Consider the following 72,089-nt stretch of genomic DNA (forward strand, 5'->3'; position numbering starts at 1 on the left):
AATACCCACTTCCCACTGGTGCCAAAGAAGGAATCAAGCCAGTTATTCAGGACCTGAGAGATCAGGGAGTGATAATTGACACTCATTCTCCCTTTAACTCTCCAGTGTGGCCAGTCCGTAAACCTAACGGAAAGTGGAGGCTGAGAGTAGATTTTCGCAGACTAAATGCAAACACAGATCCTCTCACAGCAGCTGTCCCAAATTTAGCTGAACTTATAACTTCAATTCAGGAGAAGGCTCATACAATCATGGCAACTATAGATGTCAAAGACATGTTCTTTATGATACCTATACAGCCACAGGACATGGACTGTTTTGCCTTCACATGGGAAGGACAGCAATACACCTACACTAGGCTTCCTCAAGGGTACAAACACTCCCCTACTCTAGCCCACCATGCTTTAGCACAGGAATTAGAAAAGATACCCAAACCTGACAATGTAGCTGTCTATCAATACATTGATGATATTCTGGTGGGGGGAGATGAAATAGAAGTAGTGGGGGATAGCCAACAGAAAATAATCTCTCATCTGGAAAGCCTTGACTTACAAATTCCCCCAGAGAAAATTCAGAAACCTTCTCAGGAGGTGAAGTTTTTGGGGATTTGGTGGAAAGGAGGTATGACATGCATTCCACCTGATACCCTAACCTCCCTAGATCAAATTAAAATGCCTGGATCCAGGAAAGAGCTTCACCAAGCTCTGGGATTATTAGTGTTTTGGAGAAAACACATTCCTGATTTTTCAGTTATTGCTAGACCTCTATGACTTGCTGAGGAAAAGGGTAAAATGGGATTGGACTCCTTCTCAGGAGGAAGCATTACAACTGCTGATTTTTGAAGCAACTGCACATCAAGCTCTAGGCCCTATTCATCCCACAGATCCTTTCCAGGTAGAATGGGGATTTGCCACCTCGGGGTTGTCAGTGCACATATGGCAACGAGGCCCAGAAGGCCCTACAAGGCCTGTTGGTTTTTATTCTCGTGGTTTTAAAGATGCTGAAAAAAGATACACTACCTGGGAAAAGGGGCTTTTTGTTGTCAGCATAGCTCTCATAGAAGTGGAGAAAATTACACGTCAGCAACCAATTGTATTAAGAGGCCCTTTTAAAGTTATTAAAACAGTCACCAGCGGGACCCCTCCCCCTGACGGGGTGGCCCAGAGATCCTCAGTTAGGAAGTGGTATGCCCAGATAGAACATTACTGTAACATCTTCTCTGTAACAGAAGGAGCTGTAAAAAATGTGGCTATACAAGAAACTGAGAACTTGGCTAGCAGCCACGATAAACCTGCCTCAGTAATTAAAGTGGCCCCTCCTTTCTCCCCTGAACAATCAGTGAATTCTTGGTTTACTGATGCTTCTGCTAAACGAGAAGGAAAGGTGTGGAAATACAGGGCAGTAGCTCTCCATACTTCATCTGGTGAACAAATTATTACCGAGGGAGAAGGCAGTGCTCAGGTTGGTGAGCTGATTGCTGTATGGAGTGTTTTCAAGCATGAGGTACATAATACCTCTCTTGTTTGTATTTACACTGACTCCTATGCTGTGTTTAAAGGATGTACAGAGTGGCTTCCTTTCTGGCAGCAAAATGATTGGGAAGTTAACAGGATCCCAGTATGGCATAAGGAAAAATGGCAAGAAATTCTAGATATAGCCAATCAAGGAAACTTTGCTGTGGGGTGGGTGGCTTCTCATCAGACAGATGGAAATTTAGCTGGTGAGTGGAATAATGCTGCTGATGAGTTAGCAAGACTAAGTCCCCTGAAAAAGGAACAAATTACAGAGGATTGGGAGCACCTGCTAGAATGGCTGCATATAAAAAGACAACATACAGGTGCGAAAGATTTGTACAAAGAAGCCCTTGCTCGTGGCTGGCCTGTCACCAGGGAAATGTGTAAAACATGCATATCGGCTTGTGAACAATGCCGCAGACGACTAGAAAGGCATCCTTTGGAAGATGACCCTTTGCACTTAAGGAAAGGTAAAGGCTTATGGGACGCGTGGCAGGTAGATTATATCGGTCCCTTTAAGAAGTCTGGTGGTAAACATTTCGTGCTGGTAGGAGTGGAAATAATATCAGGGTTAGCTCAAGCTGAAGCCTTTAACAGAGCTACGGGAGAAAACACTGTTAAGGCATTACAAGAATGGTTTGGAACTTTTCCAAAGCCACAGGAGATTCAATCTGATAATGGGTCTCACTTTACTGCTAAAGTAGTACAGGAATGGGCAAGGGAGGAAGGAATAAAGTGGACTTTTCACCCCCCCTATTACCCTCAAGCCAACGGGATTGTAGAAAGGACAAATGGTCTTCTGAAGCGACTCCTAAAACCACATGAGGGAAGTTGGGATCTTCGATTATGGCAAGCTGTAAAAGGTATAAATGATAGACGGGGGGTAAACGGGTGTCCCAAAATAACTGCTTTTTGTCCAAAAGCCCCAAGCATCATTCCTGCACTACAGGGACCTAAGGATCCTAAAAATCCAGCCCATTACCCTGGGCAACCTGTTTTGGTAAACCTCCCTACTGTAGAAGTACCACTGGTACTAAAAACTCCTCTGAATAAATATGCATGGGTAGCCACCAATGCTCTGGGAAAGGAGCATCGGATAAGTACCCGTTGGATTGTTCCATCATTTTGACCTCCTGCCTCTTGGTGGCAGACTCTGTTGTGTTTACTTTTCACAGAAGAACACCGAGGGACATGGGAACCGGACAAACCATGATCACCTTTTTGATACTTCTCTGTATCCTACCACAACACCATGGCCAAAACTCGGCCGAGTGGCCGTGGTCTGAAGCTTCCATCAGATATACCAGTGCTTTAAGACCCTACCCCAGAGATCGTCACCCAAACCTTGCGACCGTAGTTCTGCACGATTCTGAGGTATACCGTTCAAGTGACTGGGGTTGGGACAAAAAGGACTGGGCTAGGGTACTAATAGGAACAATTGGTGAAGAAATCAAAGTAGGATGCAGAAAAGTGGAGAAATCCCTTCATGAGAAAGCCACTACCATTGCAATTGCCGGGAATTACTTAAAATCAGATATAACTAGTAGCTTGCACCCTAACATCACGGCGAGTCTCTGCCCCACGACAGTATGGACATGTAAAAAGCAAGTCCCCCTAATACTGTGCTGTGGCCAAAGGAAGGTTGGTAACTATACCTTGGACCCTGACGCCAACAACGTCGAAGTTACAAAGCTTTGTGCGGATGAACTTACTGACTGTTGGCATAACTTTAACCAGACCAACCTATGTAACATGCTCCAGGCAGAATAACACAACAGATGAGTCCAGCTTGAAAGGTCTGACCTATAGGTTCAAAATAAATGCCATAGAAAAACCCACACTGACGGCAGCAGTTGCATACCATGGTGTAAGCACCCCCTTAGTGTTGGATGACAAAAATAAGGTTTTCCCTCCTTTCGTGGTGACGCAAGGAGATGACGTCGCAATAACTTGTAAATTAGTGGCTGGATCCCTCACCGAATATGCATACAGTTATGGCATAGGACCCCATGGCCAGACTTTATATTGTAGAACCCAAAATCAAGACTGTTGGCTAAATTTAACTGCTATACAATTTTCCTATAAAGTCATGTGTGGAAAAAACAATACAAAATACTGGGGGGAACTTGATGTTAATGTTGTAACACCTACCACCCAACCACCGGTTGTGTTGAGCCCTACGATTTTTCAATTTGGGCCATACGTAATTAGAAAAACTGGCCAACAACAAATATTGTTTAATCCGGCATGGTGTCTCAAACAAATCAAATTGCTGATGCAAAATAATGTCTCAGACGTTCAGCCAGCTTGTTCACTCTTTCTACAGACTTCTTTTGAGGGATGGACAACCTGGTTGCGGAAACGGAATCCTTCCAAAAAACGAATGTCAAGAGACATAACCGGTGTTGTGGGAACGGGACTGGGAATTTTGAATAGCATCGATTCAGAAGTACTAATGAATAAATTGGCTACCACAGCTGGAGATGTAACCAAATTACAACGGCCCCTGCAAACAACCTTAACAGCTTTGGGGACTCAACAGTGGTTGTTATCAAACATATTACCAAGTTGGGAAAAGGTAAATGAAAATGACCACAAATTGATAATCGATGCACTTGGTGCTACACAAAATAACATCTCTTTGGCTCTCAGTTGTATCCAGGCCCAGTTGTGGATGCAGTCGGTTGCTGCTTTAATTATAAGAGCAGGTGAGGAAGGCACTTTTCCCACTGAAATTCGAAAGATAGTCTGGGACAGTGCCACTGATTTTGAAAAAGAATTCCAGTCCTGGTGGAACTTAGTAAATTTTACCTATGATCCCAGCACAAACACAGCCACAGCCTTTGTACTGACTATATGTAATGCTTCAGGGCATTCAATATTCCCCATCATTGCATTAGGGTTGAACCATGACGGAGCTATTCTCTATCCTTTCGAGCATAGGGAATGGGCGCGTCAAATTGGTGGGAGGTGGCAAACTGTCAATTTGGAAACTTGCATTGTCCGGGAACAACAAGGGTTTATCTGTGAAAGTAATGCAATTAGAGCTCAAGATATCTGCTTGGACACAGAACAGAACGTTTGCAATTTTGAAATTCATCCAAACGAGATTCCTGAAACAGTACTGGTATATGTAGGCAATGGATGTGCATGCTTTAGAACTGCTTGTGATAGTGTTTTCATAGAAAATTTGGTAGTGAATACTAAGAATCATTCAAACTTTTGTGTCTGCAACTTTACTAGGATTTCAGGATGTGATTTTTCCTATGTAGCCCCAGTTACTTCTCACCATCTTTTGCAGTCAAATTACACACTGATCCACCATCTATTGCCCACTCCAATTGGAATGAACCTCTCTCTGGTGAAGCAATTGTTGCTCCACCAAGATTTGATCGAAATTTTGGAGAAGATCAAGAAAAACGGACAGAAAACTCAAATAGCTGTTCATCACAATGTGGAAAAAATACATAGTGTTTTGGAAAGGGTAAAGACAGATGCTGAACACAGGTGGTGGGATACTCTATTTGGGTGGTCACCTACTGCTACAGGTGTCCTGAACAAATTGTGTCATCCCACCATTGTTCTCTTGATTTTGGTTTTAATTGGTTTTGTTTTATCAGCAATCCTATACATTATGAGTTGGAGAATAACAAAACGGTAAGCACAGTTGGCGTCTGTGACAAATGTATCCAGATCGGTTACTGTTGGCATCCCTAGGGTTATTGACACAAGGTTTTAATTAGGATAAAATATGATTTTTAACTAGAATTGATTATCTTCAAATTGCAATTAAAATTGTTTAATCAAAATTTTGCTTTAAAAATTTGATTTATTTCTAATCAAAAATTGAAAAATTAAAGAATTGAACAAATTGTTTAAGATTGTTAGTAATCAAAAATTAAATATAATTGATCTGTTTTGTTTTCCTTTTTTCTCCTTTTCCTTATCCTGTCCCTAATCTTTTTCCTACTTTCCTGTCTCTGTTTTCCGGGATATGCTACCAACTTGAACGAGTCCTGAAGACAGCACAATTGAAGACTCCACCACGACTCTACAAAGGGGTGCTCTTGACGACGATCGTGAGTCACGGGGTGGTGTAAGGGTTGGTCCGAAGTTCCCCTCGATTTTGCCTCCCGACCGTCGCAAGGAGATGTCGAGGACCCCCCACCGAGGCTGACTCTGAACAATGGTTTCCTGGCCCGGCCAAGGTGGGTGCTCGTGACTGTGTGCTGGTGTATTGTGTTCACTGGACTGTGCTCTCATGGCACCAACCAGAGGTTGTGTTGTACCACCAAGTGAGGACTGCTTGACAGTACCTGTCTCCTGCAGCACCACACAATGGTCCATAAATCTTCCCACCTCTTGGCCAGAGGCCACTCGCTTTGGAGAAGGACTATAAAAGAGCGATCCTCTGAGAAAGACCCTTTGTGATCTCTCCACTGATGAAGACCCGTCTACCCCCTGGAGAAGACCCCTGAGATCTCCCCACGGACGAAGACTCGTCTATCGAATGACCCATGAGGACGCCCGTCTCGTCTGTTGGTAGCTATTTCCCCATCCCTTTCTTTCCTTCCCCTCTCCCTATACTGATAAACTGATTTTCTGCTGTTGAATAAACTGATTTTCTCCCCTGCACTTTGCCTGTTTGCACTTTTAAGATCAAAAGAACCATCATGATTCCCGCTCTGTATTAAAAGTGGATCGTGAGGGGGCGAGCTCCGGCCGCAAGAACTTCTTGTCCTGACAACAGATCTCTGTGAAGGGCATAGGTGAAAAGCTTTCGTTTTCCATTCGAACTGCAAGAGAGGCAGACCGTTGCACGGAGCTCTGAGAACAAAGGTGCACGCCCTAGGCGGGCTTGGGAAGAAGCTGTGTTCTCGAGCACTTGGCTGCCGGCACACTGCTGGCTGTGTGGCACCGCTTCAGCGGCTTCTGGCCTCCGGGGAGTGAAAGCAGCGCCAGGAGTGGGCAAGGGCCGTGAACAAAGCCGCACAAGTAGCGTGCTTGTGTGCACTACGATACAGGCTACTACGAGAGGAAGGTGGCTGCCTCTCGCTTGCCTTCCCAGATGACCCTAGCAGTCGAAAGGAGCTAGGTGAAGCACTGCTGCTTGTGCTGCTCCTTGGTTCCCTTGCAGCCCGCTGTGGAAACATTGGCGGTCACTTCTAGGCGCCGAGTTGCACACAGCACCACGATAAATGCCGCGGAGAAGGGAAATACAGAGTGCAGCCAGGAGCTGGACGTGGCTTATGTGCAATAAGTAGAAGGTGAACTTAGGCACTGCCTCTTCAATCTGGCCCCCTCTGCTCTGGTAGCAACTTTTGCAAGTAGGCAAAGGGAGCTGCGAGTATGTAGAATGAAGGGCAGCAAGACGCCGTGTGTTATGCGCCCTTTCACGGCTGCTTGACAGAGGGCTACTTTAAGAACGCCTTGTTCTTCCTCGCGTCCTTCTCGCTTCGCTCTAGCTGCATGGAGTACACCACAGCGAAGGTGTGAGGAAGGGCACTGTCCCCGCTTTTGCCCTGGCCTGCCTGTGCTTTGACTTTAGCTGCGCACCAGGACAATGGCACTTCTTGCCAGCAAGGCAAAATAGGCGTTATTGTATCCTCAGGAATGGCAAGGGCCTCGGCATTGAGTTGAGAGTCAGCATCTGAGCAGTCATTAGAGGTTTCCTCCCCCGTGGCGCTGGTGTATTCTCATTCTGGTGCTGAACTGAAATGTCCGGGAATGGCAATTCTGGGCTGCCTTGTGCAGAGACGAGCACAAATGTGGGGCTATGATCCTCTGTTCCGGAGCTCTGCTTCTGGGTGTGTGGGCCGCCATGAGCTTGCAGCAGACACCGAGGACACTGTGGATTGTGGATGAGGCTGGGCTGGCCCCCCGCCCCCCATTGGTCTGACGGCAGCAGGAGTGGTGTCCGAGCAGCATCGCCTGAGGGCCCCATGGGGTCGGGGAGAGAGCCGGGAGTGACCCTGAGCGACACCAGAAGCTATATACGTAGAGCCCGGAAGGCCAGCAGTGGCGTCGAGTTTCACGGGTAGGAGGCTGCTAAGCTCCTTTGAAAGCTGGAGCTCCTCTGCTCTAGGACAGACAGGGAGAGATGAGGGTGTCCAGTCTGGAGAACAGACGGCTCCAGGGAAAACTTCGAGCCCCTTGCAGTGCCTGCTGGGGCTCCAAGATAGCTGTGGAGGGAGTTTGGAAAAGGGTCTGGACTCGCAGGACAAGGGGGAATAGCTTCAAACTGCCAGAGGGCTGGGGTAGATGGGATATTGGAAAGGAATTCTTCCTTGTGTGGGTGCAGAGGCCTGGCACATGTTGCTCAAAGAGGCTGTGTGGGAGCCCCATGGCAGGAAGTGTCCAGGACCAGGCTGGAGCGGACATGGAGCAACCTGGACTAGTGGAAAAGTGTCCCTGCCCATGTCAGGATGTGGGGAGAAGATAATCTATCATCTCTAAGGTCGCTTCCAGTCCAAACCATTCTGGGATTCTAGGATTCACGGAAGGCCCTTTTCCAAGTGAAGTGTTGTATCTCTTGGCTCCCAGCTAGTAGTTGCCAGTTCTTCTGGAAGCAGGCAGGGCCAAGCAGCTGTGATGAGCCATGGGTTCTCAATAGGACGAGTGTGATATATTTGCAGAGAGGAAGGCTGCAGACAGATCTTCAAGGCCCAGGTAAAACAAGCAAAGGATTGAATAAAAGCCAAAGGTTGGTTGTGTTAGTCAGTTTGCTGGCTGTTGAAATGGCCCCAGGTCATTTTCAGCATTGCTAATTTGGATTTGTTTGAGTAAAAAATGAATGTGTTACCTCCAGCGTAGGCTCTCCAATGCATCTCCATGTGCTCCCATTGCTTTGTTGTATATCAGGTTCTATTAACTGAAGACAGAATCATAACACAGTAGTAAAATATTTAGAGGTGTAGTTAGCCAGCTTCAGGAGTTTTCAACTCTGCTGTTGACTTTTCTGGTAACTGTAAGCAAGGCAACACAATCCAGTTATTCCACTTTTCCTCTCTGAGGAAAAGATGATCTTTTTTATTCTTTATTTTCTCATTTTGAAAATACCCTCAAATGAAGAGAGTTATGCATGTGGCTTGTAGGATTCATTATTTTAACTTTCTCTTCTGCTGTCTTTCGCGTACTAGTTTTTTGTAAATTTTTTTTTTGTGGCTGTTCTCCATTCAGTAGGTTAGAAAGAATTCTAATTGTTGAGATAGTGGTTCTTTGAAGGCTCGCTTAGCCCACCTTTTGGGTGAAGGAAAGAAGACAAGGTCCTCTAAGAAGAGTAAAAAGCATACTTTAAAGAGACATTCAGAGATGTCTGCTGATGCCATGCAATTACCGTGTAATCAGCAGAAATGTGTTGGAAAAACACCCATCAGTGACTTCACAAGAAAGCCACACTCAAGGCAGGTAAAGAACAGAAGCATAAAACCCCAAAGGTATGAAATGGACAGATTTTCATTGGGAATGAGCAACTCCTGAATTCTTGGTTCTAGAACTCAGGGCTTGTAATAAATAGACTGTCTCCTTGCCAAATGTAAATTTGGTATAATGAACTGCTCACTACCCGTTGAAGTGCAGGGCTAGTAGACTAATATTTGCCATGGCAGGCATATTGTATGGCTTTCCTGTTAAAAAGAAATTGGTTTTGGTCATAGCAATCTAGATATGTACCCAGTCTGACACCTATTTTTAAGGCTATATTTCCAAGCAAATGGCTTCCGTGATGATGCAGTAAGTTTATGTCATGAACAGGAAGGATGTGATTGCATGCATCCTTCTTTACCCTAAGCCAGCTGCTGAATAATGAGATAGAGACTCTCACTGATGCCAAGGAGTCCCCAAGCTTTTGGGAAAAGCACTGGGCAGATAAAGCCTATTTCCACATTTCTTCCTAGCGTCTCCTTCAAAGTTCATGGGTTTGTTCATCTTTTAAAGCTGTTCTAGATGTCTTTGTAGTTTACATGTACTAAATGTAGCAGGTATTGCTCTCATGCCGTCCTAATAGATTTGAAGTTGGGATCTACAGAGGCTTCAATGTCTCAGAAGAAGCAACGTTGATTCTTTGAATTCTATTCTTGAACGTGAGAATGATACTTATGTAGTTAATGAATTAATTAAATCAAATTCACTTGAATGGGAAAATTGTCTTGTTCATGTAGATTTTAACTTGGGAAATTGATATTTGAGTTCTACTTTTCATTGTTGTTGCTTTTCTGTATTCTTTGATTGGACAGATAGCAGATGTACTGACCAAGTATTCTGTGAAACTGGAGGAAATGTCCTTCCTCTTGGCAGCTGATGTTCACAAGCTCATTAACACTAAGGCCATGGTAAATGTTTTACCTGGGGCAAGATAGCAGTCTGAATATTCCTAGAATGTCTTCCTTTCCCCAAATGAAATTCATTTTTTCTGCCTATCAATCACTGAAATATAGAAGAAATTTCTACTTGGCAGGGTATTCGTTATCATTTGTGTTCTTTTCTCCCCTCGTTTTCTGTAGAAGAGACAATTTTTTGTTTGTTTTTGCATGTCGTATGCTGCTTCTACTTCTGGTTTCATTTTTTAATACACAGCATATAAAGAGAGCACTGCTGGATAATGAGAGGGCAACTGCCAAGCTACTCTTGAATCAAATGAAATCAGAGCTTGAGAAAGAAAAATGGCATCAACTGAAATGGCAAGGGAGAGTCAAGGACTGGAAGCTCATGCGGAAGTGTGTAGTTCATAGTTTCAGGTCAGAAATGTGGCAGTCTTCTTTTGGACAATGAGCAATACAAAGTGGCTAGTGTTCACTTTTGGTTTCTATCAAAGTAATACTTGATCATTTTTTCTTTCTACGTGATATCACATATGATATCACATATATCATGTGATTCCATTCTACATATCTACTTTCCATCCTGCAGAGAATTTATGGCAAGTGAAGAATTACAGAATCCCCCAACTGTGAATATGGAAATGGAAAAGTTGATAAAGGAGCAGATGGTACTCAGTGAACAGAGACTGAAGGCTTTGCAATATATCGGGTATGGCAAAAGAGGGTATAGCATAAAGGAAAACAATTGTTGCTGGAGTTAATGAAGGACTTGGCTACAAAATGCACTTTGCTTCCTGTCAATGTGCGATTGCTAAATGCAGCAGTAAGACAGGGACTACATCTATTTCTGTACAGCTCTTTTGAATGGAGAAAATGCATTCTTGATTTTCAGTGCCCCAGCTACACTTAATAGGTGGCGACCAGGCTCTAAAAATGGAGGACAGAAGAATTAAATCTTGAAACCTAGTAGAAATGGGCAAAGATGGGTGGAGAGCTAGAAGTTGGTGCTTTTGTCAAGGCATTTTTTCTCCCTGGCTTGGGATTTCATTTGCGTAATAAATTAAGAGAGGAGTCTGGATAGAAATCTGACGCTGCTACTTTTGAATATCCATCCTGAACACAAGACGCTTTGGTGTGGGTGCAATGCAGTGCGATCTTTACAGGGAGGTTTTTACGGTGGATGTAGGAACAAGGTAGATGACAGTTAGTTCCTTATCGGGCAGTAAACAGTTGGCCTTGAACAACAACAATCTCAGGTTTATTTTCATTGCCAAGATGCCTGTAAATAAAAGAAAGCCCAGTAGTATGGATATTCGGATTAATAATTTTATATTTGAAGTACTGAGTGGTTTGTATTTTCAGATACCTGACTCTTGTTTCCTACTTTGATAGCACCTTGTTGCCTCCAACACGTGCAAAATCTGATGGAAGCAAATAGTGCAGAGCTCTGGAGAATTGAAACAAAAGTCTAGGTAGGTCAGGAAATCCTAAGAACAGTCTGGAATTCAAGCAATATTTTCTTTTCTCCCGGGCTACAATGAGGCAGACAATTGCTTTGAGAGTGCATGTTTGCTCTATTCTTTGTTCCGTGTGTTCCCACATACCTTCCCAGTTGCTTGGAGGTGGCAGTAAGAGCCAAAGAAGCTGCCTGTGGCATGGCTTTCCTTTGGCCAGTACAAACACCTGTGCATGGTGAGATCTAGCAGGAACGGCTTGGTTAGAATGAATCTGGGGGAAATCAAAAGTTAATTTTGACATGGATCCCTTCTCAATCATACAAAAATACTCCTTTTTAACTCTTGCAGAAGAAGAGGGGAAGTGTGAGAAGAAGAGGGGAAGTATTGGAGATACTTCCTTTCTCTGTGTCCTTGCAGCATGCCTTCCCTCTCTGTGTCTGCCTTCTCTTGCTCCAGAGCACATCCTGTTGGGATGTTTGTAGCCTGTATGGCAGCAAAGAAGTTGGTAGCGATTGTAAGTACCTTGCTACTTTGAAGCATAATGATAAAGAGCTGTGTATGAAAATGTCTTGATTTCTTTGGCTGGTAGTGTCTGCTGTCTGTAGGCAAAGGTCTGTAGGCACTGCTGGGATCTGTTCCGTGTGCTGAGATTCAGCACATGGCCTCTGTCATGTTTCCATGTCACACTGCACTATGAAAGATGGGAATTTTGACTGTGGTCTGTTCCATATCATTAAGAGAGCCCTAATGTGGAGTGCGTGGAGAAAATGAGCATCCAGTATGAGCTGGTCGAGGGCAAATGTTAGGAGAAAGGGCAGATGTGCAAGTTGAGTGCCACAGCTTTTGGCTGTGATAGCCGTGGTCCAATGTGTCATTCGAGTAAAATGCTCCTTGATAGAGCTGATAAGTGGAAAGTTACATTTAGTACCTGAGCTGTGGGCTGTAAGAAAAAGTCTAGGAAAGGACTGACTTTTCACTTGCTGAGTGAAAAGCAGGACAAGAAGCAATGGACAAGATAATAAGAATTAAAGCAGAGTACCAGTTTTGTTAAGGAGGGATGACGGGAACTAACCAGAGTAAAGAGATCCCTAAAACTTGTCCTTTGGGGTGCGTTTTGGCACATTGCAAGGAGCTAGTGGGGTATGGAGACTCAGAGAACCAAAAGACCCTTGTAAAATTTTGTACACAATGGTGGCCACTTTATAAACTTGAGGGGGGAGCCAGGTGGCCCTCAGTTGGATATTTACATTATGAAACTTTGTTGCAGCTTCTGTTATTTTTCAGACTCAGAAATGGGAGGAGGTGACTTACTCTGACTGTTTTGGTTTTTTGGGTTTTTTTTCTCCTGAATCACCTTGAGTGGCAGAAAGATTGTGGACTCAGAGCCCCCTCTGACCCCTTGGTATTGGTCTTAGAAAAAGACAACGAGGCTAAGTTAAAATACTGTTGTAGTACATGCTCCATAAACCAACGCAGCAAACACCCTGATAAGGTGTATCCAGCTAACCCTCTGGAATACGAATTGGGGAATTTGTTTGAACCACCCGCTAAAAGGCAAAGCGGGGTGAGAGGGGAAGCAAATTTGAGACGGTTATTCACCTCAACTCCTGCTTTACCTTCTACTTCTGAAAAAAAGCCAGCTCGAGTTACTTCAGCTCCTCTTCCCTCATTCCACCTCCTGAAATTTCTATGTCCCATCCCCCACTCCAGTCCCATTCCACCTCCTGAGATTTCTTCTTCTATCCAGACTCCAGCCTATGTTCCATCCCCCACTCTAGCTAAAGCAATTTCTATTTCAACTCCAGTATCCAGAAGGAAGAAAAGGTGATGATCAAAGAAGAGGAGATTGAAAAGAGGAATGGAGCAGAGGATCTTACCCTAGGAGACCCTCTGGTTATAATAAAAGTAGGGAACAAAGAAAAAAAAAATTTGATAAACACAGGAGCAACATATTGGATGTTAAATAAAGCCTTAATACCAATAACAGATGATTATGTCATGGTAAAGGGGGCAACTGGCCAATCTGAAAGGGCCTATTTTTGTAGCCCATTGAAATAAAAGTTTGGGAAACAATGGGGAATTCACAGGTTTTTATATATGCCCAATGCTCCATTAGCACTTTTGGGTAAGAATCTATTGGGACTATTAAAACCAAAAATAATATTCAAAAATGGGGAAATTAGTTTGGAGGTCAATGATCAGCAATATGTGGAACTGTTAAATGTAATGCTAATAACCAAAGATATTGTGGCTGAAAACAAAGAAGAAATTATTAAGAAAATAATAGATCAGCTGCTCCCTGGGGTGTGGGCCTCCAATATACCAGCGAGAGCAAAGAATGCTCTACCAGTACAAATCCGGCTTAAAGAAGGAAAACAACCAGTTAAAATTAGACAATACCCCTTAAAAAAGGAAAGTAGGGAAGGGATTAGTCCAGTAATTAAGAACTTTTTGTAAATAGGACTACTAAAAAAATGTCAATCTGATTTTAATACCCCTATTTTGTCCGTAAAAAAGCCCGATGGATCATACAGGTTAGTACAAGATTTGCGAGCTGTTACCAGCGGTAGCCAACCCCTACACCTTGTTAACTCGTTTAACATCCAAACTAACCTGGTTTACTGTTTTAGATTTAAAGGATGCTTTCTTTTGCCTTCCTCTCCGTGAAACCAGCCAGAAAATTTTTGCATTTGAATGGGAAAATCCCAAAACTGGAGGTAAAACTCAGCTCACATGGTGTGTACTACCCCAGGGGTTCAAGAATTCCCCTACCATATTTGGAGAAGAGCTGGCAAAAGATCTAGAATCCTGGGAAGCTCCATCAAGAGAAGGACAGCTGTTACAGTATGTGGAGGACCTCCTGAGAGCTAGTAAAACTCAAGAAGCATGTATGGAGTGGACGGTAAGCCTCCTAAATTTTTTGGGGTCTACAGGGGTATCGAGTATCCCAGAAGAAAGCCCAGATGGTGAGACGAACAGTTGTCTATCCGGGCTATGAGATTAGTGCTGGACAAAGAACCTTGGGACGGGATTGCAAGGAAACAATATGCCAGACCCCAAAACCCCAAACAGTGAAAGAACTGAGAACCTTCTTGGGCATGACAGGGTGGTGCAGACTGTGGATTTACAATTATGGGCTGTTAGTCAAACCCCTATATACCTTGATTACGGAAGGAAGCAGAGATCTCCAACGGATGAAAGAAGCAACACGAGCCTTTGACCAACTAAAGAAGGCTCTCATGTCAGCTCCAGCCCTGGGACTTCCAGATGTGAGTAAACCATTCTTTCTGTTTTCTCACAAAAAGCAGGGGATTGCTCTGGGAATACCAGCACAAGACCTGGGCCCGTACTGGAGGGCAGTCACCTACCTCTCCAAACAGCTGGACACGGCAGCCAAGGGGTGGCCAGGGTGCCTCAGAGCTGTTGCAGCAGTAAGAGGCACACAAATTCACCCTAGGCCAGAAGCTGCAGTCCTGGAGGTGAAAGGAAGACATTGGCTTTCCCCACAAAGATTTCTAAAGTACCAGGCCATACTAGTAGAACAAGATGATGTTGAAATTGTGGTAACTAACACTGTCAATCCAGCTTCTTTCCTCAGCGGGAGTATGGGACAACCAGTGATCCATGACTGCCTGGAGACCATTGAAGCCACTTACTCCAGTCGCCTGGATATGAAGGACACCCCTCTCGAGGACGCTGCAACATGGTTCACTGATGGGAGCATCTACATCATCAGAGGAAAAAGATATGCTGGGTATGCGGTTACCACAATAGAGAGGTGATAGTCTGGACCATTGCCAACAAACACCTCTGCACAGAAGGCTGAAATAATCACTTTAACCCAGGCCTTAGAGCTAGATAAAGGAAAAGAAATCAACATGTATACACCAAAAAGTGAGCTCTGAATTGGAAAAAGGAAATGAGCTGGTGGACAGAAAGGCAAAAGAAACAGCTAAAGGTAAGGTAATTATTAAAACAATTGAGGCAGCTTTAATTCTAGATGGGCAAATTTCTATGGAAGGTAAGCCAAGATACAATAAAAGGGACAAAAAACTCATTAGAGAAGAAAACAGGAGTTATAACCAAGAGGGGTGGGCTATTACAGACAGAGGAAAAGGTAGGCTTGTGATCCTCTCTTACATGTTATGGTTATTAGTGAAAAAGGACCATGAGAAAACACATTGGGGAATTGATGCTCTGTACAATTATTTGAAAGATCAAATCACGGCCAGAAACATGCAAGGTGCAGTAATTCAGGTGACTCGCCAATGTAGCCTTGCCTCCAAACTAATCCCAAGAATATTCCTAAACCAAAGCCTGGACAAATTGAAAAAGGCTATGGGCCTGGGCAACAATGGCAAATTGATTTTTCAGAACTACCCAGGAGAGGGGGGTAACAATACCTATTGGTATTAATAGGTACCTTTTCAGGGTGGCCAGAAACTTTCCCTACCAAAACTGTCAAAGCATGAAAAGTAACCAAAGCATTGTTATTAGGAAAAGAATTTACTAACTTTGAAGAAGGAGTGGGGAATGAATCATGGTTTTAAAAAGTTAAGGTTTTTGCTAAGAGTAGAAGTAGTTTCCATGACCAAGATGTAAGTTAGGAAGGTAAATGGCAGGTTAATAATTACTAGATGCTTAGGCTAGAGCTAATTGGTATAATTATCTGCTATTATAAATTTACGTACAGAAGAACGTAAATTAAGTAAACTGCTAACCATGAAGCACGGAGCCTTGGATTGTGCCAGAGGGTCACTGAGACCTGATGAAGACTCTCCTGACTTCATCCTTCGAGACCACTGACCCATTTCGAGACCACCGACCCAATTCAAGAGAAGAGCTGTGCATGCGTGAAGGACTAATGGGCTCATTTTAATATGGGATGGGGATGGGAGGTGCCGGGGTTATGCATATGTATTGTATGTAAGATCTTGGGGAATAAATAGATGGCAAAGAACCTTGTTCAAGGCCGTCACGCCTTTCGGAGGTGACTCCCATGCTGGCTGCCGGTGAATAAACATACCACTTTCTAACTTTAATTAGTTAAAGGGTCTTTGTCCGTGATTATACTGGGTTTTTTAATGATTCAGCTCTAGATCCTTTTGTGGGAAAATGGAGTGTGTAAATTTTCAAATATTTTGGAGCGAATTTGGAGGTTTTGGGGGTCCCAGGTGAATTTTGGGTAGAATTCTGAAGATTTGGGGGTTCCCAGGTGAATGGGGGGGGGGATCTGGGGAGATCCAGGTGAGTTTTGAGGGGTCACAGGTTGATTTTGGGGGAGAATTTGTGGAATTTTGGGGGATCCCGGGTAGCGAGGTTTGGGGTTGTGTTGGTTTGAAAGTAAAACCAGTGCGAGACTCCAAGTCAGTAATACAATTTAATAGGAGAAAAAAGAAAAAATAAAATACATGCAATAATATAAAAGAAAAACCACCAACAAAGTCAGAAATACAACGTGACACCCTGTCAGTCAGGGTGTTGGTAGCAGTCCGTATAAATGGTGGCTGCAGTCCTCCTGCATGACAATTGTGTTTCAGTTGAAGCAGTGCTCCTGTAGAAGGTGCAGTTTTCCTCCAAAGATCCAGTGATGATGTGGAAAAAGGTCAGACTTTCCTCTGGGATCCAGTGGAAAGGACTGACTTGGTGTTCCAAATCACAGTTTTTATCTAGGTAGGAAATGTTTGGCTCCTCCCCCTGGCTGGAGCATCTCCCAATGGGATGATGTAATCTTATCAGTCACACAATAGGACTTAATGGCCCATTAACAGAATATATCTTCTGGAGGAAGGATGGGTTGTGAAAAGATAACGATGATCATCCCCCTGATCTTATCAGATGGCACATCAGCAGGGGATATCTCCCACAGAGATAAGGATCACCACCCCTCCCACATTTTAACAGATGGTGATACAATACACATTTTTGCATTGTACCCCAGGACTGGGGTGAATTTGTGGAATGTGGGCAGTCCCAGCTGAATTTTAGGGGGAATTTGTGGAATTCTAGGCATCTCAGGGGAATTTTGGTGAGAATTTCGTGAATTTTAGGGTATACATGTGAATTCTAGGGTTCTCAGGTGAGTTTTGGGGATGCCAGGAAGATTTTGGGGTGAATTCTGTCGATTTTGGGGTATCCAGGTAGGCATTTGGGAGTCGTGGGAGAATTTATGGATGAATTGGGGGGGATGCAGGTGGATTTTCCGGGGAATTTTGGTGATTTTTGGGAGTCCCAGATGGGTCTTGGAGTGAATTTGGTGGATTTGGGGGTATCTGGGTGGGTTTTGAGGGGGATTGGAGACATTTTGGGGTGAATTTGGGAGGTGTTGGGGGGACTGGGTATTGGGGGTGATTTGAGGGATTTTGGGGGTTGCAGGTGGGATTTTGCGGTGAAGCCCTGGGATTTGGGGGTCCCCCGTGAATTTTGGGATGGATTTGTTGTATTTGGGAGTTGCCAGGTGAGTGCTGGGTATTGCAGGGGGGACTTCGGGGTGAATTTTGGGGATTTTGGGTTTCCCAGGTGAATTTCTGAGGCGAAAATGTTCAAAAAGGTTTTTTTTAGAAAACAAGTTAAAGCCAGACGGTTATTGAAAATTAATAGATGTGATGCAAATAGGTAATATGCAGACAACACACAGCGAGACAAATAATGGGAAAAATACAGTGGTAACACATGTGTGTGTGAGGATGGGATCAGTACAGCTAAGGCTCAGTTGAAGCTGAATTTGGAAAAGCATGCCAAAAATAAGAATAATAATGGCACCTACGGGTATTTCAGTGGGAAAAGGAAGATGAAAAGAAACCTATCACACCTAACCTATTCCCCCCCCACCATACGCCAGACAGGACTAGTGGCAACAGACAAGGAGAAGGCTGAGGTACTCAACAAGTGTTGGTCTCAATTTTTACTGCCAGTCACTATTTCCACATCTCTCAGGTTATTGGACTAGTGGACTTGATTCTAAGCCATAGTAGCAGGTCAGCTTTCAGACCACTTGAGGAACCTGAGCATGCAAGACCATGGGACCCACCCAGAGGCATGTCAGGGCCCTGAGAGAACTGGCAGCTGTAGTTGCTAAGGTGCTTCCTCCATCATATTTGAGAAATCAAGGCAACCAGCTGAAGTCTCCAGACACTGTGTTGTATTGACTCCAATACTCTTGGTCTTTTTTGTAAATCTTAGAGCTCTGAGTCAATTTCTGCAGAGGATTCCCAATGCAGTTTCAAAAATGGAATCTTTGTTATTGGTCCTCATGTTGATCTTGGATATTTCCATTTTCTTCACTCCTATATTTTCGAAACATTTGTAATGACTGAAAAGAAAGCTGAGACGAGGCATTATGCTCTTTCCAGTGATATAAATGGACCAGTGTTCTTTTCAGACAAATATATTTTTGCTGTGTCTAAGCACATGTGCATACCTGTGTTTGATTTATGTGTCCAGGTTTTGGCAATGGGGCAGCCACAGGGCTGTCCTGTGACAATGGCCCAGGTGCTGCCCTGTCCCGCATTCTTCCAACTGGCTCCACTTCAGGATGTCCTCCCTGCTGAGACAAGAGGCTGGGACAGCACCTTTACAAATGTGACTTTCTGGGTTTTTGTGTTTTGTTTTGTTTTGTTATTTCTAAAGTTACTATAAACCTTCACCTTGATTTTTTACGTGTTGGGTTTGCGGTTTTTTCAGTTTTGGTTGGGTTTTTTGGTGGGCTTTTTTTGGGGCTTTTTTTGTCTCTTTGGGGATTATTGGTTGGGGGTTTTTGTGTGTTTGTTTGGTCTTCTTTTTTGTTTTTTTGTTTGTTTGTTTATTTTTTATTACGATTTTGTAGAGTTTTTTAAGCAAATTGATTGGAAAACTGAATAGTCCTCCACTATAGTCTCCTGGATTCACCTGAGACTCTTCCTAGGCATCTCCCTGATCCTTTTTGCAATGAGTCTCTGTCTTGGTTTGAAAGACACATATGGTCTAAGGAAAGGCAAGAGCCCCCTTCCTGAGATGCAGAATGCAACTCCCTCCCTTTTAATTATTTTAGGTCCAAATCAGAGGCCTTCAGGCAGGAGATGTGGAGATAAGGGTAACAGTTCTCTACTGATATCTAACAAGGCAGGAAAACAACAACAGCTATAAGAATTGACAACAGAACAGAACAGTATAGCTCAGCTCCAGTCCCTTTTGGCCTCAGGCCATCTTGCTGCCCTCAGTTACCGGTGCTGTGGGCAGGACAGGTCCCGCGCAGTCGAAGAGAGGTGGAGTGATGGCGGCGGCCCAGGGGTGAGCGGGATAGGAAAGTGACTCTCCGTCACGGTGTCTGTTGTGGTGCTCAGCAGAGTGTCCGATGGTAGTAGGGTGAGGTGGGATAGCAGTAGAGGGATGTCCAACGGCAGGGAGCATGGATCTCAGTGCTGGGATGGCAGGGGAGATGCCAGACCGGAGCCCGGGCTGTTCTCCCACTCCCGGAACCAAGGGAGAGAGAGAGTCCCCAGCTCCAGACCCCCCGTCCCACCTTTCATTTTTTGGTTCCCCCCTCCACCCCCTCCAGCCACCCCCCTATGAGAGAACATTATCTCTCGTTTTAAGGTGTAGCCACAACTACTTAGCATAACAATGGGAGAAATTCCACAGAAAGAAAAGGGAAGCATTCAACCCCCAACATTATCCACCCCTGAATTTCTCCCATACTAAAATGCCATATCAAATTAAACCGTTACATTATATATACATACATGCAGTTAGAGACATAGGCACAGTACTATAGGTATTTCACCCTAAAACAAGGTCTCCTTGGGGTATGCATCGGGTCTCTCCACTCTTTTGCATCACCCTCCAGCTGCAACCTTGTCCCTGAGCAAATAGAGCTCCACGGATGGGATTGTCTTTGCTGGAGGCAGGATTCACCCAAACAGTTTTTCCTAGCATACCTCTCATGTGTACCACTGGAACCTTATCTCCATCTGATATTCCCAAGGGCTCAGACTGGGCAGGGCCTGCTCGGTTAGTGGAACCTTGGGTGTTCACTAACCATGTGGCCTTTGGTAGATTAATCTCCCAGTTCTTCAAAGTTCCCCCACCCAGTGCCTTCAAGGTGGTTTTAAGCAGGCCATTGCACCGTTCAACTTTCCCTGCAACTGGTGCATGGTAGGGGATATGGTACACCTGCTCAATGCCGTATTCTCTAGCCCAGGTGTGTATAAGGCTGTTCTTGAAATGAGTCCCATTGTCTGATTCAGTTCTCTAGGGGGTACCATGCCTCCAAAGAACTTGTTTTTTCCAGGCCCAAGATGGTGTTCCGAGCAGTGGCATGAGGCACAGGGTAGGTCTCTAACCATCCAGTGGTGGCTTCCACCATGGTCAGTACATAGCGCTTGCCCTGGCGGGTTTGAGGCAGTTTGATGTGGTCAATCTGCCAGGCCTCTCCATATTTATATTTGGCCCATCGCCCCCCATACCAGAGGGGCTTCACCCGCTTGGCCTGCTTGATGGCAGAGCACTTCTCACAGTCATGGATAACTTGAGAAATACTGTCCATGGTTAGATCCACCCCTCGGTCTCGTGCCCACTTATAGGTGGCATCTCTGCCCTGATGACCTGAGGCATCATGGGCCCATCGAGCCAGGAACAACTCTCCCTTGTGCTGCCAATCTAAATCTATCTTCGACACCTCTATCTGTGCAGCCTCATCTACCTGCTCATTGTGTCGGTGTTCCTCATTGGAATGACTCTTGGGGACATGGGCATCTACGTGACGGACCTTCACAGGCAGCTTGTCTACCCGCGTTGCAATGTCTTTCCATTCAACGGCAGCCCAGATTGGTTTTCCCCTACGTTGCCAGTTAGCCTTTTACCACCTTTCCAGCCATCCCCACAGAGCATTGGCTACCATCCATGAATCAGTGTAAAGGTAGAGTTTTGGCCACTTCTCTCTTTCAGCAATGTCCAGGGCCAGATGAACAGCTTTGAGTTCAGCAAGTTGACTCGATCCACCTTCTCCTTCGGTAGCTTGTGCAACCTGTCGTGTGGGGCTCCATACGGCTGCTTTCCACTTCCGGTTCATCCCCACAATGCGGCAGGAACCATCAGTGAAAAGAGCATAGCATGTTTCATCTACTGGCAGTTGGTTATACGGTGGGGCTTCTTCAGCCCGGGTCACTTGTTCCTGTTCCTCTTCGTCAGCAAGACCAAAGTCTTCCCCTTCCGGCCAGTTGGCACTTATCGCCAAAATCCCAGGGCGATTCGGGTTTCCAATACGGGCGCATTGTGTAATGAGGGCAATCCATTTGCTCCATGTGGCGTCAGTGGCATGGTGGGTTGAGGGAACCTTTCCTTTAAACATCCACCCCAGCACTGGTAGTCGGGGTGCCAGGAGGAGTTGTGTTTCGGTGCCAATCACCTCTGAGGCAGCTTGAACTCCCTCATAGGCGGCCAAGATCTCCTTCTCTGTGTGAGTGTAGTTGGCTTCAGATCCTTTGTAGCTTCTGCTCCAGAATCCCAGTGGTCGACCCCGAGTCTCCCCAGGCACCTTCTGCCAAGGGCTCCAGGACAGACCATGGTGCCCGGCTGCAGAGTAGAGCATGTTCTTCACATCTGGTCCCGTCCTGACTGGGCCAAGGGCTACTGCATGAGCAATCTCCTGCTTGATCTGGGCGAAGGCTTTCTGCTGCTCAGGGCCGCAGTGGAAATCGTTCCTCTTGCAGGTAACCAGGTAAAGAGGGCTCACAATCTGACTGTACTCAGGAATGTGCATTCTCCAAAAGCCTATGGCACCTACGAAGGCTTGTGTTTCCTTCTTGCTGGTTGGTGGAGACATTGCAGTGATCTTATTGATGACCTCACTGGGAATCTGGAGCCGTCCATCTTGCCACTTTACTCCCAGGAACTGGATCTCATGGGCAGGCCCTTTGACTTTGCTCTTTTGAATGGCGAACCCGGCTCCCAGCAGAATCTCAGCGATCGTTTCTCCTTTCTGAAATAACTCCATTGTCGTGTCCCCCCACACAATGATGTCATCAATGTACTGCAGATGTTCTGGAGATCCACCCCTGTCCAGTGTAGCCTGGATCAATCCATGACAGATGATGGGGCTGTGCTTCCACCCCTGGGGCAGTCAGTTCCACGTGTATTGCACACCCCTCCAGGTGAAAGCAAACTGAGGCCTGCACTCTACTGCCAGAGGAATGGACAAAAATGCATTGGCGATGTCACTGGTGGCGTACCACTTTGCTGCCTTGGACTCCATCTCGTACTGGAGTTCCAGCATGTCCGGCACAGCAGCACTCAGTGGTGGAGTCATTTCATTCAGTGCAAGATATTCCACGGTTAATCTCCATTCTCCTTCAGATTTACGCACAGGCCAGATGCGGCTGTTGAAGGGTGAGTGGGTTTTACTGACCCCCCCTTGGCTCTCCAGCTCACGGATCATCTTGTGGATGGGGATCACGGCATCTCGATTCGTCCGGTACTGCCGGCGGTGCACTGTTGAGGTAGCAATTGGCACCTGTTGCTCTTTCACCCTGAGGACTCCCACTGCAGATGGGTTTTCTGATAGCCCAGGCAGGGTGTTCAACTGCTTAATGCCCTCTGCCGCCACAGCAGCTATTCCAGAAGCACACCTGAGTCCTTTTGGGTCTTTGTAATAGCCGCTCCTGAGGAAGTCTATGCCTAGGATACATGGTGCCTCTGGGCCAGTCACAATTGGATGTTTCTGCCACTCTTTCCCAGTGAGGCTCACCTCAGCCTCCAGCAAAGTCAATTCCTGAGATCCCCCCATAACCCCGGCAATTGAAACAGGTTCCTCCCCGACATGTCCCGATGGTATTAATGTACACTGTGAACCAGTGTCAACCAATGCACCGTGTTCCTGTGGCTGTGATGTGCCAGGCCATGGGATCCGCACCGTCCAAAAGATCCGGTTTTCCCGTGCCTCTCCCTGGCTAGAGGCAGGGCCCCTCTAGCCCTGGTTATTATTTCTCTCCTGGGCATACATAGTGGAGGTTCCTTCAAGGGGATCTGACAGATCATCTTCCCTTCTGTAATACCCTGCACCTTGGTCATGGGAGGCTGAGGCTACCTTCACTTTAGTGGAGTTCCCTCTGTTAGTGTTCCCCTCCCTGAGTTGGCGCACCTGTGCTGCCAGGACAGAAGTGGGTTTCCCATCCCACCTTCTCATGTCTTCCCCGTGGTCATGTAGAAAAAACCACAGCTCAGCACGTGGAGTGTGTCCTCTCTCCCTAGCTGGGGCACCTTGGGCTCTGCTTTTGGGGTCCATGACTCGCACTGGTGCTGCACTGATCTTCCTCACCTCTTCCCTTATCTCCTTCATCTCCTCCTTAAACTCCTCTCTGTGGTCCTTAACCACAGCAGAGACATGAGCCTGCATTGCGCCAGCCATCATATTCTGAAAATTCCTGAGCCTGTTGGGAACAGAACCCAATGTCACTTGGTTGGTATCTGCATTAATCATTGCAATAAAGGGGGTATACTGAGATGGGCCCAGGTTGGCCAGATTCCACAACCTCTGCCCTGTGCACCTGACCTTGTCAGGGTCATTGTCATGCTGTCCATCGCTCCCAAAGGGCACCTCCAGTACTGCCACTTCTCTCAGCTGTTGGATCCCTTCCTCAAGGGTATTCCAACGCGTTCTCTGGTGGTGCTCCTGCATTCTTTCCCTGTGGACAAATCTCTCTCTTACACTCATTAAAAGTCCCTCCCAGAGGGAAAGGAGCCCTGTCTCCCTTACAAATACTTGGTCCACACCTGAGTCCTGGGTCAAGGCTCCCAAATTCCTTGCCTTTGTACCGTCCAGTTGCACACCTGTACCCATAAGGTCCCAGACCCACAGTAACCAGGTTGTAAAAGGCTCACGGCCCCGTCGTACAATGTCTTTTCGCAGGTTACGGAGACTCTTGTATGACAGGGACTCGGTGATGATCTCAACTTCTGGGTCCCCGGCTGGTTGTGAGGGGCCCCCTTCCTGACCCTTATTATCTAGGTGCCTTGTTTTCATCTTAGACTTCCTAGTTTCCACAGGGGCAACTGCTGCTGCTGAGTGCCCTTGCAGTTCAGCTGGAACCTGGACAGATGTAACGTCTGTGGGTCCCACTGCTGCACCATCAGAGTCTCCCTCTTTAAGGCAGGGGGAGGGTTTCTCACCAGCTGGGGAGAGGTACTCTTCAGCATCTGGCCCATCTCACGTATCTCCTTCGCTAGCACCCCCACCCATTCTGGGTGGTTCCTTTCCGAGGTGGGCTGTGGGGCAGGGTCAAACTCTGGGTTAATATCCCTAATCTCTGGAACAGGGTCATGCTCTGGGGTAACCTCCCTAGTCTCTTGGACAGGATCAGGCTCTGGGGTAACATCCCTAGTCTCTGGAACAGGGTCAGGCTCTGGGGTAGCATCCCTAGTCCCTTGCTGTAGGTATCAGGGTTGTTATCCAAGTCAATCACCCCTTATCTCTGAATGTTAGATAGAACAGGTTTAACAGGGATATAAGCAACACTAGCCACAGTATAATGTCATTAGCATTTAAAGCGGCTTTGAACCCCTTGAAGACTGGTGGGGTGAACTTCAAAAACTGTGTGATGGGTTGGGAGAAGATTTCACTTGCTACCACTTCCTCACAGTAAGTACCATTATTGAAGTAGCCACAGAAACACACACTTAGAGTGCGATAGCCCTGAATCCATGTGGCCATCTTCCAGAGAAAATTAAAAATCCATTAATTCCTCAACTGATCAACCCACAAAATGAACTGGGTAATAGCCACAGTAACCTTGGGTATGAGACTCATGTTTAAAAAAGGCCTTATAAATGGGAGAGATATAGCAGTGACCACATGGAGGCCAATCCAGGGTAAGCTGGACAGCATGGTGTCACCTACCACAAGCTTGGGTAATTCAAGAACAGTTATCCCCTTTTCTACCCCTCTCTCAATAACCTCCGGCAATGCCTCACGTTCCGGGCACCAAAATCTGTCTTGGTTTGAAAGACAGGTATCTGCAAAGGAAAGGCAAGAGCCCCTTCCCTGCGATGCAGAGTGCAACCCCTTTCCCTTTTAATTATTTTAGGTCCAAATCAGAGGCCTTCAGGCAGGAGATGTGGGGATAAGAATAACAGTTCTTTACTGATATCTAACAAGGCAGAAAACAACTATAAAAATCGACAACAGAACAGAACAGTACAGTATAACTCAGTTCCAGTCCCTTTTGGCCTCAGGCCGTCTCCCTGTGCTCAGTAACCAATGCTGTGGGGGCAGGGCAGGTCCCGCGCAGTTGAAGAGGGCTGGAGTGACAGCTACAGCGGCCCAGGGGTGAGAGGGATGGGGAAAGTGACTCCCCCCTCACGGTGTCGGTTGTGGTGCTCGGCAGAGTGTCCGGAGGTAGTAGGGTTGCTGCCCGAAACCCCAAGTAAAACACAAACTAACAGAGTGTCAGTTTATGCGGTGCTTTATTCAGTGCCCGGGGACCTGCGGACTCGCGTCCCAAGTCGGGATCCCACTGGTTCCCTTTTTAGAGGGTTTTTTATACCCTTTTTACAAATGGTTTATGTGCAGAAGTACACATTCTTCTATAGATACATTCACCTTGAAGATAGCATTTTGTGTCATAAATCTTACATGGTTGCTTATCTTAGGACTATAGTGTTCTCCTCCTCAATCTCTCTCTGGCGCCACTGCCTTAGGACTATAGTGTTCTCCCCCTCAATCTCTCTCTTACGCCCCTGCCCACCACCAGTACTTTATTTATGTTTATACTTTAACCTTATCACTAACGGTTCTGCATGCTCTCAGCACAGCGCATTCCTAAGTTAGTTTCCCAGGGCCTACTCTGGGAACTCCAGTCTTCAAGCCTTAGCATTACTACTACTATTATGATTTATGCACTTTATATTCTAATATTCAGGATTTCTAGTCCATACGGTAAGAGGGTGAGGTGGGAGAGCAGCAGAGGGATGTCCAAAGGCAGGGAGCGTGGATCTCAGCGCTGGGGTGGCAGGGGAGATGCCAGATCGGAGCACGGAGCATCCTCTCATTCCAGGAGCCAAACGAGAGAGTTTTCCAGCCCGCTCCCACCTTTCCTTTTTCTGGCTTCAAACCCCCCTCCCTCCACCCACCTCCCTGAGAGAGAACATTACCTTAAGGTGTAGGCACTTAGCATAACAATGGGAAAAATTCCACAGAAAGAAAAGGGAAGAATTCAACCCCCAACAATGGAGTACACCACAGCGAAGGTGCAAGGAAGGGCACTGGCCCAGCTTTTGCCCCGGCGTGCAACGGCTGTGAGCTACTTTTCCAATCAGCAAGAGCACTGAGAAGAGAAAGCAATTGTGAAGGTGCTCATTGGCTGCTCGTGTGCTCTTCGCTGCACTGTGCTCTCAAGGCAGGCGCCCTGCGGCTTCGTTCTTCGCCTTCTGCCGTCGGGACAGAGCTGAACTCCAGCGGTCAGTTTCAGCTCTGCCAAACAGCTTGTCCTCAGTTCTGTGGGCAAGTACGCCCAGTTGCCTTGGCTCCTAGTGGAAAGCCCCTAGCGAGCTCTCACTCAGTGCAATGCAGCCAGAAAGACGCTCTCGCTCGTCTTTGAAGGAGCCATTCTTAAAAGCAGAAGCAGCAGAAGCACAAACTGGATGACGAGAAGGGACAATGTAGAACACGTCTCTGTCCTGGCCTATTTTCTTGTGCGATATGTTCCTCCAGGTCTTCGGTCCTGGCGAAGCTCTATGTACGGTGAGCGCTGCTACTTGCAGCTGAGAAGGACCATGGAGCTAGCAGCGAATTCGGAGAGCGCTGGGCACATAGACAGGGAGCAAGAAGTGCCCATGCAATGCGGTGCTAATAGCAGCTTCCTCGCATCGGGTGCGAGCTCCAGCCACAAGACCTTCTTGTCCTGGCAATAGATCTCTGTGAAGGGCGTGGGCGAAAAGCTTTCGATTTCCATTCGAACTGCGAGAGTCGCAGACTGTTGCACGGAGCTCTGAGAACAAAGGTGCACACCCTAGGCGGGCTTGGGAAGAAGCTGCGTTCTCGAGCACTTGGCTGCCGGCACACTGCTGGCTGTGTGGCACCGCTTCAGCGGCTTCTGGCCTCCAGGGAGTGAAAGCAGCGCCAGGCATGGGCAAGGGCCGTGAACAAAGTCGCACAAGTACCGTGCTTGTGTGCACCAAGTTACAGGCTACTAGGAGAGGAAGGTGGCTGCCTCTCGCTTGCCTAGCCAAGTGCCCTTAGCAGTCGGAAGGAGCAAGCTGAAGCACTGCTGCTTGTGCTGCTCCTTGTTTCCCTTGCAGTCCGCTGTGGAATCATCGGCGGTCACTTCTAGGCTCTGAGTGGCAGAGAGCACCACGGTAAATGCCGCGAAGAAGGGAAATACAGAGTGCAGCGAGGAGCTGGACGTCGCTTACGTGCAATAATAGAAGGTGAACCTAGGCACTGCCTCTTCAATCTGGCGCCTCAGTTTTGATAGCAACTTTTGCCAGTTGGCAAAGGGAGCTGCGTGTATGTAGAATGGAGGGCAGCGAGACGCCGTGTGTTATGCGCTCTTTCAGGGCTGCTGACAGAGGGCTACTTTAAGAACGCCTTGTTCTTCCTCGCATCCTTTTCACTTCTCTCTAGCTGCATGGAGAACACCACAGCGAAGGTGTGAGGCAGGGCACTGCCCCAGCTTTTGGCCTGCCCTGCCTGTGCTGCGCCTTTAGTTGCACACCAAAACAATGGCATTTCTTACCCGCAAGGTAAAAAGGTGTTAGTTTAGCCTCAGTATTGGCAAGTGCCTAGGCATTAAGTGGAGAGACCACGCATGAGGGAGTCTTTAGCGGTTTCCTCCCCTATGGTGCATGTGTATTCTCATTCTCGTGCTGAACTGAAAAGTCCGGGCATGGCAATTCTGGCCTGCCTTGTGCAGGGACAAACACAAATGTGGGGCTATGATCCTCTGTTCCGGAGCTCTGCTTCCGGGTGTGTATGCCGCCATGAGCCCGCAGCAGCCGCAGAGGACACTGTGGATTGTGGATGAAGCTGGGCTGGCCCCCCGGCCCCCGTTGGTCAGACAGTGGCATGCATGGCATCCGAGCGGCATCGTCTGAGGGCCCCATGGGGGGCGGGGAGAGAGCCGGGAGTGACCCTGAGCGACACCAGAAGCTATATACGTAGAGCCCGGAAGGCCAGCAGTGGCGTCGAGTTTCACGGGTAGGAGGCTGCTAAGCTCCTTTGAAAGCTGGAGCTCCTCTGCTCTAGGACAGACAGGGAGAGATGAGGGTGTCCAGTCTGGAGAACAGACGGCTCCAGGGAAAACTTCGAGCCCCTTGCAGTGCCTGCTGGGGCTCCAAGATAGCTGTGGAGGGAGTTTGGAAAAGGGTCTGGACTCGCAGGACAAGGGGGAATAGCTTCAAACTGCCAGAGGGCTGGGGTAGATGGGATATTGGAAAGGAATTCTTCCTTGTGTGGGTGCAGAGGCCTGGCACATGTTGCTCAAAGAGGCTGTGTGGGAGCCCCATGGCAGGAAGTGTCCAGGACCAGGCTGGAGCGGACATGGAGCAACCTGGACTAGTGGAAAAGTGTCCCTGCCCATGTCAGGATGTGGGGAGAAGATAATCTATCATCTCTAAGGTCGCTTCCAGTCCAAACCATTCTGGGATTCTAGGATTCACGGAAGGCCCTTTTCCAAGTGAAGTGTTGTATCTCTTGGCTCCCAGCTAGTAGTTGCCAGTTCTTCTGGAAGCAGGCAGGGCCAAGCAGCTGTGATGAGCCATGGGTTCTCAATAGGACGAGTGTGATATATTTGCAGAGAGGAAGGCTGCAGACAGATCTTCAAGGCCCAGGTAAAACAAGCAAAGGATTGAATAAAAGCCAAAGGTTGGTTGTGTTAGTCAGTTTGCTGGCTGTTGAAATGGCCCCAGGTCATTTTCAGCATTGCTAATTTGGATTTGTTTGAGTAAAAAATGAATGTGTTACCTCCAGCGTAGGCTCTCCAATGCATCTCCATGTGCTCCCATTGCTTTGTTGTATATCAGGTTCTATTAACTGAAGACAGAATCATAACACAGTAGTAAAATATTTAGAGGTGTAGTTAGCCAGCTTCAGGAGTTTTCAACTCTGCTGTTGACTTTTCTGGTAACTGTAAGCAAGGCAACACAATCCAGTTATTCCACTTTTCCTCTCTGAGGAAAAGATGATCTTTTTTATTCTTTATTTTCTTATTTTAAAAATAGCCTCAAATGTAGAGAGTTATGCATGTGGCATGTAGGATTCATTATTTTACCTTTCTCTTCTGCTGCCTTTTGCCTACTAGTTTTTTGTAAATTTTTTTTTGCCTCTGTTCTCCATTCAGTAGGTTGGAAAGAATTCTAATTGTTGAGATGATGGTTTTTTGAAGGCTCACTTAGCCCACCTTTTGGGTGAAGGAAAGAAGAAGACAAGGTCCTCTAAGAAGAGTAAAAAGCATACTTTAAAGAGACATTCAGAGATGTCTGCTGATGCCATGCAATTACCGTGTAATCAGCAGAAATGTGTTGGAAAAACACCCATCAGTGACTTCACAAGAAAGCCACACTCAAGACAGGTAAAGAACAGAAGCATAAAACCCCAAAGGTCTGAAATGGACAGATTTTCATTGGGAATGAGCAACTCCTGAATTCTTGGTTCTAGAACTAGGGGCTTGTAATAAATAGACTGTCTCCTTGACAAATGTAAATTTGGTGTAATGAACTGCTCACTGCCCGTTGAAGTGCAGGGCTAGTAGACTAATATTTGCCATGGCAGGCATATTGTATGGCTTTCCTGTTAAAAAGAAATTGGTTTTGCTCATAGCAAACTAGATATGTACCCAGTCTGACACCTATTTTTAAGGCTATATTTCCAAGCAAATGGCTTCCGTGATGATGTTGTAAGCTTATGTCATGAACAGGAATGAAGTGATTGCATGCATCCTTTTTTACCCTAAGCCAGCTGCTGAATAATGAGACAGAGACTCTCACTGACGCCAAGGATTGCCCAAGCTTTTGGGAAAAGCTCTGGGCAGATAAAGCCTATTTCCACATTTCTTGCTAGCGTCTTGTTCAAAGTGCATGGGTTTGTTCATCTTTTAGAGCTGTTCTAGATGTCTTTGTAGTTTACATGTACTAAATGTAGCAGGTATTGCTTTCATGCCATCCTAATAGATTTGAAGTTGGGATCTACTCAGGCTTCAATGTCTCAGAAGAAGCAACGTTGATTCTTTGAATTCTATTCTTGAACGTGAGAATGATACTTATGTAGTTAATGAATTAATTAAATCAAATTCACTTGAATGGAACAATTGTCTTGTTCATGTAGGTTTTAACTTGGGAAATTGATATTTGAGTTCTACTTTTCATTGTTGTTGCTTTTCTCTATTCTTTGATTGGACAGATAGCAGATGTACTGACCAAGTATTCTGTGAAACTGGAGGAAATGTCCTTCCTCTTGGCAGCTGATGTTCACAAGCTCATTAACACTAAGGCCATGGTAAATGTTTTACCTGGGGCAAGATAGCAGTCTGAATATTCCTAGAATGTCTTCCTTTCCCCAAATGAAATTCATTTTTTCTGCCTATCAATCACTGAAATATAGAAGAAATTTCTACTTGGCAGGGTATTCGTTATCATTTGTGTTCTTTTCTCCCCTCGTTTTCTGTAGAAGAGACAATTTTTTGTTTGTTTTTGCATGTCGTATGCTGCTTCTACTTCTGGTTTCATTTTTTAATACACAGCATATAAAGAGAGCACTGCTGGATAATGAGAGGGCAACTGCCAAGCTACTCTTGAATCAAATGAAATCAGAGCTTGAGAAAGAAAAATGGCATCAACTGAAATGGCAAGGGAGAGTCAAGGACTGGAAGCTCATGCAAAAGAAGTGTGTAGTTCAGAGTTTCAGGTCAGAAATGTGGCAGTCTTCTTTTGGACAATGAGAAACACAAAGTGGCTAGTGTTCACTTTTGGTTTCTATCAAATAATACTTGATCATTTTTTCTTTCTACGTGATATCACATATGATATCACATATATCATGTGATTCCATTCTACATATCTAATTTCCATCCTGCAGAGAATTTATTGCAAGTGAAGAAATACAGAATCCCCCAACTGTGAATATGGAAATGGAAAAGTTGGTAAAGGAGCAGATGGTAATTGCATTTATTCATCACTGCTATGCTTCTATACAGACAGATAGTCTGTTTATGATTCAAAATTCAATGGGACATCAAGTAAATAGCAAAGCAAAACTAACTACCGAAAGCACTATAAGGGCCAGAGATTAGCTTGGATCAAAACAGGTATTCTCCTATCATTGCTTACAAACAAGTCAACATGTGAAACAGAGGGCACAATGTGGTTTGTGCCTTGTTTTGGGCATGCCCGGAAGAAGGAAATTCTGATTTCACATATGGGAAAAGAAATGTTGACAATTGAATGAGATTGTTCATATCCCAGAAAAGGTTGCTTTGAAAGGTTGTGGAAGTCCTGTTAGGAAACATGGCTTTACAAGTCCTTTCCACCAGGAGACAACAGCTGCAGAACATCTGGGTGTGCCAGTCTTGAGAGCACCAGCAAAGATCAAAGTGGAGAAGTTGGTGAACAATGGCAGTGGCCTTGGGGAGAGCACTTGAGCTGCTGGCTGTGGGACCAGGGGAGTCCTGACTCATTTAGGAGGCGTGTGATGGTCTGTGCCAGCAAGAGGAGTAGTGCTGTGGCCTTGGGACACTGCGAATACTGGAATTCAGTGGGGTCAATGGGCAGGCTGAGTGTCTGAGCTGCTGGAGGGACCCAGTTTGCCCACATGTAAACATCCAGTCTCACTCTTGCCAGCCACAGAAAGGAGCAGGATGTGGCTGCTGGCGATGCCTGTCATGTATATGTAGTGTATATGTGTGCTATCCCAGCCTGCTGGGAGCACTTCTTCTTTGTGACTGCTTGGGCTGAGGGAGAGAAAGCAGTGGTAGTTTCTGAGGTTTCAAGTTTGTTCGAGTTTCTCAGGCTGTTTCTGGAGCCACCCAGAATTCTCTTCCTTGAAGCATTACAATTCCTGGTAATTTTCAAAATTCAAACAGACACAGCCCTAAGCTAGTTGATCTGACTTCAGAGCTATTCTTACGCTGAGCTGTTGGATGATCTGATCTCCTGAGATGTCTTCCATCTCAGTTTATGACCTGGTTCTTGTGAAAAGTAGGATCTTTTAGCCTGGAGAAGAGAGGTTTCTGGAGAGACAGGATGCTGGCCTTTGAATATGTGAAGAGGGTATAAGACAAATGGAGAAAGACTTTTTCGGAAGGTTTGCAGAGACAGGACAAGGGGCCATGCTTTCAATAAGAGACTAGGTTTAGATTGGCTAAAAGGAAAAACTTTTCTACAATGAAGCTGGTGAGACACTCAAACGGGCGTTCCAGAGAAGTTGTGGATGCCCCATCATTGAGAGTGCTCCTTATCAGTTTGGCTAGTCTTGAGCAATTTGATCGACTGTAAGATCTACCTGGCTAGGAAGTTGGACTAGATGATCTTTAATCACAGGCTGTTGTACGATTCTGTGAAAGGCAGAATGCAATAAAGTTCATATTTCAGATTTTGGCGCAGACATATTTATTATTTCTCACTTTATGCATCATTGCAATGACAACTTCTTGGTGTCTGAAATGATGAGCTGAGATTGATTTCCTTCCTTAGTTTCATTTTCCCTGTTATTCCTTCACTCTTGGACTTTTTTTTTTACCAGATTTCCTCTTTCAGTAAACTGCCCTTAAGTATCACTTTGCTCCCCACCTGGCTTTTTTTTTTCAATGGCACCTTTTCACTGGTTCGTTTTGGGCCTTTGCTGCTTGAAGTCCAGCAGCCTCCTTGTCTGAGCATTATGGAGCTTTCTTTACAGGTTTATCACTATGCAAAAACCATAAATTACTGTGTTCCATCTCACATACCATCAAGTATCACACTAATATTCCCTCTGCTGAATAGCTGGTTGGCTTTCATAGTCCACCCAAATACCAGGAAATCCAGATGGCAGCAAGCATCTTGTAGAGTACTCCCACTGTTCATTGAAATTCTGGATAAGTCACGTGAGGTATCAAATGCTCTTGAAAGAAGTGTATATCATCTCGGACATTCTAGAATGGGCTATTAATATTGTCATGAGTTTCTGGCTAGACTTTTTAGTATGAAAATTCAAATACAAATGATCTGAAATGATAGAACTTCAAGAAATTTTTTTTCCCAGAATCGAAGTATGATGGAGTTACATAGGGAGAATCTTAATCTTAGTTATTCTCTTCCATCTCACATCATGGCTGGGGGCAGGGAGAAGGGAGTATCTTTGGGGGACAATGGGTTCCAGTGTAGTCAGTAAGCTGGGCAGAGGAGCCATCAGGTATTGTCTGTTGTTGTTGGGGGGGGGGGGATTCATGTGAACTCTTCATTTCTTGTACCCTGCCACTAGTATTGTTGCCAAAATTGTTTGTTTTCTCATCCAAGTGACAAAATCAGCACACTTAATGAGGGATGAAGAGGGAGCAGCGACCTCAGAACAGGAGGAAGAAGAAGCAGAGCCTGCTGTCCTCCAGTAGAAAAAAATACTACCAGCCAACTTTGCATCATCTGTGAACTTCCTGGGCATGTACTCTATCCCCTTGTCCAGATCACTGATAAAGATATTAAACAGGACTGGGCCCAAGACTGAGCCTTGGGGACCAGCTGGATGAACTCTATTTCCCACCACTCTGTGGGCCTGGCCATCACCCAGTTTGTCACCCAGCAAACAGCCCACCCAACCAAACCATAAGCAGACAGTTTCTTCAGGAGAATGATGTGAGACTCATTGCAACAAGGATCAGGGAGATGCCTAGGAAGAGTCTCTGGTGAATCCAGGAGACTATAGTGGAGGACTATTCAGTTTTCCAATCAATTTGCTTAAAAAAATCTACAAAGGCGCAATAAAGAAACAAACAAGCAAGCAAAAAAAGCAGAGCAATCAAACACACAAAAAACACCAACCAATAATCCCCAAAGAGGCAAAAAAGCCCACAAAAAAACCCATCATAAACTGAAAAAAACCTCCAAACCCAGCACATAAAAAAATCAGGGTGGATGTTTTTAGTAACTTAAAAAATAACAAAACAAAACAAAAAAACCCAGAAAGCCACATATCTAAAGGTGCTGTCCCAGCCTCTTGTCTCAGCAGGGAGGGCATCCTGAAGTGGAGCCAGTTGGAAGAAAGCGGGACAGGGCAGCACCTGGGCCATTGTCACAGGACGGCCCTGTGGCTGCCCCATTGCCAAAACCTGGACACATAAATCAAACACAGGTATGCACATGTGCTTAGACACAGCAAAAATATATTTGTCTGAAAAGAATACTGGTCCATTTATATCACTGGAAAGAGCATAATGCCTAGTCTCAGCTTTCTTTTCAGTCATTACAAATGTTTCAAAAATATAGGAGTGCAGAAAATGGAAATATCCAAGATCAACATAACAACCAATAACAAAGATTCCATTTTTGAAACTGCATTGGGAATCCTCTGCAGAAATTGACTCAGAGCTCTAAGATTTACAAAAAAGACCAAGAGTATTGGAGTCAATACAACACAGTGTCTGGAGACTTCAGCTGGTTGCCTTGATTTCTCAAATATGATGGAGGAAGCACCTTAGCAACTACAGCTGCCAGTTCTCTCAGGGCCCTGACATGCCTCTGGGTGGGTCCCATGGTCTTGCATGCTCAGGTTCCTCAAGTGGTCTGAAAGCTTGTAGGCTTTTTCTCGGCCCCAAAATAGGGTCTTTCACCCTTCCTCTGGTCTAGCTCCGGTGTTAGGGTGAAATTCCCCTGGGCCCTAGCCTCAGGGACGTAGTTAAGATATCAAAAGAGGCTCTTTCCCCTAATAAAGTTACAGGTTTATTTCTCGTGGGTAGTGAGTGAAAAAGGGAAGGGAAAAGAGTGGGGGAAGAGGGAAAAGTGCGGGGTAAGAGAGCAGGGGAAGAGAGCGGGGTAAGAGGACGGGAGAAAAGCGTGGGGGAAGAGAGCGAGGCCAGCGGGTACTGACCTTTTCTAGGGTCTGGAAAGGGGGGGCGGAGAGAAATTGGATCCCAGCCAGCTCTGTGTGGCCCGGAGGGGAGAGGGACCAAGATACAGGGCACAGCAGGGGTCACGGGATGTACCATTTACAATGTATCTAGGAAACGCAACAAAAGCTGACCTCCTACTATGGGTTAGAATCAAGTCCACCAGTCCAGTGACCTGAGAGATGTGGAAATAGTGACTGGCAGTAAAAATTGAGACCAACACTTGTTGAGTACTTCAGCCTTCTCCTTGTCTGTTGTCACTAGTCCTGTCTGGCTTATGGGGGTGGGGTGGGGGAATAGGGGAGGTGTGATAGGTTTCTTTTCATCTTCTTTTTCCACTGAAATACCCGTGGGTGCCTTTATTATTCTTATTTTTGGCATGCTTTTCCAAATTCAGCTTCAGCTGAGCCTTAGCTATACTGATCCCATCCTCACACACTCATGTGTTACCACTGTATTTTTCCCATGATTTGTCTCACTGTGTATTGTCTGCATATTACCTTCTTGCATCACATCTATTAATTTTCAATAACCTTCTGGCTTTAACTTGTTTTCAAAAAAAACCTTTTTGAAACTTTTCACCTCTGAAATTCACCTGGGAAACCCAAAATCCCCAAAATTCACCCCGAAGTACCTCCTGGGATGCCCAGCACTCACCTGGCAACTTCCAAAATTCCACAAATTCACCCCAAAATTCACGGGGAACCACCAAATCCCAGGGCTTCTCCACAAAATCACACCTGCAACCCCCAAAATATCTCAAATCACCCCTAAGACCCAGTCCCCCCAACACCACCCAAATTCACCCCAAAATGTCTCCAATCCCCCTCAAAACCCACCCAGATACCCCCAAATCCACCAAATTCACTCCAAGACCAATCTGGGACTCCCAAAAATCACCAAAATTCCCCGGAATATCCACCTGCATCCCCCCAAATTCATCCCAAAATTCTCCCACGACTACTAAATGCTCACCTGGATACCCCAAAATCGACAGAATTCACCCCAAAATCTTCCTGGCATCACCAAAACTCACCTGAGAACCCTAAAATTCACATGTATAACCTAAAATTCACCAAACTCTCCCCCAAATTCCCCTGAGATCCCTATAATTCTACAAATTCCCCCTAAAATTCAACTGGGACGCCCCACATTCCACAAATTCACCCCAAACCTCGCTACCCGGGATCCCCCAAAATTCCACAAATTCTCCCCCAAAATCTACCTGGGACCCCTCAAAACACACATGGATCTCCCCAAATACCCCCTCCCCACCAAAATTCACCTGGGAACCCCAAATCCCCAGAATTCAAATCAAAATTCACCTGGGATCCCAAAAACATCCAAACTCGCTCAAAAATGATTGGCTACTTTACACACTCCATTTTCCCACGAAAGGATCTAGAGCCCTGTGCGCTTCGTATACAAACTAAACGGAAAAAAACTTTCTATTCATTCTCAGCTAAAAGACCTCCTATTCCTCCTTCTTTTGGGCAAAACTGCCTTCACTTTCAAACTTATTCTCTTGCTCACGTACCTGCATAATGCTTAGTCCCTGTTCTGCATGCTCATTTTCTTCACTTTTACAAGGAATCCTCTCCTCATCTTCTTCTTTCTCTGCTTCTTCCATTTCCTGTGCCAAGATCACCTGTTTCTCTGTTAGATTTGTTTCTCCAGCTGATTTTTGACAACTGTCCCTATCATGTGGCACCGCTCGCTCGAGAGAGGTGATTGTCCTGCTCTTCTCTGGGCTGGGACTGCACTCTCTTCAAGCCCTGGGGGCAATTTTGGATGCCACAACATCAGAAAGACCTCAGGCTATTGGAGAAATGGCCAAAGGAGGGACACAGAGATAGTCAAGAGGCTGGAGGGGAAGCCATACAAAGAGTGGCTGAGGGCATTTGGTTCAGGTGCAGAGGGGACACTGAGCTCACACCTCACTTGGGACCTCTCAACTCCTCTCAAGGGCAGCCCAGGGACAGCTTTGCTCTCTGCTCTCTGCGACCAGGGACAGGAGCCAAGGGAATGCCAGGAGCTGTGTCAGGGGACGATTAGGCTGGCTATCAGGGAAAGGCTTTTTTCCTCAGAGGCTGGTCAGGCACTGAATAGGTTCTCCAGGCAATGGGCACAGCCCCACGGCTGCCAGAGATCCAGGAGCGTTTGGCCAATGCTCTCAGGGATGCAGAGGGTGGGACTGTTGGAGCGTCTGTGCAGGGCCAGGAGTTGGACTTTGATGATCCCTAGGGGTCCCTTCCGACTCAGGAAACTCTTACCATTTTCCCCTCTTTCCTCTCCTTGCACAATGCTCTCAGCTTACTGGTCCACCATATGTTCCACTTCTGAAACCTCCGCTACTTCTTTCCAGTTCAAGCACAGTTCTACTGGTTACAATCCAAAGATATACAGATTGAAAAACAAGAAAAAAGAAACACCTGTTTGGAATGTCGTGGTCTTATTTGGATCTCGAACTATGAAGTCGATTGTGCCTTGCAAGTTCTAGAAGCAAAACAACACCAAAAAACACCCACCACACCGTTTTAACATAGGGATATGCTTTCTTCTAAGAAATACATATCCCTTCTCAAAATGGATCTATTTCAGTAAGAGGTCATCTTGAATAGATCACTTACTATCTAAAGAACGTGGAACACTCAAATCCGTAATGATAAGCCTCTTACCTTGTTGTTTTCTGTTCCAAAGGCAAATAAATTTGCTCAAGTGCCGTTTGTAACAAGGACAAAGTGCGGCTCTGAGAAATGTTTTGGTTTCCCTCTCCTATCTCTATCAAAAGCACTTTCTTCAATGGCTGAAACAATACTTGATATAGTCTGAATTTTAAAGGTCATGAAAATATTCTCAAAAGTGAAAAATTAATATAGCAGTCAGGTTTTAAACCAACGGAAATTTTTGTTTTACCTGTTTGAAGATTTCCTTCACACTCAAATGCTGGCTGATGGATACCTAGAAGGAATCAATTCCCACAAAATGCTTCCGGGTAAGCCATTACGTCATCCATTACAATTTGCTTCAGTGTCCCGTTCCTGTCCAATTGAAGGTCCCTGTTTAAGAGACTCAGGTAAGGAGAGAAATAAAATTAAATATGACTACAGTGCCTTTCAATCTAAATCGAACTTCCTGATCAATCTCATAAAACCTTTAGGCTAAATGCTGCCATTGATCTCTTTCTACTGAACACAATCACGTCCTAGCTTGTTAGAGATTAGTTCATTATAAAGAAAGAAATGCGCAGAAGTTAAAATATTTCCAAAGAAGCATTTGACATCTTTCCTTTTGGATGGGGAACCATTCCAACACTGCTTACATAAGAGGTCAAATTACTGTCTTCCATGTTAGTTGTGCACTGTGCTCAGCGGAGCCTTTCTGGTTTATTTGCCTTTGACTTGGACATAAAGCTGAGTCTTGATTCAAGAAAAATCAATATTCAGACTTGTTTTCATTTACACGGAAATGGCTTGATGGGGAATTTATGTAGGTGTTCAGATAGGTAACATTCTCTTTCTGCCACCTGGCATTGTATTTTCACTTGGTCTGTTACCTCTGGCTTTGTTTTAATGGCTCAAATTATTTGGAAGAGTATCCGACCTCCAGCTCTAACCACAGTCCCACTGCGAGGTGTGTGAAGGTATGTGCATCTGCCCCTCAAATCCATACTGCTCTTCTAATGTGCCTCTGATCGAGCAGGTAGGAAAGACTGTCGCGTTTCCTAGATGGATTGTAAATGGTACATTCCGTGACCCCTGCTATACCCTGTAGCTTGGTCCCTCTCCCCTCCTGGCCATACAGGGTTGGCTGGGATCCAATTTCTCCCCGCCCCCCTTTTTAGACCCTAGATAAATCTGTGCCCCCTGTCCTCTGTCTCTTTTTCTCTTGCTCCCTCTTTCCCTCGCAACCCACGAGAAATAAACCCTGTAACTTCATCAGGGAAAAGAGCCTCTTTTTTTATCTTATTTACATCCATGAGGCAAGGGCCCAGGGAGCCATCACCCTAAGACCTGTGCTAGAATAGAGGAAGGGCGAAGAACCCCATTTTAGGGCTGAGGAAAAGCCTCAGTTGGCGCCCAACATGAATGGTCTCTACAGAGCACACCACGTTCGGCTGTGACTCCTATTTTCGGGATTCAAGAAGCCTTGGAGCTGATAAACTAGCTTAAATTTCTTTAACCTGCATTTTGTGCAGTTCAAAGACCTTTAAGCACGAACCGGGACCCTGTCAGAAGCCCGGGCAGGTCGGTTCTGGACGTAGACCCACCACAGTTACTCAGACGCCTCTGCCTGCAAGAAAAAAAAGGCGAGTGGAAGCCTCCTTTCGCGGTGGGTGGGTTCCTGGAGCTCCGCGGGGGGGTCTCATCGCCGGCATTTTGCCGGCGCTGTGAAGCTCTTGAGGAGATTGATGGCGCGGGTGTGTGTGCGGCGTGCGCGCAGCTCGGTGTGCCCGCGGCCACGTGGTGTGGCGCGCGGACTGGGGGGGAGCTGGACGCAGTCACCCAGGCGCAGCGGCAGGCAGGCAGCTTCGATCGGTTTCAAAGCGGTGGCACGGAGGTTTTTTTTGCGGTTTTTTGCTGTTTTTGCGGGTTTTTTCGGCTGGGTCAGTCCCTACAGCGGCGCGGGTGCCACGTGGGTTTTACTGACAGAAACGGTGAAATTAACATCGGCTCCGCATCCAGTAAAGCCTGAAAGCCGTGGTGTACCTGGCACGTTTTAACAACTAACTCCTTTCCTGTGTTTTTAACTGTAGTGGGGTAGATATAGTGGCAAATTGCTAATCATCATGGGCTTAGAGCAATCTGCCTTACAAAAGAGTATAAGAAACCAACTAAGGGAAATATTAAGTTAAGGAAATGTTTTAATATCTAAGAAAAAATTAGCCCGTTTTGCCAGCTGGCTGTCTGTTGAAAAATCTGACCTTGAATTGCAAAATATGAATTCGATTTCATTTTGGGATGAAATAGCGGATTTATTAACTTTAAAAGTGGAAAATGGAGATAAAACAGCTTCTGTATTCCTCCTGATTTTCTTACAAATTCAGAAACTTTTAATTCAGACAGAAAACAACAGACAGCAGCAGCAAAATGGTTCAGACTCACCTTCCCTTTCCCGAAAACCCTATAACCCGGACCTGGAGGGGACCCACGGGTCTCCCTGGGGGGTGCAGGGCTCCCAGCACTGCTGTGGCTGCTCTGAGCTCCTGGGTCCTCCCCGGTATCCCGGTTCTGATAATTTTTCGAAAATTGTCAGCACCCCTTCCTTGTTCCCTTCCCCTCTGGGCCACGGCCACGTGGCTACACCTGAAGGTGTCGGGGTCCTAGATAGCTCTGGCCATGCGATCCACCGCCTAGGGGTGTCCCATATGGTGGCAGCTACGTGTTTCCTCCTTCATCCCGCAACCCCCTTCACCCTCTGGTCCCTGCCCCTAAGCCTGTCCCCTCCCATAACCCATCCCTGCCCTCGGCTCCCCTGCCCCCTCCCCCCTCCAAGGCCCCACCCTGCACGGCACCCAGTGACCCTGCCCACAGGTGTTGCAAACCTGAATCCCACCACCACTCCCCCGCTCCGGTTTCACATTCCTTCCGTCCAAGCTGCTGCAGGGTGGCGGAGGGCAGTGGAGCCCCTGCTGAGTTCAGTGCCGGTGGGGGTGGGGGTGGGGAGGGATCAGCTCACAGCCCCTGCAGGATGGATGGTGTCCCCGTGGTGGGGGGGGGGGGTGTGCAGCCACCTGGGCCGGGTGGGGGGGGATGCCCAGCCCTGAAAGTCAACACCAGGAGAAAGAGTATATAGCATCAGTTGCTCCTGTAGTTTATCTTGGTAAGAGAAACGGAAAAAGAAGTTATCAACATTTGTCCTATCAAGATAAAAAAGGAAATTTGTAAAGTACAGAGAGAATTTGGTAGAAATAGTGACATCTTTAAAGGCATGATGAGAGCCACCTTTAACTCAAACAAACTGGTTCCATATGATATCAAAGAGCTTTTCCGATGTCTGTTAACTCCTTCAGAATATGATCTATGGGAAAGCCTCTGGAAAAGATCTTTGAAAGTGCTTTTACTAGAGTTTTTAAAAAGCTCAGATGATGCAAAAGATGCTGATAATAATGAAAAAACATATGAACACCTATGTGGGGAAAAGGATTGGCATTGCCCCGAAAGCCAAACCAGAGTACTATCCAAGTCTGTCCTAGATAAAATACGCAATGTTGCAGAAAAACTTTTAATCAATTACCAGCAGTAGATACTAAAGGCAGTTATGTTAACATTAAACAGTTTGCTTCTGAGAATTTCTTACAGTTTGTGGACCACCTTCGTGCGCAAGTGGAAAGACAGGTGTCTGATCCAGGGGTACAAGCTGAATTAATTAAAGAGATGGCTCAGAGGAATGCTAATGAAACCTGCCGTAGGGTTATTCTTGGCCTTCCCCTGGAGCCAGCACCTAGCTTAGCACAGATGATAGAAGCCTGCGCCAGGAAAGCAGAACTGCTCAGTGGACAGGAGAGAAATCCAGGACTGGCACACCCAAAGACCACGGCAGCTGTAACACCAGAAGCCAAGAAGCAACCAACATCTCCAGAGCAGCTGCAGCACATCATCTGCTTCCAGTGCAAGCAGCCAGGACACTTCGCCAGAGACTGTCCACACAACCAGAAACAGAAGAAGACCAACAAACAAAAAAACTAACTTTACAGCGCGTACCCGCCATTAACACAATAGAGCCCTCGGCTCGCAAAAGACTCTCTCTTAATAAACAAAAAGGGGGAGGATGGGATAGAGGGTGTGGGGATGCATGGCAATGAAAATATTAAATGTTCAATTAACAAGGTTTGGAAGCCACTAGGCCGTTTTAGGCTTGTGACTACCAAAGGTTTTCATTTCAGGTCACCTGATTGGACAGTCATAACAGTGGACTTACCTAACAGTACACAGGACGTGACGTTAAACCACATGAAACTGGACAGTGAGTACTTTGTTGTAGGGGACACAGCACACACACTCCCAGAGATTGAGGTGGCTCCCATGACCATCAAGGGAAGCATAACTGGCCTCATTCTCCTGGCACGATGTCCTCTACCACCATATTACCTGGTTGAGGGACAAATCCTCGCCCAGGCCATTCCTGTTCCAGTGGAGGTCCCCGTAGATGGAAAATCACCTGAAGTCTACTGGGCAGAAGTGGTGGGTGGGGACAAACCTTCTCTGGCATGCAACCTAACCAGTGGATCAGATCACCTCTATGTGGAGGGGGTACTGGACACAGGTGCTGATGTGACTATCATACCCGAAAGGATGCGGCCGTCACGTTGGGAACTTCAGCCTGTGGCAGGCAGAATCCAAGGTGTAGGAGGAGTAAGATTGGCAAAAATATCAAAAAGCATCTTACAAATTGAGGGGCCAGATGGAAAATTGGCTAGCTTCCGTCCATTTGTTACAGACAATAAATGCCATCTATGGGGGAGAGACACCATGTCCCATTAGGGGGTAAAGTTGATTATTCCTAAGACTCCTCGGGATTTTTAGAGGCGGCCACTGTAGAGCGCCCTACCCAAAAGTTGAAATGGCTAGATGATACCCCAAAGTGGGTAGCAAAGTGGCCGATGAGTAAGGAGAAGCTCAAGGCGCTTGAGGAGCTTGTGGAGGAACAATTGGCTAAAGGCCACATAGAGGAGACCACAAGTGCGTGGAATTTTCCGGTTTTTGTGATAAAGATACTGGGGAAGGACAAGTGGAGGCTTCTCCACGACCTCCGAAAAATAAACAAAGTAATTGAGGACATGGGGTCTCTCCAACCTGGAATGCCTTCTCCAACAATGCTTCCTAAAGATTGGCAATTGGCTGTTCAAGACATCAAGGACTGTTTCTTCCACATTCCCCTACACCCAGGCGATGCCCCACGGTTCGCCTTCTCGGTTCCTACCATCAATCGAGAAGCCCCAATGAAGCACTACCACTGGAAGGTTTTGCCCCAGGGATTAAAATGTAGTCCCTCCATCTGCCAGTGGCATGTGGCCTCATTGCTGTCCCAGGTGCGTGCCCAGAGAGGGGAAGCCATCATCCTTCATTACATGGATGATGTGCTTGTGTGTGCCCCCGATAACTCTCTACTCCAAGACACACTTAACCTAGTGGTTAAAGTTTATCCTCTGCTGGATTTGAATTGCAGAAGGACAAAGTCCAAAGGATGCCACCTTGGAAGTACATGGGCTTGGAAATTACTGCACGGATCATTGTTCCGCAGAAATCGGATATTAATTGTAATCCAAAAACCTTAGCAGATCTCCATTCCCTGTGTGGGTCATTGAATTGGGTTAGGCCCTGGCTAGGCCTCACTAATGGGAACCTAGAACCTCTCTTCAATTTATTGAAGGGGGGAGAGAGCTGCTTTCTCCCAGGGAACTGACCCCAGAGGCAAAGACTGCAATCGAAAAGGTACAAAAGACCTTAGGAGAGAGGCAAGCTCACCGTTACCAGCCCGAGCTGCCCTTCAAATTCATTGTCCTAGGAAAACTGCCACACTTACACGGGTTAATATTCCAATGGATCAAGGAGCAGAGAGAGTCACTCTTAATCATAGAGTGGGTCTTCCTCTCCCACCAGAGATCCAAAACTATCACTAAGCCACAAGAGTTAATAGCACAACTGATTCGGAAAGCAAGGATCAGACTGTATGAACTACCTGGCTGTGACTTCACATGTATTCACCACCCTGTTAAACTGTCTGAGGAGGGGAGGAACTCTCCTTAAAGATTCGCTAAAGAGATATTTGAGCACTTGCTCCAGAGCAATGCCAGTCTCCAATTAGCCATGGACAGCTATAGAGGACAAATATCAGTCCATGCCACGTCTCACAAGCTGTTCAATGAGGAATTCCAGCTCATTCCTCGTGAGAAGAGGAGTTGGAGACCACTCAGAACTCTCACAGTGTTCACGGATGCATCTGGGGCGTCCCACAAGTCGGTGATTACTTGGAGAAATCCTCAGACTCAGCATTGGGAAGCTGATGTTGAGTTTGTGGGAGGATCACCCCAGATAGCTGAACTGGCAGCAGTCGTGAGAGCCTTTGAGAAGTTCTCAGAGCCAATCAACTAGGTAACAGACTCAGCCTATGTAGCGGGGGTAGTGTCCAGAGCGGAGCAGGCAGTGCTCAGAGACATCAAGAATGAGCAGCTTTTCTGGTTGCTTTCCAAACTCATTTATTTGATTTCTCATAGAGAACACCCATTCTATGTGATGCATGTGAGATCACACACAAATTTGCCAGGCGAAATTGCATAAGGGAACCGTCAGGCAGACTCCCTTGCAACCCCAGCAGAACAAACACGCTTTCCTGACATCTTCCAACAGGCAAAGCAGAGCCACCAGCAGTATCACCAGAATACACCAGGTCTAATGCGTCAGTTCCAGCTAACACGGAGTCAGGCTCGAGCCGTTGTGCCCACCTGTCCCAACTGTCAGCTGCACACCATGCCCTCAATAGGCATGGGGGTCAACCCCCGAGGTCTTGGCAGTTGTGAGGTATGGCAGACACACATCACACACATTCCTAGTTTTGGTCGCCTCAAATATGTGCATGTTAGCATTGACACATATTCAGGCGCAGTCTATGCCTCTGCCCATGCAGGAGAAAGGGCAGTGCACGCCAAAAAACACCTAATGCAAGCCTTTTCAGTATTGGGGACCCCTAGGGAAATCTAAACTGATCAGGGCGCAGCGTATAAGTCCAAGGAGTTCCTGGAATTCGTCCAGCAGTGGGGAGTGGAACATAAAACTGGCACCTCCCACTCCCCCACAGGCCAAGGTGTAGTTGAGAGAGCCAATCAGATGCTCAAGCAGGTTTTGGCTACACAGAGCAGTTCAACAGCGTGGATGTCTCCACAGCAGAAGCTCTGCAAAGCCATGTTTACTATCAATTTCCTGAATTGTTCATTTGAGAACATGAGTCCACCTGTGGTACGTCACTTTAACAGTAGTAAACAATTCAAGTTATCCCAACATCCTCCAGTTTTGATTAGGGACCCAGAAACCTGGGAAATCAAAGGTCCCTATGAGCTTGTTACCTGGGGGCGTGGCTATGCGTGTGTATCCACTCCCTCAGGCCCTCGGTGGATTCCCCAAAAGTGGGTAAAACCGTATGTCCCCAAACATCCTGCTCCAACTGAGGGGAATGAGGAGCAGGTGGCTGTGGCTTCAAAAAGAAGACGCCACCGGAAAAAAGAAAAAGTAATCCTCCTAAAGGATGACATTCCAGCAGATAGAGACTTTTAACAGGTTTTATAATGTTTGTCTTTCCTTTTAGAGAAAAGCTGCTCTTCTCTCAGTCCCGTGATGAACCCCATTCAAGTTGTCTTCCTGCAAACACTGAACAGTCTAGCAGCTGCATGAATTGTCCCTCAACCACGTCAGAACATTTGGGTGACCCTGGCACAGACGCTCCAACAAGAAAACATATGTCTGTCCACAGCAGCAACAGCAAACCCTATGTCCACCTGCCTGGTAGGAATCCCATTGAAGGCTGGAGAATATTCAGCCAGTTTTGAAACACACTTGTCCAATGAAATTCCTGAGTCACATACCATTTCATCACACAAAAATCATAGACAGCAAGCTGGAGTAAGTAAAAACCACATAGAGGAGTTGCTGCCAAGTTTGCCCAAAGCAGCTCAGAAACCCCAAGAATTAGAGCTGTTAGGTTCCTACCCAGCACAATATTGCATTCACTTTAGGATCTTCCCAAAACCTTCTAGCATAAAAGAATTCCACAACATAATGCAATATCGTGGGGAATTCACTGCCAAAAGGTGGTGCAATACTATAAGCCATATTGCAGCTGATACCCCAACTTATTCAAGCCACAAAAGCCTCCCAAAGTGATTGTTCCTAATTTGTGGGGACCGGGCGTGGGCAGGGATCCCTTCTCGGCTCTTAGGAGGGCCATGCACCTTTGGTCGGTTGTCCCTGTTGGCACCCAACGAAACCTTAATAAACGATTGGACTCACAAATACAAATAGGGTAATAAAATCCAAAAAAAAGTGCAGACAATTTGGACCCAAACTGTGATTCTGAAATTTTCCATTGGGCCAAGTCAAAAAGAATTGCTGCATCCCTGTTTCTTCCGTGGGTTGCAGCAGCTAAAGCTCTAGGCGAATTGGGCCACCTAGAGTGTTGGGTAGTCAAACAGGCAAACTAAACATCCACCGCAATCAGCTCCCTCCTAGAAGAAGAGGAAATTACCAGGCAGGCCATACTACAAAATCGTGCTGCTATAGATTTTCTCTTGCTACTGCACGGACATGAGTCCCAGGAATTTGAAGGACTTTGCTGTATGGACCTGATCTCGAGAGCTCCTAACATCCATGCTGCCCTCCGAAACATGAACAACTTGATGGGACAAGTGAAGCAAGAATCTGAAGAATGGTTCAATGGACTGTTCAAAGGCTGGGGACTCACAGGGTGGTGGACATCTATAGTCAAAACAATTATGTTAATTTTTATTATTCTTTTCCTTGTCATAATGGGGTTCGGGATCCTACGTCACTTAGTTTTCAAGGCTATTAATGGTCTCATTCCCTCTACCTCAGTAGTCAATCACATAGAAATGAAAACCTTAGAACAATCTAACCCTCCCACCAACTGCAAGTGGTGGGCAAAACCATAATTTGAATGAAACTAATATCCCTCTTTAAACTTTGTTAAACGAAAAAAGGGGAGATGTTGCATTTCCTAGATGCATTGTAAATGGTATATTCCGTGACCCCTGCTATGCCCTGTATCTTGGTCCCTCTCCCCTCCTGGCCATAAAGGGCTGGCTGGGATCCAATTTCTCCCCACCCCCCTTTTCAGACCCTAGAAAAGATCTGTGCCCCCTGTCCTCTGTCTCTTTTTCTCTTGCTCCCTCTTTTCCTCGCTACCCATGAGAAATAAACCCTGTAATTTCATCAGGGAAAAGAGCCTCTTTTGTTATCTTATTTAAGTCCATGCGGCAACGGCCCCGGGAACCATCACCCTAACACCTGAGCTAGACCGGAGAAAGGGTGAAGAACCCCATTTTAGGTCCGAGAAAAAGCCTCAAAAGACCTCCTGGGTGTGTGAAGAGTGCTGCTTCCTCTATGGCTTCAGAGCTGCTGATAAGATCTTCAGGAAGGAGAGCGGTATTGTACCAGTTTTTAGATGGTTTTTAAAGTTGTAAGTGCTTGGCTATCTTAAACATCTGAGTTCCTAGAACTTTGAATGAGATCAAATCTATGAGTGAAGAGATGATGGTGCAGACCAACTTCTGATTCCGGTGATCCAAGAATCTGCACTACTACTTTTGCCTTCTGAATCAGGCATGGATGTGATGGTATGCACAGTAATACTGATGTGCTATGGTTTTTGAATGATAGCAGTCTTCCTTTGTCCCATTCCTAAACAGTGGGTGATATTTGCCTTAACCTTGTTCAGTACAGACTTTATTCTATATTCTTACATGATGTGAAAAGCACCCTTTTTCCATACCTTCACACAACAGCATTAAAACAAGGCCTAAGTAGTACAACCAATGTTCAAAGATGCTCTACCTTTTAAGTTGACGATACAAAATTCATTCCTTGTTCTCATTTGATCTCAAGAAGAAAGGGTGTTCTCCAAATACTCCTTCAGCTTTTCCTCACAGCTCACCGTTTTGCTTTTTTCTAAAATTGTATCCAGATCACTTTCATCATCTATGGCCACATAAAAAAGCTAGTAAAAATGGTTTCGTAGATACTAAAATCTCCCCCACTATTTAGGATTCAAGGAAGTTAATTATGCACATATATTCTACACCCAGAAGAGAAAGCTTCCTCAGCAAAACTCATCGCCTATGAAAATCTTCCTAGATAATGAACACCTCTGACACTGCCACCCCAAGTTACTTGTTGAAACAATGAGAACCTCACATCCAATCAGACTCTAGACCTGCACAAGATCTCGTAATAGCAACTTGCAGCCACTTTCTACAGAAAGCAGCAGTGATCTCTATCACTGTTGCCATACCAAGAATAAGACAGGACTGTCCATTCAGCCTGAATCAAGCAGTTAGCAAAAATGCACCAGACAGAATGAAACTGAAGAGTAGAAATTCCCATCTAAAAGTCAAAGATAACATTTTTAATTTTATAGCAGGTATTTTGAATTTCAGAGGGCTCTTTGCATTAAGAAGGCCTGTCTTTATAGCTGTTGGGGGTTGGATTGTTCCCCTTTTCTTTCTGTGGAATTCCTCCCATTGTTATGCTACGTAATTGTGGCTACACCTTGAAAGGACAGATAATGTTCTCTCGTAGGGGGGTGGGTGGAGGGCGAGGTGGGGGGGGAACCGAAAAGGAAAGGTGGGATGGGGGGGTCTGGAGCGGGGCTCTCGCTCTCGCTTGGCTCGTGGAGTGGGAAGACCTCCTGGGCTCCGCTCTGGCATCTCCCCCTGCCATCCCAGCACTGAGATCCACGCTCCCTGCCTTTGGACATGGCTCTGCTGCTCTCCCATCTCACCCTACTATCTCCAGAAACTCTGCTGAGCACCACGACCGACACCGTGAGGGGGAGTCACTTTCCCATCCCCTCTCACCCCCTGGGCCGCGGCCGCCAACACTCCAGACCTCTTCAACTGCGCGGGACCTGCCCTGCCCCCACAGCACCGGTAACTGAGACCTGGGAGACGGCCTGCGGCCAAAAGGGACTGGAGTGGAGCTAGACTGTTCTGTTGTCAGTTTTTATAGCTGTTTTGTTTTATGCCTTGTTAGATATCTGTAAAGAACTGTTATTCTTATCCCCATATCTCCTGCCTGAAGACCTCTGATTCGGACCTAAAATAATTACAAGGGAGGGGGGTTGCACTCTGCATCGCAGGGAAGGGGCTCTTGCCTTTCCTTTGCAGATACCTGTCTTTCAAACCAAGACAGATTTTGGTGCCTGGAACGTGAGGCATTGCCGGAGGTTATTGAGAGAGGGGTAGAAAAGGGGATAACTGTTCTTGAATTACCCAAGCTTGTGGTAGGTGACACCATGCTGTCCAGCTTACCCTGGATTGGCCTCCATGTGGTCACTGCTATATCTCTCCCGTTTGCAAGCCCTTTTTTAAAGATGAGTTTCATAACCAAGGTTACTGTGGCTATTATCCGGTTTATTGTGTGGGTTGATCAGTTGAGGAACTCATGGATTTTTAATTTTCTCTGGAAGATGGCCACATGGATTCAGGGCTATCGCACTCTAAGTGTGTGTTTCTGGGGCTACTTCAATAATGGTACTTACTGTGAGGAAGTGGCAGCAGGTGAAATTTTTTCTCAACCCATCACAGGGTTTTTGAAGTTCACCCCACCAGTCTTCAAGGGGTTCCAATCCACTTTAAATGCTAATGACATTATATTGTGGCTAGTGTTGCTTATATCCCTGTTAAACCTGTTCTATCAAACATTCAGAGATAAGGGGAGATTGACTTGGATAACAACCCTGATACCTACCCCAGGGATTAGTGATGTTACCCCAGAGCCTGATCCTGTCCCAGAGACTAGGGAGGTTACCCCAGAGCCTGATCCTGTCCCAAAGACTAGGAAGGTTACCCCAGAGCCTGATCCTGACCAAGAGACTAGGGAGGTTACCCCAGAGCCTGACCCTGTTCCAGAGACTAGGGATATTAACCCAGCGTTTGACCCTGCCCCACAGCCCGCCTTGGAATGGAACCATGCAGAATGGGTGGGGGTGCTAGCGAAGGAGATACATGAGATGGGCCAAATGCTGAAGGAGTACCTCTCCCCAGCTGGTGAGAAACCCTCCCCCTGCCTTAAAGAGGGAGACTCTGATGGTGCAGCAGTGGGACCCACAGACGTTACATCTGTCCAGGTTCCAGCTGAACTGCAAGGGCACTGACAGCCAGCAGCAGTTGCCCCTGTGGAAACAAAGAAATCTAAGATGAAAACAAGGCACCCAGATAATAAGGGTCAGGAAGGGGGCCCCTCACAACCAGCAGGGGAGCCAGGAGTTGAGATCATCACCGAGTCCCTGTCATACGAGAGTCTACATGACCTGCGAAAAGACGTTGTACAACGGGGCCGTGAGCCTTTTACAACCTGGTTACGGCGGGTCTGGGACCTTATGGGCACAGGTGTGCAACTGGACGGTTCTGAGGCAAGGAATTTGGGAGCCTTGACCCAGGACTCAGGTGTGGACCAAGTATTTGTAAGGGAGACAGGTCTCCTTTCCCTCTGGGAGGGACTTTTAATGAGTGTGAGAGAGAGATTTGTCCACAGGGAAAGAATGCAGGAGCACCACCAGAGAACGTGTTGGAATACCCTTGAGGAAGGGATCCAACAGCTGAGAGAAGTGGCAGTACTGGAGGTGCTTTTTGGGAGGGATGGACAGCATGACAATGACCTTGACAAGGTCAGGTGCACAGGGCAGAGGTTGTGGAATCTGGCCAACCTGGGCCCATCTCAGTATACCCCCTTTATTGCAATGATTAATGCTGATACCAACCAAGTGACAGTGGGTTCTGTTGCCAACAGGCTCAGGAATTTTCAGAGTATGATGGCTGGCCCAATGCAGGCTCATGTCTCTGCTATGGTTAAGGACCTCAGAGAGGAGTTTAAGGAGGAGATGAAGGAGATAAGGGAAGAGGTGAGGAAGATCAGTGCAGCACCAGTGCGAGCCATGGACCCCAAAAGCAGAGCCCAACGCCCCCCAGCTAGGGAGAGAGGACACACTCCACGTGCTGACCTGTGTTTTTTTCTACGTGATCACGGGGAAGACATGAGAAGGTGGGATGGGAAACCCACTTCTGTCCTGGCAGCACGGGTGCGCCAACTCAGGGAGGGGAGCACTAACAGAGGGAACTCCACTAAAGTGAAGGTAGCCTCAGCCTCCCATGACCAAGGTGCAGGGTATTACAGAAGGGAAGATGATCTGTCAGATCCCCTTGAAGGAACCTCCACTATGTATGCCCAGGAGAGAAATAATAACCAGGGCTAGGGGGGCCCTGCCTCTAGCCAGGGAGAGGCAGGGGAAAACCGGATCTTTTGGACAGTATGGATCCGATGGCCTGGCACATCAGAGCCACAGGAACACAGTGCATTGGTTGACACTGGTTCACAGTGTACCTTAATACCATCGGGACATGTCGGGGAGGAACCTGTTTCAATTGCCGGGGTTACAGGGGGATCTCAGGAATTGACTTTGCTGGAGGCTGAGGTGAGCCTCACTGGGAAAGAGTGGCAGAAACATCCAATTGTGACTGGCCCAGAGGCACCATGTATTCTAGGCATAGACTTCCTCAGGAGCAGCTATTACAAAGACCCAAAGGGACTCAGGTGGGCTTTTGGAATAGCTGCTGTGGCGGCAGAGGGCATTAAGCAGTTGAACACCCTGCCTGGGCTATCAGAAAACCCATCTGCAGTGGGAGTCCTCAGAGTGAAAGAGCAACAGGTGCCAATTGCTACCTGAACAGTGCACCGCCGGCAGTACTGGACGAATCGAGATGCCGTGATCCCAATCCACAAGATGATCCGTGAGCTGGAGAGCCAAGGGGTGGTCAATAAAACCCACTCACCCTTCAACAACCCCATCTGGCCTGTGCGTAAATCTGAAGGAGAATGGAGATTAACCATGGACTATCGTCCATTGAATGAAATGACTCCTGTCAGGATCCGCTATTAATGCAGAGCGGGGGTCGTGATGGTTCTTTTCATCTTAAAGGTGCAAACAGGCAAAGTGCAGGGGACAAAATCAATTTATTCAACAGCAGAAAATCAGTTTATTCAACAACAGCAATGCATTTCATCAAATGCCAACAATTCAATTACAGTAGAGGGGAGAGGTATAGGAAACAAAGTATAGGGAAAGGGGAAGGAAAGGAAGGGATGGGAAGATAGCTACCAACAGACGAGACGGGCGTCCTCACGGGTCATCCGATAGACGAGAGGGGAGATCTCTGGGGTCTTCTAGAGGGGGGAGATGGGTCTTCATCAGTGGAGAAATCTCGAAAGGTCTTTTCCAGAGGGTGGCTCTTTATAGTCCTTTTCCAAAGCGAGTGGCCTCTGGCCAAGAGGTGGGAAGATTTATGGACCATTGTGTGGTGCTGCAGGAGACAGGTATGGTCAAGCAGTCCTCAGTTGGTACAACACAACCGCTGCTTGGTGCCATGACAGCGCAGTCCAGTGAGCACAATACACTAGCACACAGTCACGAGCATCCACCTTGGCCAGGCCAGGAAAACATTGTTCAGAGTCAGCCTCAGTGGGGGGTCCTCGAGGTCTCCTTGCGACGGTCGGGAGGGAAAATCGAGGGGAACTTCGGACTAACATTTACACCACCCCATGACTCACGATCGTCGTCAAGAGCTCCCCTTGGGAGAGTTGTAGTGAAGTCTTCAGTTGTGGTGTCTACAGGATTCGTCCAATTTGGTAGCATATCCCGGAAAACAGAGACAGGAAAGTAGGAAAAAGATTATGGACAGGATAAGGATTAGGAGAAAAGGGAAAACAAAACAGATTAATTATATTCAATTTTTTGATTGCTAACAATTTTAAACAATTTGTTCAATTCTTTAATTTTTCAATTTTGATTAGAAATAAATCAAACATTTTTTTAAGCAAGTTTTTGATTCAACAATTTTAATTGCAATTTGAAGATAATCAATTCTAGTTAAAAATCATATTTTATCCTATTTAAAACCTTGTGTCAATAACCCTAGGGATGCCAACAGTAACAGATCTGGATACATTTGTCACAGATGACAATTGTGCTAACTGTTTCATTATTCTCCAACTCATAATGTATAGGATTGCTGATAAAACAAAACCAATTAAAACCAAAATCAAGAGAACAATGGTGGGATGACACAATTTGTTCAGGACACCTGTAGCAGTAGGTGACCACCCAAATAGAGTATCCCACCACCTGTGTTCAGCATCTGTCTTTACCCTTTCCAAAACACGATGTATTTTTTCCACATTGTGATGAACAGCTATTTGAGTTTTCTGTCCGTTTTTCTTGATCTTCCCCAAAATTTCGATCAAATCTTGGTGGTGCAACAATTGCTTCACCAGAGAGAGGTTCATTCCAATTGGAGTGGGCAATAGATGGTGGATCAGTGTGTAATTTGACTGCAAAAGATGGTGAGAAGTAACTGGGGCTACATAGGAAAAATCACATCCTGAAATCCTAGTAAAGTTACAGACACAAAAGTTTGAATGATTTTTAGTATTCACTACCAAATTTTCTATGAAAACACTATCACAAGCAGTTCTAAAGCATGCACATCCATTGCCTACATATACCAGTACTGTTTCAGGAATCTTGTTTGGATGAATTTCAAAATTGCAAACATTCTGTTCTGTGTCCAAGCAGATATCTTGAGCTCTGATTGCATTACTTTCACAAATAAACCCTTGTTGTTCCCGGACAATGCAAGTTTCCAAATTGACAATTTGCCACCTCCCACCAATTTGATGGGCCCATTCCCTATGCTCGAAAGGGTAGAGAATAGCTCCGTCATGGTTCAACCCTAATGCAATGATGGGGAATATTGAATGCCCTGAAGCATTAAGAATTGTTAGTACAAAGGCTGTGGCTGTGTTTGTGCTGGGATCATAGGTAAAATTTACTAAGTTCCACCAGGACTGGAATTCTTTTTCAAAATCCGTGGCACTGTCCCAGACTCTCTTTCGAATTTCAGTGGGAAAAGTGCCTTCCTCACCTTCTCTTATAATTAAAGCAGCAACCGACTGCATCCACAACTGGGCCTGGATACAACTGAGAGCCAAAGAGATGTTATTTTGTGTAGCACCAAGTGCATCGATTATCAATTTGTGGTCATTTACATTTACCTTTTCCCAACTTGGTAATATGTTTGATAACAACCACTGTTGAGTCCCCAAAGCTGTTAAGGTTGTTTGCAGGGGCCGTTGTAATTTGGTTACATCTCCAGCTGTGGTAGCCAATTTATTCATTAGTACTTCTGAATCGATGCTATTCAAAATTCCCAATCCTGTTCCCACAACACCGGTTATGTCTCTTGCCATTCGTTTTTTGGAAGGATTCCGTTTCCGCAACCAGGTTGTCCATCCCTCAAAAGAAGTCTGTAGAAAGGGTGAACAAGCTGGCTGAACTTCTGAGACATTATTTTGCATCAGCAATTTGATTTGTTTGAGAGACCATGCCGGATTAAACAATATTTGTTGTTGGCCAGTTTTTCTAATTACGTATGGCCCAAATTGAAAAATCGTAGGGCTCAACACAACCGGTGGTTGGGTGGTAGGTGTTACAACATTAACATCAAGTTCCCCCCAGTATTTTGTTTTGTTTTTTCCACACATGACTTTATATGAAAATTGTCTAGCAGTTAAATTTAGCCAACAGTCTTGATTTTGGGTTCTACAATATAAAGTCCGGCCATGGGCTCCTTTTTGTCCCAAACCCAGTCACTTGAACGGTAAACCTCAGAATCGTGCAGTACTACGGTCCAAGGCTTGGGTGACGATCTCTGGGGTAGGGTCCTAAAGCACTGGTATATCTGATGGAAGCTTCAGACCACGGCCACTCGGCCGAGTTTTGGCCATGTTGTTGTGGTAGGATACAGAGAAGTATCAAAAAGGTGATCATGGTTTGTCCGGTTCTCATGTCCCTCTGTGTTCTTCTGTGAAAAGTAAACACAACAGAGTCTGCCACCAAGAGGCAGGAGGTCAAAATGATGGAACAATCCAACGGGTACTTATCCGATGCTCCTTTCCCAGAGCATTGGTGGCTACCCATGCATATTTATTCAGAGGAGTTTTTAGTACCAGTGGTACTTCTCCTACAGTAGGGAGGTTTACTAAAACAGGTTGCCCAGGGTAATGGGCTGGATTTTTAGGATCCTTGGGTCCCTGTAGTGCAGGAATGATGCTTGGGGCTTTTGGACAAAAAGCAGTTATTTTGGGACACCCGTTTACCCCCCATCTATCATTTATACCTTTTACAGCTTGCCATAATCGAAGATCCCAACTTCCCTCATGTGGTTTTAGGAGTCGCTTCAGAAGACCATTGGTCCTTTCTACAATCCCGTTGGCTTGAGGGTAATAGGGGGTGTGAAAAGTCCACTTTATTCCTTCCTCCCTTGCCCATTCCTGTACTACTTTAGCAGTAAAGTGAGACCCATTATCAGATTGAATCTCCTGTGGCTTTGGAAAAGTTCCAAACCATTCTTGTAATGCCTTAACAGTGTTTTCTCCCGTAGCTCTGTTAAAGGCTTCAGCTTGAGCTAACCCTGATATTATTTCCACTCCTACCAGCACGAAATGTTTACCACCAGACTTCTTAAAGGGACCGATATAATCTACCTGCCACGCGTCCCATAAGCCTTTACCTTTCCTTAAGTGCAAAGGGTCATCTTCCAAAGGATGCCTTTCTAGTCGTCTGCGGCATTGTTCACAAGCTGATATGCATGTTTTACACATTTCCCTGGTGACAGGCCAGCCACGAGCAAGGGCTTCTTTGTACAAATCTTTCGCACCTGTATGTTGTCTTTTTATATGCAGCCATTCTAGCAGGTGCTCCCAATCCTCTGTAATTTGTTCCTTTTTCAGGGGACTTAGTCTTGCTAACTCATCAGCAGCATTATTCCACTCACCAGCTAAATTTCCATCTGTCTGATGAGAAGCCACCCACCCCACAGCAAAGTTTCCTTGATTGGCTATATCTAGAATTTCTTGCCATTTTTCCTTATGCCATACTGGGATCCTGTTAACTTCCCAATCATTTTGCTGCCAGAAAGGAAGCCACTCTGTACATCCTTTAAACACAGCATAGGAGTCAGTGTAAATACAAACAAGAGAGGTATTATGTACCTCATGCTTGAAAACACTCCATACAGCAATCAGCTCACCAACCTGAGCACTGCCTTCTCCCTCAGTAATAATTCGTTCACCAGATGAAGTATGGAGAGCTACTGCCCTGTATTTCCACACCTTTCCTTCTCGTTTAGCAGAAGCATCAGTAAACCAAGAATTCACTGATTGTTCAGGGGAGAAAGGAGGGGCCACTTTAATTACTGAGGCAGGTTTATCGTGGCTGCTAGCCAAGTTCTCAGTTTCTTGTATAGCCAGATTTTTTACAGCTCCTTCTGTTACAGAGAAGATGTTACAGTAATGTTCTATCTGGGCATGCCACTTTACCACTTGCTAACTGAGGATCTCTGGGCCACCCCGTCAGGGGGAGGGGTCCCGCTGGTGACTGTTTTAATAACTTTAAAAGGGCCTCTTAATACAATTGGTTGCTGACGTGTAATTTTCTCCACTTCTATGAGAGCTATGCTGACAACAAAAAGCCCCTTTTCCCAGGTAGTGTATCTTTTTTCAGCATCTTTAAAACCACGAGAATAAAAACCAACAGGCCTTGTAGGGCCTTCTGGGCCTCGTTGCCATATGTGCACTGACAACCCCGAGGTGGCAAATCCCCATTCTACCTGGAAAGGATCTGTGGGATGAATAGGGCCTAGAGCTTGATGTGCAGTTGCTTCAAAAATCAGCAGTTGTAATGCTTCCTCCTGAGAAGGAGTCCAATCCCATTTTACCCTTTTCCTCAGCAAGTCATAAAGAGGTCTAGCAATGATTGAAAAATCAGGGATGTGTTTTCTCCAAAACACTAATAATCCCAGAGCTTGTTGAAGCTCTTTCCTGGATCCAGGCATTTTAATTTGATCTAGGGAGGTTAGGGTATCAGGTGGAATGCATGTCATACCTCCTTTCCACCAAATCCCCAAAAACTTCACCTCCTGAGAAGGTTTCTGAATTTTCTCTGGGGGAATTTGTAAGTCAAGGCTTTCCAGATGAGAGATTATTTTCTGTTGGGTATCCCCCACTACTTCTATTTCATCTCCCCCCACCAGAATATCATCAATGTATTGATAGACAGCTACATTGTCAGGTTTGGGTATCTTTTCTAATTCCTGTGCTAAAGCATGGTGGGCTAGAGTAGGGGAGTGTTTGTACCGTTGAGGAAGCCTAGTGAAGGTGTATTGCTGTCCTTCCCATGTGAAGGCAAAACAGTCCATGTCCTCTGGCTGTATAGGTATCATAAAGAACATGTCTGTGACATCTATAGTTGCCATGATTGTATGAGCCTTCTCCTGAATTGAAGTTATAAGTTCAGCTAAATTTGGGACAGCTGCTGTGAGAGGATCTGTGTTTGCATTTAGTCTGCGAAAATCTACTGTCAGCCTCCACTTTCCGTTATGTTTACGGACTGGCCACACTGGAGAGTTAAAGGGAGAATGAGTGTCAATTATCACTCCCTGATCTCTCAGGTCCTGAATAACTGGCTTGATTCCTTCTTTGGCACCAGTGGGAAGTGGGTATTGTTTCACATTAGTAATTTTACTGAAAGGTAAGGAAGGTGCGGATTGAAGCAGATTAATATTAAAACGTGGTGTGCCAAAGGACCAGAGACAACCCTCCTCGTCTTCCCACTGTCTTCCAGCAAGGACATCCATTCCCAATAAATCATTTGGAATATCTCCAATTACAATTTTGATAAGTAACAAATTCTCCTCTCCAGGTCGTAAGATTTTTATCAGAGCTATATCCATAGCTTCTGTGGTCCCCAAGGCATTGAGAACAAAGCATTGTCTCCTTGTTGGAACAACTCCACATTTCTGCGCAGCTTTTCTTGTTAGTGCAGAAATTTGGGCTCCAGTGTCAACCACAAAGGTAACAGGTGACCTTTTAGGGCCAACCATTGCTGTTATCAGGAGGTCCCCAGTATTAGGATTTCTGGTGAGCGTTCTAATAAATAACCAGTTCCCCCCCCCCCATCCCTCTGCCCACCCACGAGAGACGTGGTTTCTAGTTTCCCTGCTTCTGAAGCCGTTTCAGTTCCATTCCCAAAAACTGAGAAGGAGGAAACTGACTCAGCTCTCAGAACCTGTGGAGGAGATTGATTTGGCTCACTGCCCATAATCTGTGGAGGAGTTAAGTTTGACTCACTGACCACAACCGGGGGAGGAGGAGGTGCACTAGGCTGGACAGTAGGAGAGTTTGATGTAAGGATCTTAGGGCAATGCCAATTCACAACAATTTTTATCAACTTGTCAAGTGGTAAGCCATCCATAACATCTTTAGGAATTTGTTTCTTTAACCCCAACGACCACCAGTACTGACAGGGAGTATTCAATTTCCCCTTTTCTGGCTTATCACTAGGAGAAACAATATGTCTAACACCTTTAGTTTTCTCCACTTTATCCTCTGGGACTTTTACGGGTCCATATTTCCTGCTGTAATTCAACAATTCCTCTGCAACTTCGCTCCATGTCCAAACTTTCCGGTTATTGTCAGGAGATTCTGGAGTCCGTCTAGAGGGGGAATCATAGGGAGGGAGAGAGTCCACGGAACCAGATCGCTCACGTGAGTTTCCAAGAAATCTATCTAATCTTTCTACAGGTGTCATGGATGCGATAGTTTTTTGAAGGAGAATTGTGGTAGATTTGAGTGTTTCTGGGAGACCACGAATTAAAGGGGTCATGATTTCAGGCATTACAGGCAATTGCATAGGTGATTCATAGGTGGTAGTCAGTTTTCTCTCATGTATCATTTGCAGGCAAGCAGCTTTGTGAATGTTTTCCAAAAGTTGGTTGGGAGTACCAACTAAAGCTATAGGGTCTCCCCTTTCCAGGGGGTTAAGCCCCCCGGCCCAAAAAGCTGCACGTTGGGTCAAGGACCATGGGTAGCTCTTATCTCCGGTTGTTAAGAAGACCCCATGTCCCCAATACCCACTAGCTTCACTTTCTGATAATTTAATCTGATCTCCCCCAGTAAGAGACACTCGAAATACATATTCAGTCTCTGTTTCATGAGGGAGTCGCCCATATTCCTTTGTCAGTTTTGCTGATTCAGTGGCAGAATATGGGATTTCTTTTGTAGAAATGTTTGGTACAAAATCATCAGGACCAAGATAAGTATATTGTGTTTTAACCATAGGTCTCAACTTCGGACAACAGTGCTCCACAAGATTTTTCATTATATTTGACTCCTTTTGGGGATAAATTTGATCAATGTGAACAATCTCCTTCTCTTCTGTTTCTGCGTGTGTTTCATTCTGCTTTACTTTTTTGGTACTTTCTTCTCTTAGGGCAGCCTGTAGCAAATGATTTTCATCTCGCAACAAACGGTTCTCATTCCTTTCTGGATCTAATTGTTTTTGCAGAATTTGAACAAGATTTTGCAAAGAATCTATAATTGTACTTTCTTCACTAACTCGCTTAGAGCGAGTTTCTATGGCTGCCGTAAGACAAGCTCCCAAAACTGAGCAGAGTATGGTTTTATTTTTGCCCAGTTTGAAGTTGGATTCATGTTGCAAAGAATATATTCTATCAGTCACATTCTCCAGATTAAACCAATTACTGTCCGCCCATTCCTCCCCACCTTGGGACGGTCCGGTGCTACACTTAGCTAATAGAGCATAAAATGCAGCTTTATCTGTTACGGTGGAATTCTCAGTCATTTTGTGAAGGGATAAGTAAAAACCACAACAGGGAGGTCTATTGCTTAAGTTACCACACACAACGAAACAGCTTTCGCTGTGTGCCCCCCTTCGCGGGTGAAGAGACCAAACTACTTGGGAGGCACTCCTTAGTTACAAAACACCAGGTTGTCTCTTCACTACACCAAGTATCAAAAACATCATAAAAAACAACAACAACAACAGCTGCCCGCCTTTTGCACCAGTAGATCTTTTGTGAAATTCTGTCGACAGAGCCCTCAAGCGAGTCTGGGGATGCTCCACACCAAGGTGTCTGCAGTCTGTGGGAAATCAGAAAAACCCCCCTTACTTTCTAGACAGGCTCACCCATCCAAGGTGGCCAGCTAGGTGACGCTGGAGTAAGACTTCCTTCCCCTGATACAGACTACAGACAACCTTGCATCCCTTCTGTCTGTCAGAATATCCTGTACGTGACGCCAATTTAATGTCACGATACGCTATTAATACAGAGCGGGAGTCATGATGGTTCTTTTGATCTTAAAAGTGCAAACAGACAAAGTACAGGGGACAAAATGAGTTTATTCAACAGCAGAAAATCAGTTTATTCAACAACAGCAATGCATTTCATCAAATACCAACAACTCAGTTACGGTAAGGGGGAGAGGTATAGGAAACAATGTATAGGGAGAGGGGAAGGTAAGAAAGGGATGGGAAAATAGCTACCAACAGACGAGACAGGCGTCCTCATGGGTCATCCGATAGACGGGTCTTCGTCAGTGGAGAGATCTCAAAGGGTCTTTCTCAGAGGATCGCTCTTTTTTAGTCCTTCTCCAAAGCGAGTGGCCTCTGGCCAAGAGGTGGGAAGATTTATGGACCATTGTGTGGTGCTGCAGGAGACAGGTACCATCACGCACTCTTCAGTTGGTGGTACAACACAAACTCTGGTTGGAATCGCTCCTTGAAAGACGAGCGAGAGCGTCTTTCTGCGTGCATTGCATTGAGTGAGAGCTCGCTAGGGACTTTGCACTCGGAGCCAAGGCAACAGGGCGTGCTTGCCCGCAGAACTGAGGACAAGCTGTTGGGCAGAGCTGAAACTGACCGCTGGAGTTCAGCTCTGTCTGGATGGCAGAAGGGGAAGAACGAAGCCGCAGCGCACCGGGCTGGCGTGAGCAGTGCAGCAAAGAGTACACGAGCAGCCAAATAGCTCCTTCACAATCACTTTCATTTCTCAGTGCTCTTGCTGCTTGGAAAAGTAGCACACAGCCGTTGCACGCCAGGGCAAAAGCTGGGCCAGTGCCCTTCCTCACACCTTTGTTATGGTGTACTCCATGCAGCTAGAGCGAAGTGAGAAGGACGCAAGGAAGAAGAAGGCGTTCTTAAAGTAGCCCTTTGTCAAGCAGTGCTGAAAGGGCGCATAACACACGGCGTCTCGCTGCCCTCTCTTCTACACACTCGCAGCGCCCTTTGCCTACTTGCACAAGTTGCTACCAAAACTGAGGGGGCCAGAATGAAGAGGCAGTGCCTAGGTTCACCTTCTATTATTGCACGTAAGCCACGTCCAGCTCCTTGCTTCAGTCTGTATTTCCCATCCCCGCGGCATTTACAGTGGTGCTCTCCGCAACTCGGCACCTAGAAGTGACCGCCAATGTTTCCACAGCGGGCTGTAAGGGAACCAAGAAGCAGCACAAGCAGCAGTGCTTCAGCTTCCTCCTTTCGACTGCTAAGGGCGATTGGGAAGGCAAGCGAGAGGCAGCCACTTTCCTCTCCTAGTAGCCTGTAACGTGGTGCACACAAGCACGGTACTTGTGCTTCTTCGTTCACCTCCCTCGCCCACTCCTGGCGCCCCTTTCACTCCCCGGCGGCCAGAAGCCGCTGAAGCCGAGCCACACAGCCAGCAGTGTGCCGGCAGCCAAGCGCTCGAGAACGCTGCTTCTGCCCAAGCCCGCCTAGGGCGTGCACCTTTGTTCTCAGAGCTCCGTGCAACAGTCTGCCTCTCTCGCAGTTCGAATGGAAAACTAAAGCTTTTCGCCTACACCCTTCACAGAGATCTGTTGCCAGGACGTGAAGGTCTTGTGGCCGGAGCTCGCCCCCGCAGCGAGGAAGCTGCTATTAGCACCGCATTGCAAGGGCACATGTCGCTCCTTGACTACCTGCTCAGCACTCTCCGAATTCGCTGCTAGCTCCACGGTCCTTCTCAGCTGCAAGTAGCAGCGCTCACAGTACCCAGCTTCGCATGGTCCCAAGACCTGGAGGGACATATCGCACACGAAAATGTGTCACGACAGGGACGTTTTCTACATTGTCCCTTCTCGTCATCAAGCTTGTGCTCCTGCTGCCTCTGCTGTGACGAATCGTTCCTTGAAAGACGAACGAGAGCTCCTTTCCAGGCACATTGCACTGAGTGAGAGCTCCCTAGGGACTTTTGGATGTAAAACTTTTTCCACCTCCAAAAACACACGGGTAAGTCCTAAGAGATTAGGTTTTATTAAGAATAGTTACGTCCAAGTATTGCTCTTCTAAACACCCTTGGTTTCAGTCTGAAATTAACTGCTTGTTTCTGTCTTTTTGCCTAGTGGCAATCGAATTCTAAGGTAACTGGATGTGTTGGAAATCCATAAATTACATCTCACGTTAGGTGGGATAATTGGCTAGGAAGAAAATGGAATTGAGAATTTGGAAAGAATCCAAAGTGAGCTGATGTCACCATCTGAGATTCCCTTGGGTTCCAAATCCATTCATTTCTGTTTTTGTGGGCTTTTTTGAAGGCGGTGTACAGTTGAAGCCATGATTTAGCTGCGGTGAGACCTGCTCCTCCGTAAAAGCATTATTTTCTCAGTGAACATGGACAACAGTTACAGTGTCGTCTTTTAAGATTCCCTGCACTCCACTTATGGTGGCAAAAGCAGTGCCTTGATTGTAATAATAAAAGTGATTACACTTTCATTGCTTTGACATCATGTAGGATGTTTCCTCCATCTGCTGTGGTCAGCATTAAGTAACAGATTTCTCAGTTTCTAGGAAGAGTCTAGCAAACAATCACCTTGCTCCTTCTCTTGCATTTATTCATCACTGCTATGCTGCTATACAGACAGATAGTCTGTTTATGATTCAAGAATTCAATGGGACATCAAGTAAATAGCAAAGCAAAACTAACTACTGAAAGCACTATAAGGGCCAGAGATTAGCTTGGATCAAAACAGGTATTCTCCTAGCATTGTTTACAAACAAGTCAGCATGTGAAACAGAAGGCACAATGTAGTTTGTGCCTTGTTTTGGGCATGCCCGGAAGAAGTAAATTCTGATTTCACATATGGGAAAAGAAATGTTGACATTTGAATGAGATTGTTCATACCCCAGAAAAGGTTCCTTTGAAAGGTTGTGGAAGTCCTGTTAGGAAACATGGCTTTACAAGTCCTTTCCACCAGGAGACAACAGCTGCAGAACATCTGGGTGTGCCAGTCTTGAGAGCACCAGCAAAGATCAAAGTGGAGAAGTTGGTGAACAACGGTAGTGGCCTGGGGGAGAGCATGGGAGCTGCTGGCTGTTGGACCAGGGGAGTCCTGACTGATTTAGGAGGCGTGTGATGGTCTGTGCCAGCAAGGGGAGTAGTGCTGTGGCCTTGGGACACTGCGAATACTGGAATTCAGTGGGGCCATTGGGCAGGCTGAGTGTCTGAGCTGCTGGAGGGACCCAGTTTGCCCACATGTAAACATCCAGTCTCACTCTTGCCAGCCACAGAAAGGAGCAGGATGTGGCTGCTGGCGATGCCTGTCGTGTATATGTAGTGTATATGTGTGCTATCCCAGCCTGCTGGGAATACTTCTTCTTTGTGACTGCTTGGGCTGAGGGAGAGAAAGCAGTGGTAGTTTCTGAGGTTTCGAGTTTGCTCGAGTTTCTCAGGCTGTTTCTGGAGCCACCCAGAGTTCTCTTCCTTGAAGCATTTCAATTCCTGGTAATTTTCAAAATTCAAACAGACACAGCCCTAAGCTAGTTGATCTGACTTCAGAGCTATTCTTATGCTGAGCTGTTGGATGATCTGATCTCCTGAGATGTCTTCCATCTCAGTTTATGACCTGGTTCTTGTGAAAAGTAGGATCTTTCAGCCTGGAGAAGAGAGGTTTCTGGAGAGACAGTATGGTGGCCTTTGAATATGTAAAGAGGGTATAAGACAAATGGAGAAAGACTTTTTAGGAAGGTTGGCATAGAGAGGACAAGGGGCCATGCTTTCAAACTGAGACTAGGTTTAGATTGGCGAAAAGGACAACTTTCCTACAATGAAGCTGGTGAGACACTCAAACGGGTGTTCCAGAGAAGTTGTGGATACCCCATCATTGAGAGTGGTCCTTATCAGATTGGCTAGTCTCGAGCAATTTGATCTACTGTAAGATCTACCTGGCAAGGAAGTTGGACTAGATGATCTTTAATCACAGACTGTTGTATGATTCAGGGAAAGACAGAATGCAATAAAGGTCATATTTCAGATTTTGGCGCAGACATATTTATTATTTCTCACTTTAGGCATCATTGCAATGACAACTTGTTAGTTTCTGAAATGATGAGCTGAGATTGATTTCCTTCCTTAGTTTCATTTTCTCTCTTATTCCTTCACCCTTGGACTTTTTTTTTCACTAGATTTGCTCTTTCAGTAAACTGCCCTTAAGTATCACTTTGCTCCCCACCTGGCTTTTTATTTTTCAATGACACCTTATCACTGGTTCGTTTTGGGCCTTTGCTGCTTGAAGTCAGGCAGACTCCTTGTCTGAGCATAATGGAGCTTTCTTTACAGCTTCATCACTATGCAAAAAGCCATAACTTACTGTGTTCCATCTCACATACCATCAAGTATCACACTAATATTCCCTCTGCTGAATAGCTGGTTGGCTTACATACACCAGCCAAATACCAGGAAATCCAGATGGCAGCAAGAATCTTGTAGACTACTCCCGCTTTTCATTTAAATTCTGGAGAAGTCACGTGAGGTATCACATTCTCTTGAAAGAAGTGTATATCATCTCAGACATTCTAGAATGGGCTACTAATATTGTCATGAGTTTCTGGCAAGATGTTTTAGTATGCAAATTCAAATTCAAACGATCTGAAATGACAGAACTTCAAGAATTTTTTTTTCCCAGAATCGAAGTATGATGGAGTTACATAGGGAGAATCTTAATCCTAGTTATTCTATTCAATCTCACATCATGGCTGTGGGCAGGGAGAAGGGAGTATCTTTGGGGGACAATGGGTTCCAGTGTAGTCAGTAAGCTGGGCAGAGGAGCCATCAGGTATTGTCTGTTGTTGTTGGGGGGGGATTCATGTGAACTCTTCCTTTCTTGTACCCGGCCACTAGTATTGTTGCTAAAATTGTTTGTTTTCTCATCCAAGTGACAAAATCAGCACACTTAATGAGGGATGAAGAGGAGCAGCGACCTGAGAACAGGAGGAAGAAGAAGCAGAGCCTGCTGTCCTCCAGAAGGAAAAAACACTACCAGCCAACTTTGCATCATCTGTGAACTTCCTGGGCGTGTACTCTATCCCCTTGTCCAGATCACTGATAAAGATATTAAACAGGACTGGGCCCAAGACTGAGCCTTGGGGACCAGCTGGATGAACTCTATTTCCCACCACTCTGTGGGCCTGGCCATCACCCAGTTTGTCACCCAGCAAACAGCCCACCCATCCAAACCATAAGCAGACAGTTTCCTCAGGAGAATGATGCGAGACTCATTGCAGAAAGGATCAGGGAGATGCCTAGGAAGAGTCTCAGGTGAATCCAGGAGACTATAGTGGAGGACTATACAGTTTTCCAATCAATTTGCTTAAAAAACACGACAAAACAGTAACAAACAAACAAACAAAGTAGACCAAACAAACACAGAAAAAAACTCAACCAATAATCCACAAAGAGACAAAAAGCCCACAAAAAAACCCACCCAAAACTGAAAAAAACCTCCAAACCCAACACATCAAAAAATTAGGGTGAATGTTTTTAGTAACTTTAAAAAGAACAAAACAAAACAAACCCAGAATGTCACATTTCTAAAGGTGCTGTCCCAGCCTCTTCTCTCAGCAGGGAGAACATCCTGAAGTGGAGCCTGTTGGAAGAAAGCGTGACAGAGCAGCACCCGGGCCATTGTCACAGGACGGCCCTGTGGCTGCCCCATTGCCAAAACCTGGACACATAAATCAAGCACAGGTATGCACATGTGCTTAGACACAGCAAAAATATATTTGTCTGAAAAGAATTCTGGTCCATTTATATCACTGGAAAGAGCATAATGCCTCATCTCAGCTTTCTTGTCAGTCATTACAAATGTTTCAAAAATATAGGAGTGCAGAAAATGGAAATATCCAAGATCAACATGAGGACCAAAAACAAAGATTCCATTTTTGAAACTGCATTGGGAATCCTCTGCAGAAATTGACTCAGAGCTCTAAGATTTATAAAAAAGTCCAAGAGTATTGGAGTCAATACAACACAGTGTCTGGAGACTTCAGCTGGTTGCCTTGTTTTCTCAAATATGATGGAGGAAGCGCCTTAGCAACTACAGCTGCCAGTTCTCTCAGGGCCCTGACATGCCTCTGGGTGGGTCCCATGGCCTTGCATGTTGAGGTTCCTCAAGCGATCTGAAAGCTGACCTGCTACTATGGCTTAGAATCAAGTCCACCAGTCCAATAACTTGACAGATGTGGAAATAGTGACTGGCAGTAAAAATTGAGACCAACACTTGTTGAGTACCTCAGCCTTCTCATTGTCTGTTGTCCCTAGTCCTGTCTGGCTTATGGGGCTGGGGAGGGATAGGAGAGGTGTGATAGGTTTCTTTTCATCTCCCTTTCCCCACTGAAATACCCGTAGGTGCCTTTATTATTCTTATTTTTGGCATGCTTTTCCAAATTCAGCTTCAACTGAGCCTTAGCTATACTGATCCCATCCTCACACACTCATGTGTTACCACTGTATTTTTCCCATGATTTGTCTCGCTGTGTATTGTCTGCATATTAGCTACTTGCATCACATCTATTAATTTTCAATAACCTTCTGGATTTAACTTGTTTTCAAAAAAAAAAAACCTTTTGAACCTTTTCACCTCAGAAATTCACCTGGGAAACCCAAAATCCCCAAAAGTCACCCTGACATCCTCCCTGGGATGCCCAGCACTCACCTGGCCACTCCCAGAATTCCACAAATTCACCCCAAAAATAACGGGGGACCCCCAAATCCCAGGGCTTCACCCCAAAATCCCACCTGCAACCCCCAAAATCCCTCAAATCACCCCCAAGACCCAGTTTCCCCAACACCTCCCAAATTCACCCCAAAATCTCTCCAATCCACCTCAAAACCCACCCAGATACCCCCAATTCCATCAAATTCACTTTAAGACCCATCTGGAACTCCCAAAAATCACCAAAATTCCCCGGAAAATCCACCTGCATCCCCCCAAATTCATCCATAAATTCTCCCACGACTCCCAAATGCTCACCTGGATACCCCAAAATCGACAGAATTCACCCCAAAATCTTCCTGGCATCCCCAAAACTCACCTGAGAACCCTAAAATTCACATGTATATCCTAAAATTCACGAAATTACCACCAAAATTCCCCTGAGATGCCTAGAATTCCACAAATTCCCCCTAAAATTCAACTGGGAGTCCTCACATTCCAGAAAATCACCCCAAACCTCGCTACCCGGGATCCCTCAAAATTCCAAAAATTCTCCCCCAAAATCAACTTGGGAGCCCTCAAAACTCACCTGGATCTCCCCAGATTGCCCCCCCCCCCCCCAATTCACCTGGGAACCCCCAAATCCACAGAATTCGACCCAAAATTCACCTACGACCCCAAAAACCTAAAAAATTCGCTCCAAAATGATTGGCAACTTTACACACTCCATTTTCCCACAAAAGGATCTAGAGCCCTGTGTGCTTCGTTTACAAACTAAACGGCAAAAAACCTTTCTATTCATTCTCAGCAAAAATACTTCCTATTCCTCCTTCTTTTGGACAAAACTGCCTTCACTTTCAAACTTATTCTCTTGCTCACTTACCTGCATAATGCTTAGTCCCTTTTCTGCATGCTCATTTTCTTCACTTTTAAAAGGAATGCTCTCCTCATCTTCTTCCCTTAGTTCTTCCATTTCCTGTGCCAAGATCACCTGTTTCTCTGTTAGATTTGTTTCTCCAGCTGATTTTTGACAACTGCCCCTATCTTGTGGCACCGCTCGCTCGAGAGAGGTGATTGTCCTGCTCTGCTCTGGGCTGGGACTGCGATCTCTTCAAGCCCTGGGGGCAATTTGGATGTCACAACGTCAGAAAGACCTCAGGCTATTGGAGAAATGTCCAAAGGAGGGACACAGAGATAGTCAAGAGGCTGGAGGGGAAGCCATACAAAGAGTGGCTGAGGGCATTTGGTTCAGCTGCAGAGAGGACACTGAGCTCACACCTCACTTGGGACCTCTCAGCTCCACTCAAGGGCAGCACAGGGACAGCTTTGCTCTCTGCTCTCTGCAACCAGGGACAGGAGCCAAGAGAATGCCAGGAGCTGTGTCAGGGGACGATTAGGCTGGCTATCAGGGAAAGGCTTTTTTCCTCAGAGACTGGTCAGGCACGGAACAGGTTCTCCAGGCAATGGGCACAGCCCCAAGGCTGCCAGAGATCCAGGAGCGTTTGGCCAATGCTCTCAGGGATGCAGAGGGTGGGACTGTTGGAGCGTCTGTGCAGGGCCAGGAGTTGGACTTTGACGATCCCTAGGGGTCCCTTCCGACTCAGGAAACTCTTACCATTTTCCCCTCTTTCCTCTCCTTGCACAATGCTCTCAGCTTACTGTTCCACCGTATGTTCCACTTCTGAAACCTCCGCTACTTCTTTCCAGTTCAAGCACAGTTCTAATGGTTACAATCCAAAGATATACAGATTGAAAAACAACCAAAAAGAAGCGCCTGTTTGGAAAGTCGTGGTCTTATTTGGATCTCGACCTATGAAGTCGATTGTGCCTTGCAAGTTCTAAAAGCAAAACAACAACAAAAAACACCCACCACACCGTTTTAACATAGGGATTTGCTTTCTTCTAAGAAATCCATACCCCTTCTCAAAATGGATCTATTTCAGTAAGAGATCATCTTGAATAGATCACTTACTATCTAAAGAACCTGGAACACTCAAATCCATAATGATAAGCCTGTTACCTTGTCGTTTTCTGTCCCAAAGGCAAATGAATTTGCTCAAGTGCCGTTTGTAACAAGGACAGATTTCAAAGTGTGGCTCTGAGAAATGTTTTGGTTTCCCCCTCATCTCTATCAAAAGACCTTTCTTCAATGGCTGAAACAATACTTGAAATAGTCTGAATTTTAAAGATCATGAAAATTTTCTCAAAAGTGAAAAATTAATATAGCAGTCAGGTTTTAAACCAACAGGAATTTTTGTTTTACCTGTTTGAAGATTTCCTTCGCACTAAAATGCTGGCTGATGGATACCTAGAAGAAATCAATTCCCACAAAATGCTTCTGGGTAAGCCATTACATCATCCATTACAATTTGCTTCAGTGTCCCGTTCCTGTCCAATTGAAGGTCCCTGTTTAAGAGACTCAAGTACGGAGATAAATAAAATTAAATATGACTACAGTGCCTTTAAATCTAAATCGAACTTCCTGATCAATCTCATAAAACCTTTAGGCTAAATGTTGCCATTGATCTGTTTCTACTGAACACAATCACGTTCTGGCTTGTTAGAGATTAGTTCATTATAAAGAAAGAAATGCACAGATGTTAAAATATTTCCAAAGAAGCATTTGACATCCTTCCTTTTGGATGGGGAACCATTCCAACACTGCTTACATAAGAGGTCAAATTACTGTCTTCCATGTTAGTTCTGCACTGTGCTCAGCGGAGCCTTTCTGGTTTATTTGCCTTTGACTTGGATATAAAGCTGAGTCTTGATTCAAGAAAAATCAATATTCACACTTGTTTTCATTTACACGGACATTGGCTTGGTCTCCTAAACAAAGAGAATGATGGGGAATTTATGTAGGTGTTCAGATAGGTAACATTCTCTTTCCGCAACCTGGCATTGTATTTTCACTTGGCCTGTTACCTCTGGCTTTGTTTAAACGGCTCAAATTATTAGGAAGAGTATCAAACCTCCAGCTCAAACCACAGTCCCACTGCGAGGTGTGTGAAGGTATGTGCATCTGCCCCTCAGGTCCATACTGCTCTTCTAATGTGCCTCTGATCGAGCAGGTAGGAAAGACCTCCTGGGTGTGTGAACAGTGCTGCTTCCTCTATGGCTTCAGAGCTGCTGCTAAGATCTTCAGGAAGGAGAGCGGAATTGTACCAATTTTTAGATGATTTTTAAAGTTGCAAGTGCTTGGCTATCTTAAACGTCTGAGTTCCTAGAACTTTGAATGAAATCAAATCTATGAGTGAAGAGATGATGGTGTAGACCAACTTCTGATTCCGGTGATCCAAGAATCTGCACTCCTACTTTCTTCTACTTTTACCTTCTGAATAAGGCATGGATGTGATGGTATGCACAGTAATACTGATGTGCTATGGTTTTTGAATGATAGCAGTCTTCCTTTGTCCCATTCCGATACTGTGGGCATTATTTGCCTTAACCTTGTTCACTAGGGACATTATTCTATATTCTTACATGAAGTGAAAAGCACTCTTTTTCCATACCTTCACACAACAGCATTAAAACAAGGCCTAAGTAGTACAACCAATGTTCAAAGATGCTCTACCTTTTAATTTGAGGATACAAAATTCATACCTTGTTTTCATTTGATCTCAAGAAGGAAGGGTGTTCTCCAAATACTCCTTCAGCTCTTCCTCACAGCTCACTGTTTTGCTTTTTTCTAAAATTGTATCCAGATCACTTTCATCATCTAAGGCCACATAGAAAAGCTAGTAAAAATGGTTTCATAGCTACTAAAATCTCCCCAACTATTTAGGATTCAGAAAAGTTAATTATGCACATATATTCTACACCCAGAAGAGAAAGCTACCTCAGCAAAACTCATCGCTTATGAAAATCTTCCTAAATAATGAACACCTCTGACACTGCCACTCCAAGTTACTTGTTGAAACAATGAGAACCTCACATCCAATCAGACTCTAGACCTGCACAAGATCTGGTAATAGCAACTTGCAGCCACTATCAACAGAAAGCAGCAGGGATCTCTATCACTGTTGCCATACCAAGAATAAGACAGGACTGTCCATTCAGCGTGAATCAAGCAGTTAGCAAAAAAGCACCTGACAGAATGAAACTGAAGAGTAGAAATTCCCATCTAAAAGTCAAAGATTACATTTTTAATTTTATAGCAGGTATTTTGAATTTCAGAGGGCTCTTTGATTAAGAAGTCCTGTCTTTATAGCACACCCTTGTTTTTATGTTTCTACCTGTATGATGGCCATTTAGCCATCTCCTTAAAATCACTCCAAAGAAAAACATTCAAGTGAACAAATTCTTTCTAAACTGCTGGAAGGTGAAATGAATGAGTAAGAGGATATGTAACATGATAAAAGGCTGCCTGGAATTTTACGACTGGTATCCAACATGGCATCTTGTATCTGGAGAGTAAGAAAAATAAATCTCCAAGTAAATTGCTAAGAATGCGGATTATCAAAAGTTCTGTTTATTCTGGCACCATAAAGCACCAAATCACATTCTATAATTTATTCCTTTAGAAACAACTGCTCAACTTTTTTTATGTATAGAAAAGACTGGAAGACATTTGGGAGATCATTTCCAGCTATTCCTAAAGTCTGATCTTAAGCAGACTGGGCCATACGTCATTCATGGCTACCATATGCATTTCAGATAGAAATGATCGTAAAAATAGAATATATTTATATTACAAATAATAAACACAAGAATTATGAACACTTCCATATGAAACTCTTCCACACCAAACTGTTTCTTTGGAGTGTTTTGTCACACTATGGACCTCTTTCTCAGGTGACATCAATAACCTACCAAGCAGAAAAAAGCATTGCAGGTGGGAGCACAGGAAGAACAGACTAATCCCAAGGAGTGATGAAAATATATGTCATCAAATAAAAGAAACGTACATCTGTTGTGTTGCGTTGTTTAATGTTAATATTCCTTCTGTGTTGATGGCTGGTCCCAGTTTCGTTCCCCTAAGTACATAATGTTTCTTCCCTTTCCCACCTTTTCCCTAGTCAGTCATCCTAAAGCCCTCCCCTTTATCTGGAACCTTCCCTGTCCCTCACCCTAAACCCTGCCCCACTGGATGTCAATCGTTTGTAGCCCCTCCCTTTGTTCTAGAAGTTTCTGTGTCAAGTAT

Source organism: Sturnus vulgaris, chromosome W (genome assembly GCF_052056855.1).
Source record: "Sturnus vulgaris isolate bStuVul1 chromosome W, bStuVul1.hap1, whole genome shotgun sequence".
Classification (NCBI taxonomy): Eukaryota; Metazoa; Chordata; class Aves; order Passeriformes; family Sturnidae; genus Sturnus; species Sturnus vulgaris.